The sequence below is a fragment of the Quercus robur genome, chromosome 6 (assembly GCF_932294415.1).
Source record: "Quercus robur chromosome 6, dhQueRobu3.1, whole genome shotgun sequence".
Taxonomy (NCBI): Eukaryota; Viridiplantae; Streptophyta; class Magnoliopsida; order Fagales; family Fagaceae; genus Quercus; species Quercus robur.
The window spans coordinates 50,591,010-50,663,098 of NC_065539.1; the positions used below are offsets into that span (position 1 = coordinate 50,591,010).

Below are 72,089 nucleotides of genomic sequence, written 5' to 3' on the forward strand. Positions count from 1 at the left end.
CCTCCTTTTTCTCCCAATTTAGGCATGTTAAGTTTTTATCCAGCCCAGCACATGGATACTGAAACTAGAACCATAGCCCATCTGATTGCCTACTGGCAACTCACAGAGGTATATATGTTCATAAAGGGCATGAAAGGTTCTTGCAGAGCAGATTTTATGTCTTAAGTGAGATTTAGGAAATAATGATGCATGCTTTCTCTCTCTCTTTTTTATAGCCTATTCTGATACATGTTCATTCTTTGTACTATGGATGCAGGCATTTATCATATTGGGCCTTGCAGTATCTGGTAAGTTGCAATCATCAAAACTCATGCATATGCACATGCCAGGGTTACCTTCTTATTTACAATGTCTATGAAAAAGCCCCACCTTTACACTTGTCAGTATATGTAACAATTCCAAATAAAATCATCAACTTATGTTTCTAGTAACTATGATGAAAAGAGGGTTTCAGCTTTCAAGGGACTAGCATGAGAAATATGAAGTGCACATTACAGGAACAATCTATAAACATTCAAAGTGAAATCACAAATGAAAATTCTAGTAAGGGGGAGGGGTGGTTGGGGGGAAGAAGAAGTGAAGGAGTCAGTTGTGTTGGTGAATGCCTGAAACATGTCACACAACAAGGTCCACCATGCATGAGTTGTGGGAAACGTGAGGCTGGTGGGCCCACATGTGCCCATATTGTTGTTGGTTTTTATTTTTTCGAAGAAAAAGAAAAAGAAAATAAACTAGTATTTGAATCTTCCCAATTCCTTAAGTCTTATTTATTTATTTTTGGCTTGTCTGCAGTGGTTTTGATGGTTTGTGTTACTAAAGTTGCCAAGGCTGCTTTAGAAAAAGCTTTGGCTGAAAATGAGGATATTGATGGCGTTTTAGCATCACCACAGCTACCCATTGTAGCTGAACCACCTGTGGATCTCAACCAGCCTCTCATAATCAAGATAGACCCTTCTGAAGACAATCATGAAAAATGAAATTAATGTTGTGTGTAAATTCTTCCCCTACCTTCTTTTATAAGGCCATGTCTGTCTTATTATTTGCGGCATTTGGAGCTTTTGATCCATGATCTGTATAGTCCCTTCTTTTAGTAATTTAGTTTCAACAGAAATGGCCGATTTTAAAATTAAGAATGTACTATAATTCAAGTGTAGCTCGTGTCTGAAATTGGAAAATAAAGGTCAAAGGAGTTAATGAAAGTATGGATTTGAACTTTGAATTTTACTTGGTATTTGGCTTTGTTTTGATAAAACTCTCTCTCTCTCTCTCTCTGTGTTTTGACAATACACACTCTCTCAAAAGTACCTATAACATTAATCCAACCGTGCATTTGTCAATAGCAGAACATATTGCTCTGGTCAGTCCACGTGAAAGGAGCAGGTTCTGTATTTGGCCATTATGGGAAATAATGTCTATTTCCCCACAATGTTTTATCGTTTGTCATATATCTATAAAAATGAGTAGAAATTCAGATTTCTAAATAAAGATTTAAGTAATAAGATCAAGCAAACAATATGATATCTCGTGCTTAATTAGTGAGGCTTGACATGATTCTTGTTGGATTTTTGGGTTTGCTCATATGACCCTGCGCGATATTAGTAATGATTGATTTGGATCATTAAGCACATCCAAATTTCCGATCAGAACAGTATTCTGGATTAAAAGTCCTTATACAAATACTCATTTGTGAACTTATATTTACTAATCTACTATCATTCAAACGAGTCTTTTCACTTTGGTAGATTGATTACCAAGTCATTGAATTACTTTTGCTTACCAGTGGATCGGAAATTTCGTGCTGAATTAATGCCACTGTTGGATATGAGCTGGATTGTAATGATGTTGGAGGATTGTGAAGTAGACAGCCTGAAAATTTAACCTTTGGTGGATTCTAAGTTTTGTTAGTTTGAAGTGTTGTATTTCTTGTAACAAACAATAGGAGTTAATGGATGGATTTAGAGTAGGTATTATTGGTAGTATTGAGTGTTTAGGGATAACAAAAGGCATCACTTGATGGACCGTGTGTTGACCAAAATCCATACCTTTTTATTTTTATGTAACATTTAGTTCATGTTTTGCGTCACAAGCTTTTCAAGTTACAACCACAAGGTTGCATCCTTGGATACATGCCACTATCATCAACATTCAACAACCATGGCAACATGTTCATCATTCATCTGGATTTTGGTGGTCCAATTATGAACTTGGTGACAGTGGCTCACCGACTAGATGGTGGATGGTGCGTTACAAAATGCAAGCACTTAAATGCTGGAGCAATTTTTCTGGGGAAGAAAAGTCGTCTGTTTGAAACTTGGAATTGGAGTAATTCAAAAGTAACCCTAATGATGAAAGGTGAAGCAACATCATGTAGTGTCTCATCATGAACCTTTGAATTGCAAAGTGGATGCTATTAGTTTTTGTGGCTTTTTCCTTTCCAAAGAAACAATGGAAAAGCCATTCTCCGTCATTTTTTCTTTTTTTAAAATTTTGTTCCTACATGTTACCTTTCCCACTGCCTTCTTGTGTGCAATTTTGGGGGGTTTGGGACCCTACCATTTCTTAGTGAAAGGGCTAACAATATTCCAAACTTTATATGGTACGACTCCCATTTATCATCTATATCTAGCCTAATATGATCAGAACCACAAATACAATGACTGCCTCTTGGATGGGCCACAGCCTGAAAATCTCAGCCATTGGTATAATAATAATAGTACACACACTGATGACTGAACTTTATGGGGTCCATACCTTATTATATATAAGCTATGATTAGTGAGTGTTACACAAAAATGCATGTTGCTCCAAAGTTAAAGGTAGCCAGAAATTCCAAGCCCTTCTGTGGAAAAATGCCAGGATTCAGCATTTTTCCATTTGGTGGTTGCTTTGATGGATGCCGTGACCACACTCAAGCCTCAGGATTTGGCACAAGGATCTGGAACCTAAGCGACCGGCCTGTGGAATTGCAAATAAGGGTGGGATCAATATTGAAGAAGGTTCATACTTTGAAGCCAGGCTTTTCTAAGAGACTGAAATGCAAGAGCATATACAAAGCTTATATGCCTGGTAAGAGTGGCATTAGTAATGGGGGAATGAAGAGCTTGCTGTATTACTATGATGAGACATGCCACCCTTATGTTTGGATAAATGACACTGGTGGTGACTCATTAAGGATGGTCAAGCAACAGTATATTAGTCTTGATGACCTGAGAGACTACTCTGAGATCAGAGTCTTTAGGGACCATCAGAGAGGCTGCATATCTGTGCGCAAGAAAGCTAGGCCAGATATTTGCTAAATATTCTTTCCAAGTCTCAACTAATGGCAGGTCTGAGTGATATGTGTTGGTAATGACAGTAGAGCTTGTTTTCTTTGCTCTTTGTTGTTTTTTCTCTTTTCCTTTGGATCTTCTTTTGCTTCTTGTTTTGTGAATGTATTTGAAAGAACTCAGATGGTAGTCATATTATTGTATGTACCAAAGTATTCTGCAGAATGAAATAGTGCAGATGTTGGATCTGGTTTTCTTACCAATTCAGTTTAGTCCCAAAAATTAAAAATGTTCCTTCTTGCTCTTTTGGTGAATAGATCTTGCAAAAGCAGTACTTATAAGTTATAAGTTTATGTGAGACTGTATTTGGCTAGTATATGCTGGGATCTTTCTGGCATGTAGAGAATGAAAATGTATACTATAATTTACTGCCAAAAAAAAAAAAAAAAAAGGGAAGATTTTTAGGTCTGTAATGCACATTTATCAAAAAATTTCTTCAACTTATTTATGTATGTATGTTGCTAACATAGGTGTCCAGGGCCCTTAGAGAACTTGCCTAATTTTCAAGTGAGTGTAAGCCTCCCATCCCATCACACGCATTGGATAATTATAGGGAGAAATATCTGCTTCAAGGTATTATCTAAGAGACTAGAGAAGTCTAGAACACAAAAAGTCATGAATCACATGAGGCCTATAAACCACTAGTTTAATGAATGGATTCAATGCACTGTGATTTCCACTTAAAATTCCAAGAGAGGGACACCATAGTTTGAACTTAGAGGGATTTCTCTGAGTCTTTGCTTAATGAAATAATGGAGGTGAGAGCTATAGAGAGTGACATCGGATGTAGCCTACATAATGGATAATTACACTCTACCTATTTTTGTGGCTTGGGCCTAATTTAATTTGGCAACTTGCTTGTGGTTTGAAAAGTTGCATTTTACCTTACATGAAGTATAATTTCTTAAATAAAAAGTAGTCTACAAGTTCAAATCACTCTTTAAAACATAAACACTTGACAAAGAAAGATAGTAACCTCATGATAGTATGAATATATATTAAATTTATGAATAAAAGGAATACAATTAAACCTCAGGCAGGTAAAATTCAATCTAGCTACAAGGTCATAAATGGAATTCTTTTCCAAACTACAAGGGTAAAGGGTAGAGCATAATTAACGTTATGAGTTATGATCATGACTGTTTAGGTGGGAAGAAAGAGAGTTACACTTGTGGCCATGATGACAAATAATGGCCTTTGGATTTTGGAATGATTTAGCGCATAAGATTGATGACAATTAGCATGCAAGTAAGGTTGATAATGGTGCTGCTTAGTCTTTTTTTTGGGCTGAGATTAGCCATTTTTCATTTATATATATATATATATATATATATATATTTCCTCTTCATTTTTACATACTTGTCTTAGATTAATGTTTTTAGTTATAATACAATTTTTAAAAAAAAATTAAGTTTCAATTTATGATGTCCGCTTTTAATAATAATTGACACCAATTGATTTTTGATGTAAGTTGGGATCAAACTTCAAATTTCTTATTGAATGACAAGAAATTTTACTAATTGAATTAATTGAGCTTAAATGTGCTTTCTAATTATGCTTTTAGCAACAAATGGCTAAAAATGGTGTAACATATAGTGTTATTTGCCTAAAATAAATAAGTAAAACTTATGTACATTTTCTTTGACTTATGACTTATATAGTAGTTTATGTTCTCTAATTAAAATCAATCAATTGTAGTGTTTGATGACATATAGTAGTTTCTAAGATCATATGATTGAGTTTTAATCGGAAAGCATATAGCATTAGAAAAAAAAAAAAAAAAAAAAAAAAAAAAAAAAAAAAAAAAAAAAAAAAAAACCAAACAAACAAACAACCTTTACCTAAGTTTTATCTAAAATAAAACACCCTCACTTCAACGGAGTTGACTCATTTGAGTTGAGCCTTTCACACTTGCTCGTGGCCATGTGAATTCTTAGTTAACCAAGAGGTTTTTATTTATTTATTTATATATGGGACATGTTAACCTAGAGTTTTATCAAGAAGCCAATACAATATATGTTGTACATTCAATCACTAGACAAAGTAGGAGCCCACTGTGTGTTCACCGTTTGTGAATTGTGATAATCTCCAGCACCTCAAGTTTGGAATTTTCTCCGTACTCAGTCACCAATATATTGTCTCCTTCCTTGCTTCCAATGGGATGGAACGAATTGGCTCCTTTGGGCTTGCTTAACTTCCACGCTATAATCAAAATGTAATAATTGAGTTAATAGATTTTTATTAATTCTTATCTTGGTCTATTATTGACATCATTTTATCATTTTATATTCACAAATTACTAGTTGTGAAATTTTTTTATAAAAATTGTTGTGAACCCTAAGGATCTGTTTAGATACCGCTTATTGCTGAAAATTGAAAATTTATTGTTAAAAATACTGTAGCAATTTTTTTAAAAATTATGAATAGTGCATGTGGGACTTAGATTTATTGCTTCTTGTTGCATTTTCTGTACTTTCTGGTCTGTGAACAGTGCATGGGACCCCGGAAAAAAACGCGAAACGTAAATTATAAGTGCTTGGCAAACGCATGCTAAGTGTATTGAAATTATATTAATGGACACCATCCTCGAGTTAAAGATTGGGTCATGTGTCAAGTCAGAATCAGAACCACGGTTTTGTAGTGAATTAGGTTAGATTGGGAAGGGTCAAATCTGAGTTTGGAGTTGGGTATTACCAGGGGCGTAGTCAGGAATTTTTACATGAGGGGGCCGATTCGAACCATGAAGGTTGAAATCGACGACGATGAGTATCATCGTTGTATGGATAGTCTATATTTTTAGGTTGATATAGACCTTCTTTGAGATAAGCTCGTCGGATTTCATCTTGTTTGTTGATAGAGAATTCACATATTTGTTTACGTGATCCTGGATCACGATCTATCTCTTTAGATTGAATTCTTGAACATTTGGAGGGGTCAGGGTGTTCATCAGGCATTGAAGTATCAACATTTGTTTCTACAGCCACAGATGTCCTAATTTCTGAATTGCTAACATCTTTTTTCTTAAAGAATGCATCAATTGTTTTTCGTTTGCTCATAATTCTTTTAACTTTAAGAATATGACTCAAAAATTAACCTAAAAAGAAGTTTAAAAAATAAAATTTTAATTAGAAATTTTTACTTAGTTATATGGATGTTATTCATACTCAAGAAAAAACAAAATTTCCACTATAATTTAAACATACAACCCATTTTTAATACGACTTTAATTAATAATAACCCCTGGTACACAAAACCAAACAATTTAACAACACCCACGGCCACATTCACAGCCACATGATATCTAACTAATCAAAAATAGGTAATAAATCAAAATAATTTTACCTTAGAAACTTTGTTTTCACAAAGTGCAAAGATGGGTCACCCGTGTGGCAATGCCTATTGCCTCTGCCTGACTGCCTCCAACTTTAGATCTTCCCTTCAAGACCCATCACAAACAATCTCCCCATGCCTTCAATCATGCATTTCTCTAAAAATCTATGAAAATATAAAGAGCATGTGAATATTTAGGTGTAGATAGTTGAGGAAAAAAAAAAAAAAGACACTAAAAAGAGATGAATGTCTAATACTTGAGAAAGAGAAGAAAACTCACCAGTCACCAAGTTCCAAAACTAAAGCTGATGAAGAAAGAAAAAATTGGTCAAGAAATTTTATTTTATTTTATTTTATTTTTTTTTCTCTCGGACTGTGAGTACAGAGGACTGAAGTTTTGGGGGCTGGTAGGTGGGCAACGGTACCAGTGCAAATGAAAGTGTATCAAAGAAGACAAAACAAAAGAATAAGAAGTAAAGAAAGGGATTTCGTGGGTCAGTGGGTGGATTTTTTGAGATGAAGAGAAAGTGAAGTTTTGTTTTTAGTGTTTGGACTTGAGCAGGCCAGCTTGTTTTATTTGGAGTACATAAGGTGATAAGACCTAAAACTAAAGCTGGGCTTGGGAGAATATTTGAGCTGGACTTGGGAGAATAGTTGAGAATTGGACATGGGGGGCCGGCTGTCCAATATTGGAGGGGCCCAATTTTTTTTTTCTACCTACTCTAATGGAAAAAGTTTTTTTTTTGCAGGGGCCGGGGGCCCCCCCAAGCCACTATGTGGCTCCGCCCCTGGGTATTACTAACATAGGGATGACAAAAGGTTGTTGACATGGCAAATAAGGTCTTCTAACATAGTGTTGATGTAGATGACGATGATGTGTCAAATATGCAGATGTGGCTATTGATGACATTAGGGCTGATATGGCAAAACTAGAGGGTGACAAATGGAAGATCTAGGTTGGAGGTGTGTGAAGTTCATTGGAGGTGCATGGAGTTTGTGATGACATGCAAAAAGTTCTTAGTGCACCTATGAAATCAGGATCAACCCTAGTTTGAGTTGTCACGCCAATATAAGAAGTCAAGAATTGTTATGTGCAATTACTTTTTAGTTAAAAGGGGATTAGGACTCAGGATCGACCTTAGTTTGAGTTGTGATGCTGATATGAGTAGTAAGTAGCCAAGAATTGAAATGTGCAATTAGTTGATTTTGAGTTAAACGAGGATCGGGGATGTTGAATATAAAGTGAAAAAGATCTATGAATAAACTTTGTAATGTGTATGCACTCTTTATATTTTCTATACAACTAAAAACATGTAGTAGGTTTGAATATATAGGCGTAAATCTCAGCCAAAAAAAAAAAAAAAGAATATATAGGCGTAACTCGTTAAACAAAGGGAGACAAGTGGCAACATTAATTATTCTTTGATTTTAGTTCAATCAAGGGTAGGATTTGGAAATAATAGATACTAATAGGTATTATACAAATATGTATACTAACAATTCAGCAAAAAAAAAAAAAAAAAAAAAATTATGCATACTAACACACGTGTATTATTTAAGGGCGACCCAAGGCCCGGGCAAGTTAGGCCTAGGCCTAAGACCCCACCAAAAAAATAAAAAATTCCCCTTAGGGAAAAAGGCCCCACTTCTCATGAGTAAAGACTCAAATTTTTATAAAATTATATATATATATATATATATATATACTGTAGGGATTGAAATTGGATTGGACCCAGTACAGGACTGGGTTTTGGCCCAACAAGCCCAAACAATGAATTTGTAAAGCGTGGGTGAAAGAACTAGTTCTATTCCAGAAGAAAGACAATAAAAGTTGTTGATTTAAGACTATTAAACACCAATAATATAAGAAAATCTGTCCTCGGCTCGGCCTGAGAAGCTTATATTATAATATCTTGTACATGAACAAAGCTACAAGAGTTCACTGTATTCTTACAAAGATTTCTTGATTTTTTCCGATCCTCCTTTTTTAGGCCACTTTCCCATGTTATATACTACAATTTTGGTGTCATCTCCATCATACACGTGTAGGTTAGATTCGAGAAGCTCCTTCTTGTCCCATCCAACACCTCCCAGAACCATCAAATAGTAATTGTAAGACTGCTTGGCCACTGTTTAGGTATCACCTCTACATTAATGCGGCCAGAGAGTTAGTTGGGAGGCATTTAATGTAGAGGTAGTAGTTTTTGAAGATATTTGTTGCCTCCCTTTACTCACCCCTTGTCCAATGTCCAACTCCTAATTGTGATGCAACTTTGAAGAAGGTCTAGGGTGATAGGACATTCTTACTGACCTTGGATTCTCGTTTCTGAGATGACTTTTCTCCTCAGACGTGTGTTGGACTTATATCGTACTATCTTTATTTTTCTCTTTATACCATTTTCATTATAACCTCATTTGGCCATTCTCAGATTGGTTAATGTCCTTAAATTGTGCCATGAGCCCAATTCGTATAGCTTTAATAATACCTCCTGACTAACTGGCCTCCACATATACATATATTTATTTTTTAAAGGTTGTGCATTTTTTTTATTAGTGATGTTAAGGATACTACAAATTTTACTATTGGCTTACAAATTCCCTTTTTAATTTATCACAAAAAAGTGATTTAAACATTCATTAGTTAAATTGATGAAGTTCATCAATGAGAGTCAGTGTCACATTATATTTTTAACATTTTATAATGCTTTTAGCGCATTTTTCCATTTTATTTTTAGTAAGACTCTTAAAGTATGAGACCAATAGAACCCTAACCCAATTGAAACCCTAAAATGTTTCAAAAAAAATGTTGCAAATGTGTTAAATCATCAATTATAAGTTAATCTTCCTTAATAGTTTGAGAGTTGAGACTTTAATTTTTGTAAATTGATATCCTACAAAGTCACACACCAAATAATATCTATATCTCTCTTTCAAAAACAAGATACAAAATTAAAAATTAGATTATAATTTTACTTAACTATACATTGTCATATATCCAAAATAAAGTATCTTTTTTCCTGACTAAAAAAAAAAACTTTTTTAATTGTAATTGTGGAGCTAAAGAATTTGTGATCCCAGCCCACTTTACATTAGGGCCCAAGGCCTACGCCAAGGAGAGGTGTTGCTGAGAACATGCAACGGAAGTCCAAATGGCCTAGAGTTATAGCTGAGGACGATTCTATCCTCGACATCTCAAAGCGCTCCTAGAAGAAAAGGAGAGTACGGTATAGGAGCGGTTCAACGAAAAGCTAAACACCTTCGCATTGATGGGGAAATGACCCTTGAGCGGTGTGGCGACAAAGGACAAGGGAAAGGCTACTATTACTGCAATTAAGTACTCTGCGCCTGATAGAGTAATACTTTTCAGCTTTTACAACCACCCCCAACCACTTTGGGTATGAGCTGATAGGACAAGTATCAGACCTGAAAAGTTGAATCTACACATGGACGCTGGAGGGAGGGTAAAGGCTAATATAAAAGGAAAATGAAGCAATCCAGAAGAAGGAATTGGGACCAGGGCTAAGAACTAGAGCCTTCCAGGCCGTGCCGAGGAGAAAGTCTTCTTGGGCAAGCACGGTACACCTCTGTGCAATCACTATGAATATCATGACTAACCACTGTCCGGTGACCAAGATCTAACCTTTTAACTCACTCTCTACAAATTTATTGTTTGGGCCTTTAACGTTCGAACCCAATATACCAATTTGGGATTGTTACAAATAGAGTCCTTACAGTAATATATTTATATTTCTTTTTATTAATATTTATGATTCAATTATGATATTCAATTCTTTATATAAAATTAACATTAGTTTAATTGGTATTATTCATCAAATTATATATCTAATGTATCAAATTAACCTTAATTTAATTAAAATTAAATAATTTTATTTAATTAATATTTACCTATTAAAGATTCCGCATAAATTTTCCACCTAATACCCTAAATAATGTTGGGCGGTCCTGTATTTACATCATATAACTTATTAAATAGTTCCTGACTACGTGCTGGTCTTAATCAATCATTGCATCATCCATGACCCAACCATTTTTCTCTTATGACAAAAGATCATCCAACCATTCATTTTTGCAAGGGAGGAATGAATTTTTAATTTTTTTATGAGAAAAAAACTCAAGGGATTTTTCAAAAACTTGACCGTAGAAATTCCAGAAGATCCCCAAACCGTACTATTCACTTGCGTAGAGAGAGAGAGAGAACAAGAAATCGAAGAAAACAGCAAAAATCTATCTTTTAACACTATTTCTTTCACAACACTTTCCTTCTCTTCTCTTCCTTCCTTCAAACTATTCCACCCAAAGCAAACTCCAAAACCCATATACACATATCTCTTCTTCCTATCTACACCCTTTTCCCTTTCCCCGAAATTCCCAAATTTACAATCTTTTCAATCTCTCAAAAACCCAAATGGGAATTTCATTTAGCAACAATAGAAGAAGAAACAACCCATATTTTCAACACCCACATCATCCTCCTCCTCCCCCATACTATTACTCAGACCAACAACCACCACCACCGCCGCAGCCGCCGCCGCCACCACATAACTATGGTCCTTATCCTCCACCCCACCACCCTTATCCTGTGCACCCTTCTCCTCCTCCGCCACCACCACCACCCCAGAACTACTACTACTGTGGCTCTACTTATGCCAATCCCATGACTGCTCGCTTCAACTATAACCAACATCCCCACCCTTATGTTAACCACACTAATGGGTGGCTTGCACCTAGCCCTAGGCCACAAGCTGTGGACCCACCTCGTTATGTGGACCACCAAAACGCCAAGAAGGTGAGGAACGATGTGAATATTAATAAGGATACGCTAAAGCTTGTTGTTGATGAGCAGAACCCGGATCATGTCTTGGTCTCTTTTGTTTTCGATGCTTTGCACGATGGGAGGTAAGTGAATGTTTTTTTTTTTTTTTTTTTTTTTGGTTATGTGAATGATTGAATTTCGGTTTTCTTGAGATGGGTTTTGATTGTGGTGTTAGATTATTGAGTGTTGGGTTCGTTTGATTGGTGAAAAGGTTGTGGGAATAGGAGATGGAAGTGAAAGTTTGAGTCTTTGAAGTGTTATCTTTATTTTAGTACATGAGAACATTTAAGATTGAATTTCGCTTTTTTATGTGTTTCTTGAGATGGGTTTTGATTGTGGTGTTAGATTAGTGAGTGCTGGCTTTGTTTGGGTGCTGAAAAGGTGGTGGGAATAGAAAATGGAAGAGAAAGTTTGAGTCTTTGAAGTGTTTTGTGTAGGACATTAGAACATTGAGAGTTCTGAATCGTTAAAATTAGTTAAACTAGTTGGCTTAGCTGAGTTCAAGATTTCCGTTTTCAAGAAACTGAAGCAATGGTGCATATCAAAATTGTAAAATTAAAAAAAAAAAAGAGAGTTTTAATTCCTAACAGAGGGAGTTGGAAGGGTTTAGAATTGGTGGACATGTCAAAACCATTGTCAGGCTATGGAAATTTTAATTCCTCCCCTCAGCTTGTTGCTAATTAGAGACTGGAGCTTGCAATTTCAAGTAGGGGTTATATGTATTAGATGAGTGAGTTCCTAATTGTAAAGAGTTGGTTACAAGCGAAAGGTCAGCTTGTTGCTAGTTAGAGACTGGAGCTTGTAATTTCAAGTAGGGGTTATATGTATTAGATGAGTGAGTTCCTAATTCTAAAGAGTTGGTTACAAGTGAAAGGTTTCAGGTTTAAATATATATAGTTTTTTTTCTTTTTTTGTTATTCGTAGAAAAAAGAAAGAAAAATATACGGGCTGCCCCCGGGGGGGGGTGGGGGTGAGGTAGGAGGGGTTCACATTGAATTAGAAGCTGGTTGAAGAGGCTTGTAGCAGAGTAATGCTCCTCTCTCCGACGTAGAATGGTTTGGTCTTCTCTTTTTGAGCATCTGAGAATATGAAGAGGCAGTTTCAAGAAAGAGTTTTGAAAAATCCATTTCGCTGTTGCTACTATAGATTTGCTACAGTGAAATATCCGCCATTTAAGTCATCCAGTGTTAGAGATGAACTCATTAAAGTTTATCAGACTGGTACAAAATTGCCACTAGATGATGAATGTTGGCCCAACAAAAATTTTAAGTGGTTTTATGTAGTATGAAGTTCCTTAAAGTGTTTAAAGCACAATTACAACAATACATTAAAAGAGTAATGATCATGAAATCCAGTTTTGGTTTTGAGGTTTCTTTGAGATTATTGTAGCACTAGATCAATATCAGTACGATGATCATGCTAGAAGTTTTATTGTTTATTAGATATATGCAATTCAAATGCCAGCTGAATCACATATTATTTAAGTATCTTTTGTACACATCCTGTATACTTAAGGTCTCTCCTTGTCTCTTTCTAATAAAGTTTCACTATTACTTGTCCCAAAAATAGAAAAAGAAAAAGAAAATCAAATGCCTTATAACTGTCTAGTTTGACAATTTGATATCGTTGGCATTTTGGCCCCTACATGTATACATGCACTACAGGGTACAAAGTGACTACTATACTATATGAATGTTGACTTAAATATATCAAGGATTGTGTTTCTGGTCAACTATTGTAATGATGCAACAACAACAAAGCCTTAGTCCCAAGTCTTTTGGGGTCGGCTAAGGATCCTCAACAAGATTAGTTAGGGCTGACCACATTTATTCTTTTCCTACATTTTATTCTATCCAAAGTCATAGCCTCTGTTACTTCCTTAATTTATATGTTCTTTTGAATTACTTCTACTAATGTTATTTTTTGTCTTTCGCTGTCTATTTTCGTTCCCTCAATTTGAATCAACCCACTCTTTCTAACCGGTGCATTAATCTAAAAGCTGCATTCATTGAAACTTTACTTGGATTTATTGTGTATATGTTAATTTGGGACTTGAGTTATTGAAAGCAGCAATTATCATTTGTCAGAAGCTTGTTGAAGAATACAAAGATTTTTGTTCTCATTAAGTTATATACATCAATCATGACTGCTCTGCTCCGTGTCCAGTTAAATGATAATGTCTAGTGTTATTATTGTTGGTGGATGGACTCGAACTAGTAAGATAGATGTAAAATTTTTAAAAACAAAAAGAATTGAAAACTATACAAAGAAGGTGTTTGCCTATCTATTTTCAGAAAACAGTCATTTTGAAAACCGTAACTTAGAAAATACTGTGATCATCAGTTTAGGCAACAACGAAGAGATGTTTTCACTGTATCTTAAATTGATTTTTTTTTTGGCCCCCAAAGGAAAAGTGTATTTAATATATAACTAAGAATGAAAATCACTTGCATTAGCCAGGGTTCAAATCCAGGGTATTTTGTACAAATCTGGGGTTCAAATCCAAAATGAAAATCACTTGCATACACTAGGGTTCAAATCCAACACCAACAAAGACATCTAGGGTTCAAATCCCCCCACCCCCAACTATTGATGTATCCAAAAAAAAAAAAAAAAAAATTACTTGCATAGTTCAAGGCAGTATTAGTGGAGTTAATTGTTTTTTGGCCCCACAAAGGGAAAGTGGATCTTTGATTTACTTGTAATTGCATTTTGGTTGTCATCTTAGAAATTGTCGGATGGATGGTCCATCTTCATGTGCAATTCCTCATTGCTATGATGTTTTGTAAATTAGTCTATGCTTAACTTTTAGAAATTTCTATGTTCAATATTATTTCCAAGCAGCAAACAAGTGTCTTAAGACGAGCAAGAGTAGGAGTTTGGAATTGGTGGCCATTGAAGTCAAATGGATTCTCGATGTTTTGAGCTGAAAATGGTTGGAGGCTTGAGAAATGGTTTGTTTGTGGAGATTTATATGAGATGTGTTAGACAAAATGTGTGAAGGGGTTATGGAATGGGTGCTATGCAATATGTGAGAGATGAGAAGGGCAAGGTTTTAGTAGATAGGGGGTTGGGGCATGTGTGGTCTGGGTTTTGGCACTTAGGCAAAGTATGGGTCTGTTTGGGATTCGCTTATTTTGTTAAAACTGAAATTTTTTTACTAAAAGTACTGTAGATAAAGGTAAAAATTAGTCGAAATAGTACAGTGGGTCCATGAATAATACCAAAAAGTGCAGTGGGGCCCATGAATAGTAGCAAAAATAAGCTAAATAGTAAAATAAGTTGGCTTTTTAAGCTGGAGCCAAACGCACACTAATATCATTTATAAAAATTATAACTGAGAATGAAATTACTTCATGAACTTTTCTAAAAACAGTTTTTAAGTCATCTCTCCAAATAAATTTTTGATATTGAAAACAACAGAAAACAATTTTTTTTCTTGGTTCTGATTCTCAAAAACAATCAATCACCTCTCGCAGACCCTGCAAAAGTGGGAGCTTTGTACATTAGGTACAACATATTCTTGAAAACAACATAAAACAGTTTTTTGAGAACACTTTCAGAAAACTGTTCCAATCAAAGCCCAAACTGCTTTGAGTGAGCCTGATATAGGCCAAAATTTGAAAGTATTTTTTCTGGGCTACTTTCCTCCAGTCTTGACACCATTTCTGCTCTAGACTATCTGGCCAATGCCCACTTGGCCTACAGGCTATGGAATGAGATCTAGTCATCTCCCCATCTCTAAAACGTCTTATCCAAGTTTTATCATCATGTTATGATGTAGACTTTTCCAACCAAGCTAGCTGGAACGCTCATTTTTCTTATAACCTATTTTAATCCGTTTTAATGATAGATGGGAAATTACGTGAACCAAATACCGTAAGGTTAAGTCGTTATTGGAATTGTATGTCTTCTTACAAATAAAGTCATCATTATACAATCAGAATATAAGGCAGTTACAATGATAATAATGCCAAGAGTCCTTGAACCAAATGGCATCTTGATTCTCGTCCTCCCTAAATAGGGGTGGAAAGTGTGGCTACAAGTTCAATCCCATTCAGGCGTGTGAGTTGTATTTACCCTTTTCTTTTCCTTTAAAGATAGTATTTATAATGACAATAATTTGTGTCTGAATAAGTAAGGTTAAACGTGGTCTCACCTAACATCTTGCAAACAAGGGGTAACTTCTTATTTTTCCCTTTCACCATACTTGCCTCTTCTGGCTAATAAGCATTACTGGCTGATAAAATGCTTCTTGTGTCTCAAACAAGGTACTAAAAGAAGATCAGAATATTGTGAGGTTAATTCTGTAGAGTTATACATATTTTGACAACAGGATCTTTGAATTGTTTAGACAATTTGAAGTACCAAAATATGAGAAATTCAAGTCTATAAAAATCACTTGGAATTGAAAACAATGGTTTTTGAAATTGTGTAATGATACAATTGCAATTATTTATAGGTGTAAACTACATTCATCTAATTGCTTGATTATTTAAGTTTATTATCAATAAATAAGATGTTTTTTATTTTGAACGAGAGTTGAAACACATGGAATATTTTTGTTGTATATCTAATTTTTTTCTGGTTTGGTTTTCTGATGGACAGCATCACAATTTTCTACTTTGCCAAGGAAGAGTCAAACTGTAGGTTTGTTCCATTTTTTCCTGCAAACTTTACACCTGTGAAAATCCCCTTTCAGAAAGGATTTGGCCAGAGATTTTGTCAGCCTTCAGGAACAGGCATTGACTTAGGCTTTTTTGAGCTGGATGATCTCTCAAAACCATCACCTGGAGAAGATGTATTTCCTCTTGTAGTATCTGCTGAAACACTGCCCCCTCACTCAACAGACAAGACTCTTGGTGAGTGTGTACCCAACACAAACCCTCGTATGCAGATTACTCAAGCTGTTCTAGAGAAGAACAATGATGAACATTTCCAAGTGAGAGTTGTTAAGCAAATATTATGGATTGATGGATTTCGCTATGAGCTCCGTGAGATATATGGAATAGGAAGCTCGGAAGCAGAAGGCTTTGACGACAGTGACCCAGGGAAGGAGTGTGTGATATGCATGACTGAACCTAAGGATACAGCTGTATTACCCTGCCGACATATGGTGAGAGTTCATCTGTATTTTCTCCATTACATTAAAAGATAATAGTCAATTTTTAAATAGAAACTGTACACTGGTATTTTTTTATCCACACTGGATAATGAGATAGGATGCCAAGATTGATGATCAGGAAGCCTCAAGCTTGTTGTGCTTGGGCACAAATGATGTTGATGATTTAATTCCAAGCCCATAAGCCTGAGTAATCTGATCACCTGGCTACACTTGATTGGATCTGATGTGGTATTGCCACAAACCATCCAAACTCATGCTTGTTCTGATTTGTCTAGTTAATTTGACACTCATAACTTAATTTAAGCACATGAAAAGGGTGAGAACATTAGACAGTTGGGTCGTTTATATGATCCTTGGCTTTAATTGTTTCCTTCATTTCCATCTTTCTAGCTCTTTGAATAAATGAGAGCACACAACACATGCATTGAGGCCATCAGAGGAGAACTCTTTACAAGCAATATATAGATGAAAACTTAAAATAATAAATACTGACACCGCATGCTGTTTATGGAAAGATCCTAATGATATCTTCCCCGAGGGTGAAAATTTTATTTCTTACATGATATCTGAGTTTTTTGGAACAGTTGTGATAGCGTATGTACTGCAAGCTGGTGTACAATTTTCTCTCTTTTTATTAACTTTTTACACTTGAAACCTCAGTTGCTTTGTTCTCAAGTTGTATCTGGTATTTTTCAGTGTATGTGCAGTGATTGTGCAAAAGCGTTGAGGCTTCAATCAAATAAGTGTCCCATATGCCGTCAACCTATTGAGGAACTTTTAGAGATCAAGATACATAATGGTGATCAATGAAAGATTCTTTTCTTCTTGCCAACTTTGGATTGTATGGTATGGCTGTCTACTTTTTGTTTGTATGTGTCGTCATCTGTTTCATACCTCTCTATATATTCTTCTTCTTTGTATATTATGAAAATAGTATCAGAATTAAATTTTTGTCTGATCTTTTATTAACGTGCAGTGCATTTATTTGTGGATCTGTAAGTGTTTAACAGTCTTAGCAAAAAACATTTGTCTAGTTCTTGAAAGATTTTATTTATTTATTGAAAAAAGGGATAATAAAGGCTGTGGTTATGAACTGCATGGTCTATTAAATAGAGTTTGTATTACCTGGAACAACTTTTTTAGATTATAATATGCCTCACTAGGTGTTGGAATACTTTTAACACCCCCCCCCCCCCCCAAAAAAAAAAGAAAAAAGAAAAAAAGCACACATTATTGTATGATATCTAAAGTTTGTATGATATGTTTTTGAAGTGTTAGATTTCATTGTGCCTTATATTATATTCTTTACCCTTTCTGGAAAAAAGTAAAAATAAATTCAGTGTTGCACCTCCTTGATTAAAATTTTATTTATGCGCGTCTGTGAATTAGTAAATGATTTGGAGAATTGAAAGGCAAGAAAGTACAATGTTTTGAGGCTACTAGACTGGATGAAAATGCCAAAAAGAGAAGCTGACTGGGAATATTTGCCGTAGAAGTTAGGAATAAGTGGGACAAACTACAAATCTCAGAGGCTCTTGAAAGGAACCTTTGAACAGATGAAAACACAATAGTCGTGCAATAACCCTAATGATTCATTGTATCTTATTGAGCATTTTTTGGATATATGGCCTCTGATTGTTTTATACTTGCTAGTTGGGGTCACATTAATGGTTTCCCTTTGAGTGATAATAGTTACATATTATCTGCATTTTATGTGAAAATTGTGTCATTTCATCCTGTACAACTGGAAGTAATATTTAGTCTCTCTTCAGTTTTGAAGGATTTGGAAAATCCTTCATTGCATCACACTGCTGGTTGACCAGTTAGAGACTTTATGGTTTCACACCAACCCCACTATAAATTCACCAATTACAAATTTATGAGTGAACATTTTGAACTTGACTGCTTTATCTTTGTTCCTATGTAATGTTTATTTGAAACATAAAAAGTGAAGTGTTGATTTTTTTTATTATAAATTACATCCCTCTGGGATTGTCTTAGTGGTGTAAATCTATGCTTTTGCCATTGACCACTAGATTTGACCTTTACTTTTTCCCATCTTTGTTTCCTTACATTTTAGGCAAAGGTTTATAACAGTGCATAATGCTTGTACTTGTGTTAGCAGCATTGAGTTTCTTATTTCATCACCCAATTCTATTTATAACATTGCACAGCTTATGCTCCTAGATTAGGGTGTCAAGACTCTGTGATGATCTGTCTGTACAGGGTTTGAGAACCATATATATTCACTCTGCTGTTGAAATAGATTTCTCATCAATGATAAATAATAAATCAAGCAAACAATATGATAGCTCATGCTTAATCAGTGAGGCTTCTTCCCCCCCCCCCCCCCCCCCCCCCCCAAAGTTTCCATTATTTTATGATGTCTAAATTTGTCAAGGTCTATATGAACTTTTCAAAGTGCCAAATATCCTTCTAAGTTATATCTATCTTTACCCTTTCTGAAAAAATAAAATAAGGGGGGGGGGGGGGGCCCGCTTAGCACTGCCCTCCTTGCTTGAAATTTTATTTATTCATATATTTGTGAATTATTGAGTGGAGTATGACTTCAGATAGAAGAAAATGGAGGAAAATAATACGTGTGGCTGACCCTGAATGATTTGTTGAGACTTCATAGCCTTACCCAAAACTGTGGGAATAAGGTTTTGTTGTTGTTGCTGTGAGCTAGTGAGTGATTTGGAGAGTCAAAAGGCAGGAAAGTACAACACTTTGAGGCTACTAGACTGGATGAACATTCTAGGTCTTGTGTGAGTACCTTTTTTCCTTTTGTCTAACAGCCAAAAAGAGAGACTGACAGGGAATATTTGCCATAGAAGTTAAGAATAAGTGGGACAAACTAAGAATCTCAGAGGCCTTGAAAGGAACCCTTGAACATATGGAGATACAAAAGTTGTGCAATAACACTAAAAATTCATTGCATCTTGTCGAACATCTTTTTCTAAATGGCTCTCTGATTTGTTTTGCTTGCCAGCTGGGGTCACAGACTCACAGAAATGGTTTCACTTAGAAAACAAATAGTTACATATTGTGTTCATTGCATCTTGTTAAATTGTCATTTTCATTTTGTACAGCTGGAACTATTTTGGTTATTTTTAGTATTTGCTACACATTGTGTTCAGTCTCTCTTCATTATTGGATGATTTGGGAAATACTTCATTGCATCATTGCACTTATTGATGGATAAAGGCTATGGTTCCATGCCAACCCACTACAAATTCAACTGGGACAAATTTTTGAGTGAAAAATTTGAACTTGATTGATACATCTTTTGTGCCTATGTGATGTTCACTTTGAAACAAACATTAGTGAATTTTTTTTTTGGTTAAAAAACATTAGTGAATTTGTTATTATTAATTACATCCCTCTAGGACTACCCATGTGGTGTTCATATAAGCATTAGCCATAAACAGCTAGATTTCAGCTTTACTTTTTCCCGCATATTTGTTTACTACTTTAGGCAAAGGCTCATCTCAGAGCCAACTGCTTACACTTGTATTAGCATTGAGTCTCTTATGTCATCCATCCAATTCTATTTGTAAACATCACACAACCCATACTTTTAGACTACCGTGTGTGTTTGTGTAAGATTAGCCTGAACTAACTGCTTTCTTTGCCTCTCTGTTCTTCTTTGGGCTTTCAATTCCGTCATTTATGAATTTGAACACTCCAAATTGACTTTGCTTGATGTCTACGCTAAAAGGAAAAAAATTCCTAAGTTACATGTGCTCTCATAAGTAGCTTGAACTTTTGACTGGTTTAAAGTTTGAGCATGAAGATTGGTCCATACATACTGATTTTGGATTCATTCTTTACACAGTTGCATCTGGTTTTCAAGCTTTAAGGATGGCATTCTGATATATGGGCTCACTCACCAAATGGTCTTCAATATTTTCCATGATGATCCCAGGAAAAAAAAGCTGTTGAATCTATATAATCATACACGACTCTTTATAAGGAGCAAAAAGAGAATACAAATACTATCAAAGCATTCTTTGGTAGTCAGAACTTGTCAAATTCTATACCTTCATTATTGTTTTTTCACACACTATAACAAGTAAAATCTAGAGCTTTAACATTCATCAAAAAATCTAGAGCTATATACAAGAAATTGCAGAAACCATGTGAGCCCGTAGCCAAGCGAGGTAAGGTCTTAATAAATGGCCCCCCATCTGCGTTATCTTCTATTATTGATCACCATCCACGGACCATGTGTTTTCACGTGATGTCTTCAACGTAAATGGCAATATGTCTTCATAGCTGCCCAAGTCATATCTTAAGAGACGAGATGTAAAATCAAATACCAAAGATAGCTTGGCCTTCTCAAGTTATGCAAAATTATCATGACATATTCACTAAGCCAAGCCCCATGCTATGGTAATGACTGTCACTATCATAGCCACAACCTATACCGTGCAAAAAAAGTGTACATTTTACAGCCCAAAATCATAAATTTTATCAATTGCTCGAAACAGAATGAAAAGTTTAGTGCAATGCTAATTTTACCAAATTAGGTGTTGACTGGTTGCAAAACAAAGCAATAAAAATTAGGCTTGGCCTAAAACCTATTCTAAACCAATAGGTGTCCTTTAGATAAAATCATGGCAGGAAAAGCCATTTTGTTTAGGTCCCATAGTCACCATTCAAATGCCTTGTAACAGGTAAAGTGATCTGTTCAAATGGTAAAGGAAACTAAAGGGGGAAAAGCACAAGGATTTCATCAAGGTTTAGGCTTTTAAGAAGGTAGACAAAATAATTTTGCTTGCAAAAAGGGGTCCGAGTGTAAAGAAAATATCCCATAGAAACGTGATTCATTTGCATCCAAGGGCTGGTTTTGGTTTGTAGCTTTCTTTACCTAAATGCTCATCAGTCATCACAGAGGGTGCTTTATTAGTTGCGTAATCTGACCTATATAGATAGAGAAAAAAATTAGATGCTCCAGGAGCAATGCTCCCTCCCCTCACATGAGGGGTGGGCCTCACGCATGGGTCCTATCATGGGGTCCACCCCTCATGTGAGAGGAGGGAGCATTGCTCTCGGAGCATGTAAGAATTTCCCTATAAATAGATGACTACTTTTATTCTTTCCAATAGGCCATTTCACAACTGGTAGTAAATATGCATATTCACTAATAAAACAACTATTTTGCCAAGAGTCATCATGTATTCATGTTCCATAAACCGCTTGGATAAAAAGGCCAAATGCCTTTGGTAGTTTATAGAGCATCGGATTCTTTCTCCAATTTTATCAGTTCTTTGCCAAATAGTAATAACTCTGAACAAAAAAATCTTAGCAAAATTGCAACTTCTTAGGTCAAGCCAAATGGGCTATACCACATGAATCCCTTATTTATTTTATTTAGCTTTTACTTTTTATCTACGCTTCTTTAAGCAAAAAGCTAAATAAATTGTTTCCAAATGGACATTTAGTGTAATTTGATAGAAAATTAACCACACACTCTTAATTCTTCTAACTGAAATTTAACATTTGATGATACTAAAAAGAAATATTGAAACTTTGTTTGAACTTTTAACTAATGATGGCAACAGGACCAGGTCAGGTTGGATTATTGGTGTCCCATACCTATTTTGTCATCTATTTCTGCAAGAAAAACCAGTGGAGTGGGAGGGGGTAGGCAAGATGGGATATAGGTATTTTGTCATCCCTAATGAGGTGAATTTAGCACTAATAAAATCAAGATAAAATAGAAAAGAGAGGAGTTGTGGCAAGAGAGCAAGACTAGTGTTTTGAGGATGATAATAAAATATAAATAAAAAATTAATTTATAAATAGGATATGTATTAAAATACTAATATATACAATGAAATTAAATATATTTATTAAACAAAAAACATATGCACACTTAGGATAAAGTGGAAGACAGAGTGAGATAAGGTGGATCGAGCAGGGAGGGGCATTTTAATATCTCTATAAGTAAAGAAATCTGACATTAATGAAGGGGGCTTAAAAACAGTTAAATAAATGTATAATCGCAAATTCTAATTAACTCATATGATAAAATCTTTTATATCATTATGAAAAGAACACTATAGATTTCAAATATTATTGTATTGCCAAGAATCTTATAGTTTAACTAGTTGGTAGCTCTTGAGATATCTTCAACATCCAAGATTTAAATTTCTCATCTTCTAACAATCAAATTATCAAAGAAATAAATAATTTATTGCATCTAATAATAATAATAATAAAACAATATAATTTATTAACTTAGATAATAATTGTTAATCTATGTGACTTAACTAGAACCTTATTATGTTTCTAATGAAAATATTCATAATTCAAATTCTCTTTCTCCATTAACTCTTCGTAGTATAAGTAAAAATAAACATTTTCTAAAAAAAATATATAAAAAATAACAATTGCTATTTGCTAATGCTCTCTAATTAACGCCCTTTAGTCCAACAGGCAACAAGGACGAACCTGGCCAAATTTAGTTCATGATTACATGGTAAGACATAAATGGGAATATTTGAACGAATCTCTGAAGTCTGAGCTCGTAACTTAGTAAACTATAAGGACACTGATAACTGACCCTTGTACGTATCAGCTCTTCACGTTCATCTAAGTGAAGTTCTTTATAAGATGAAGAATCTTTATTTAGTAATCACAGATAGTTGTTTTAGTTGCTACTATATCTTCTATCCTATTTGACATTAGAGAGAGACAGACCAACCTCACTGATAATATCTGTTTGTGGAGTGTGGATAGAGAAGCTTATCCTCACACCCTCCAAAAGAGAATGCTCACATCTTGTTACTGAAGCTTGTCTAACATTTCCAATGATTTTGGTCTAAAAATCACATTTCAGTGTTCTTGATTAACGATGAATGCTAGTTGTTTATTTGTCTAGGAAAGCTATTGGCCGAATTGAATCACTTGTCCATACTCAATCTGTTTTCTCTTTGAAAGATAGAATAATTGCAATTATTTTGGTTCTAGATTAATACTAAACAAATACTGTCATCAAATTTCAGAAGCTAATTAATCTACTTTGCTCCAACTTCCAAGGTTTCTCTCAAGTCATTGTATATATATTTGATGCAAAATGTTAGAACTACAAATTTTGTCACTACTTTTATTCCACCACTCACTACTTACTATGTGAGCAAATTGTGGTCTTAGCATTACTTTTTTTTTTTTTTTTTTTTTTTTTGAGAAACAAATACACACGCAAGAGAGAGGAAAATGGGTTCTAACATAAAGACACACCACAACTCTACTCAAAAGTCATGGTTAGTATTACTCATTTAATAAAACAAAATGGGCTTTAAAAAGTTTGTTTACTCTTTTTTTTTTTTTTTTTGCTCAAGCGTATTGTTTACAATATGATTTTTTTATGAACTTTTACAATATGCTTTAAGGTCCATTTGGTAATGTTGTTTAAGTATTGTGTAAATACGTGTAGTTAAAAAAGTATTGTAAAAATACATATTATGTTATTTAAATAATAAAAACTGTTATTTAAACAATATAACCAAACAAACCTTAATTTCCTATTTGCCAAGGAATTGCAATCCCACAAAAAAGAAAATGAAGCAAGAGTCAATAATGGTTAATTAGTTTCATTTGTTATTGTACTGTTAATATAATGTCTTATTCAATACCCAAAAAAAAAAAATCCATGAGAGGTGGGACAAGATTTTTTACAAAAGCTCAAAACTCCCAAACTAATCAATCCATGAGGGGGGTGGGGGTGGTATAACGGAGGGAGGGGGGTGGGGGGGGTGTGATTTTCTACCAAAAATAAAATGGTAAATGACTAAACTACAAGCTACCTAAAGGGCCCCAATAAATGGTAGTATTTATTGTACCAACCAAATTGGGGAGAGAGAGAGTCTGACACAGTTCATTCACATCCGCTGGTAGTAATTAACAAAGATTAAAACCAAATCTGAACTTCTCACCATGACCATTTATGAGCTTTTACTCTCAGCCAAGCCAAGCCAAGCCCCTGACCTTTTTAGATGCTTTTTAAGCCAAGCCCAAAATCTGGGCTATGGTTAAACCTTTTTTTTTTTTTGAGCATCAAACTGCGGTTAAACTTGAAACCTTTTTTTTTTTTTTTTTTTGAGAAAGTAAAACTTGAAACCTTGAACTGAAAAAAAAAAAATACCAATAAATAAAGCCCCCTAAAGAAAGAGTGTGAGAGAAACCTTGCAGCAGCAATCTCTCTGCCAGTTTGCCCACATTTGCTTTTAGATTTCCTCTCTCTTTTTCTTTACCCTCAAATAGAGAAGCAGAGTCATCCCCAGAAGCTAATGTCCACCCAACGCCTCATAACCTTTCTCACTCACTATTTTCAAGACTGAGCCTTGTTGTTGAGTCTTCTACTTTCTCTGCTCAGAGACTTGCACCCATTTGTTTTCTCTGGGTTGTATTGCTTAAGAAACCTCCAAAAGAAAGAACAGAGGAGAACCAATTTTTTGGTGCTTCTTGTAATTAAAGTTAAACTCTCTCTCTCTCTCTCTCTCTCTCTCTCTCTCTCTGTTCCTCTGTTTCTCAGATCTACTAGCGAGCCCTTTTTTCTCTCCTCATTCTTGTACCCATCTGTTTGTTCCATTTCAGTAGAAGCCATGAGTAAAGAAGAGATTATGAAGGTCCAGGTACTCTCTCTCTGTCACTCACTAACTCACTCACTCACACATTGTATCTATTCTCTTGTTTTTTTCCTTGAAGAACTTTGCTTCATTTGGAACTCCAAACAATTTTTAATTTTTACTTCCTTTTAACTCTTTTACTTTCATGTCTTTAGTTGTTTGCATTGCACACTCAATCCTTTCATATGTGTAGTCATTTCTAATAACAAGCTTAGTATTTATTTTTTGGAGGTTCTCTTTTTGAATGATAGTTCTCTTTACTCTATGTTTTGTTCTTTTGGGTTGCTTGTACATGCAGAAATGTGTTCTCAAGGTGAATATACATTGTGATGGATGTAAGCAGAAAGTGAAGAAAATCTTGCAGAAAATTGATGGTACTCTTCCATCATAAACTTAATTCAATTTCTTGTGCTGATTTACGCATGTACTCAAAATTTGTGCTTTTTATTTTCACTGTGAAGTTTCTTTCATTCTTTGTTTAAAAAGATTATATTTTGCCTTCTAATTTTTAGGTCCATTTTTTCCATTTGCTAGGCGTTTTTAAAACCGAAATAGATGCAGACCAGGGCAAGGTGACGGTTTCAGGTACTGTAGACCCAGCAGTTCTCATCAAGAAGCTTACAAAATCAGGAAAACATGCAGAGCTTTGGGGTGCTCCAAAGGCTAACAACAACAACAACAACCAGAACCACTTGCCTAATCAGTTCAAGAACATGCAAATTGAGAATGGCAAAGGTGGGAACGGCAAAGGTCAGAAAGGTGGTAACAACAACCAACCCAAAGGTGGACAGCAAAACCAACAACAACAGCAACAGCCACAGCAACAGCAACAGCAACAGCAACAGCTTACTCAACAACTCCAGCAACAACTCCAGCAACGACTCCAGCAACTCCAGCAACTCGTGCAACAAGGAGTACTAAAACCAGAACAATTTCAGCAGCAGGTTCAGCAGCTTCAGCAGCAGATGCTGCAGCATCAGCTTCAACTTAAAATGAAAGGGTTACCAGATCAGCAGCCGCAACCATCGAAGGCAGTGAAGTTTGATTTGCCTGAGGATGATGATGATCTTGATGAGTTTGGTGATGAGGATTATGATGATGACGATTATGATGATGAGGATTTAGAGGATGAGTTGGATGATCCGCATCCCCCACACAATAAGATGAAACCTATGATGCCTCCTGCTAATGTGATGATGATGATGAATCCACAACTCATGAAAGGTGGGAATGGAGGTGGTGGTGGAAATGGTGGGGCTAATGGAGGTAAAAAAGGTGGTGGTGGTGGTGGAGGAGCTGTGCCTATTCAGGTGAGCGATGGCAAAAATGGAAATGGAGGAAAGAAAGGAGGTGGTGGTGGAAATAACAATCAGAATCAAGGTGGAGGAGGTGGCAAAAATGGTGGTAAAAATGGTGGGGGTGGGGCTGGATTTCCCTTGGATGCTAAAAATGGTAACAGTGGCGGTGGGGCAAATAACAAGAATGGCCACAATGGTAATGGTAATGGTGGTGGTAATGGTAATGGTAATGGGGGGGCTAAAAAGAATGGTGGGGTTCAAGCTATGAACAATAATAATGGGTTGCCAAACATGGGTGGCCTTCCTCAACATCATAATGCTATGGGTGGACCTAATATGATGGGGGGTCATCAGATGGGTAACATCCCAATGGGCCAAATGGGTAACATCCAAGCAGTCCAAGGCCTTCCAGCTGCTGCCATTCATGGTGGGGGCGGTGGCGGTGGTGGAGCCGGGTACTTCCATGGTGCTGGCCCTGAGGTGATGCCTGGGAACCCTTACCACGCACAACAGCAGCAGTTCTTGCAGCAACAAATGCAAGCGGCAGCGATGAGCCAGAGAGCTGCAATGGCAGGGGGCAATGATAGGCTCATGTATGCTAGACCCCCTCCAGCAGTGAATTACTTACCACCACATCCACAACAATACCCATACCCATACCCATACCCATACCCACCACCTCATCAAACAGGTCCAGGTCCAGAGCCATACACTGACTTCTTTAGTGATGAGAACACCTCAAGTTGTAATGTGATGTGAAAAGTTGTGTTGGCCTGGATTTGCTGCTGCTTGCTGCTTTGGGGATTTTAATTTGCTAGAGTTTTGTGGTGGTGGTGGTGGAGCTGGCCAAGTTCTTCTATGCCATAATTATACTTTGAAATGGGTTTTCAATTTTTAGTTTAATTTCTCTCCTTATTTTTTCCCTTTTAATTTCCTTTAATCCTTAAGCTGAATCTAGGTTTTTTAATTATCATAGGGAGTATTTATATAGATGATGATAATATATTTAAAGCTATTTAGGAGAGAATGAGAATGTAAGTGGGAAGGGGGTGGTAGAGGGGCAATGAGATGTTTATATGTGTTCATATGTTGCAAACAAAAATAAGATGAAAAGAAAAAAAAAAAAAAATTGAGAGAGATGAATGGGATATTAACAAAAAAAAAAGCCCATCTCTCTGCCCATTTCTCCCTCAAAACTCAAGAAGTACAAGTGCTCTTTCTTTTTATTATATAAAATCATCATATGCTTTTATGTCTTTTCACTTTAATTTTTAATTTTGGGTGCATAATAATTATACTGTTCCAGAATGCTCATCTACATTGCTCTTTATGTTATTAATATTGCAAACATATCCTGATCAATGGATTACAACGTGACTGAAATTATAGATGTTCTGTGTTGTGGGGCTCATTGGTATGAGTTGGATTCTATTGGAGGACCGGTAATAGTGGGCCCACCAAAAAGCTAAAAACAGTGTGTTTGGTAAGGTTCTGAACTTCTGATGGCTGGGTATGGCCCACGAATCATGAAATTAAACTAATAATCCAAACACATTATGGTAATACTATTATTAGTTTTTTGCTTAAATTTAGTATGTATAGAATTATTGGTTTTGTTGTTTACTTACATTTGGGTTTATACACTCACTCAAGTGTGAGAGAGAGGTTAAGCTGGTCAGAGCAAAATGGTACACTCTCGTGGATATATCCGTAGTAGTCGTAGCCGTAGAACATGTTGACAAGGACAAGCTAACTACTTTAATTTTTTTGAAAATCTAACGGCGTTGACACTTACACGAATTCAGGTAAGCGTATGGTCATATCGAAGAGAACAGAAAGGGCATGGGCATCAAAATAAAAATATATAAAAATATATACTCAGGGACCACAAGGGTCTATCATCATGTGTTGGATTTGTCACATGATCATCATGATGATAAAATGGGGTCATCAATCTCACACCCCATCTGTCTAATCAGACCAGTGAATTCTTTTGTGGGGTCTCACACTCCCCTCCCAGTGTACCTTCTCAAAAGTACTTCTCTGTTTTCTCAGCTTAACGATTCCTTAGCTATGATGTGTAGTACACATTGTAAAGATACAATTCCAAGTATTACTGGATTGTAGCACCCTGATCTTAACTAGTTTTTGGATTAACAATACTAGCCACACACCAAGTGGCGTAGAAGTTTTTGAAATTGTTTCATATGGTGACCAATTTGAGCAATAGTTTAAACAAGCTTTTGTTAGTATACGTGATATTATTTATTATTGTTGATGTGAGGTCGATAAGTCTATATCAAAGATACTTTTTTATTAAAGAGAAAAAAAAACAATAATAGGCACGCACCCTATTCCATGGCTTGCCGACTTGTGCTGTTATGAGAGATAGGTTCATGTAAACAAAGAGTGCTTATTGTTTATTATTTTGTTGTGAAATTGAGTACGATTTATTACGAGTGATAGTAATAAATTCATGCAAACAAATGTGGAGAGAGAGTGTTTATCACTCAGATTGCTTTGTTGTGAGATTGGGTGCTTTGTAGTGTATGTCTGAAGATTTTTGTGAAGGATGCAAAAGTCTTTGGATATTTGCTTACGCCAACTTGTATTTCAGTCACGAGGGTTGCACTTGCACGGGTGCTGAGAACCCTGAGACAACATTTAATGGTGGTAGCTCGAGATCCAAAATTTTCTGAGGAGTGTTTGGTTACAAAATCTAGCATAACATTACTGGGTGCAATAATATATATATATATATATATATATTTTTTTTTTTTGATAGTGAGGTGCAATAATATTCTTTTTTTTTTTTTTTTGGTGAAATGGTGCAATAATATTCACCCCTAGCTTTGTACGATTCCTAATCCAAATGGTTCTAAGTTGAAACAGTAATCATATATAAATGTTCAAAACTGAACGTGCCAAATTTCAGTCATGCCAGATGCCACGTGGAAGGAGGAGGTGGAGGAGGACTTTTTGACAGGCAGGTGAGGAATCACATGGGGTTTGCATGGGGATGAGGGTTAAGGGGTTGGGGGCTTAATTTGTTTGGACTATGGAGGTATATGGGGGCACAGGCACAGAGTCATCACATTGAACCTAACAATGCACTCTCTGCAAATTTACATATATATATATATATATATATATATATGTATAAAATTTATTACATGAAAATGATGCTACAGGAGTTGTTCTAGCTATGACTCTTAAAAATGATATTAAAAAAAATCCTATATTGTTTTTAGTTATGTGAGTACAGTTTTGTTTCATGCATGTTTCAAAAGCAGTAACTTTCCTATGTATTATTGGTATCTACAGGAAAAGAATTCATCCCAGTGTCAGACTAGCCTTGCTGTGTAATGATATTATTTGATCTTTTCAAACAGGAGAATATGGCTTCGAATCCTACCCTCTTGTTTCTTGTAAACAAAAAAAACATTATCAGATTTCATTGGAAAGTTAAGGAACTTTTATTTTAATGATTTTATTCATTCAAGAAGAAGAATTTGGATTCAAATTCTCATCTCTTAAGTTTTAATATATATATATATATATATATATTTTTTTTTTTGTGGGATAAAAGCAATTTTCAAATTGGATAATCTTTTATTTACTTTGAAAAAGTAAATAAATTACCTAAAAACATAAGTTTAGTAACTATTTTTAGAAATTTTTTATTGAGAAAAGAAAAAAATAATTTACTGTGGGGGCCTGTTAATCAACAGGCCCATTAAGGTCAGGATCATTGGGCCTGTGGCCCATCCGAGGATGCATATCCGTCCGAGGAGGCCAAGTCAGGTCACAAGGCAATTACCGAAGGGGGGTGGTGGTCAATATCACGAAGGTAGAGTTTTGTATTCGTCCGAGGACGCAATACTCCTCGGCAGTATACGTCCGAGGACGATCAAGACGCGGTCTTGTTGCAACCGGATCTCAGAATTATGTCACCACTGAAGATAGGATAACAGACCAAGGGTAAAAGAGAAAAGACAAAATAAATATCTATAACTACAGCTGCCTCCGCATTAATTACCTCTCAACCAACTCTCTGACCGCATTAATGTGGAGGTGATACCTGAACAGTAAGGAGGCAGCTGAAAGGAAGTTCCAGGAGGTACTAGATGGGACAAAAAGAAATCTTCCGAACCCAACCTACATGTGTGTGGTGAGGATGGAACACAAAGGATGGTATATAAACTGAAAGAAGAGCATGCAAAAGGGGATCGGAACAAAAAAAAAAAAAAAGAAAGAAAACATAGACTGAAGAAGAAGAACGTAAAGAGAAAAAGAACTGTATCGATTACCAAAACAAAACGATCGTAGAGCCAGCTCTGGGCCTTCGAGACACGTGAGGGTGAATCTTTTCATTACAAAAAAGTTAACTTAGTTCTTAACTCCCACGCTCTACAAATTATATTGTCTGGGCCTATTTACGTGCGAACCCAGTATCATTTTGGGTCGTTACAAATTGTGTCCTTACATTTACTATTTTGACAACTTTTTTTTTTCCAAAAAGATCCATTAACAAATATTCTAATTAAGGGCATATGTTAAGTGTTACTAGTACCCCATATTATTATTATCATTATTGCAGAAAATGTTATTTTTATGTTAAAAAATGATTACTTTAACACCCCTTGTTTTCAGAGGGGACTCGTCTCCCGGTTTGAAAGGGAATGTTGAACATTTGGGAAGTTTGAAATAATAACACAACCCCCTTCTTTTGCTGTTGTTTTTTCAGTATTATTTGTTTCAGTTCTGAGCTGCTTTACCTTTTTATCCAAAGCTTTAACCTTATATCGGGGAGAAAATCCAGGGAATCTGAGAGAAAGTGGTAATGTTAACTTAATTTAGTTTGAGAGAGAGAGAGAGAGAGAAGATGTGTAGGGAGAGTAAGGTGTGGTAGTAGGTTAATGATGAGGAGAAAACACAGGGCAAGCTATAGTCCCTTTGCCTCACTTTTTCTTTCTCTTTTGGGCCCTTAATTTTGACCAAGTTTTGGAACTCAAACCCTCAACTTTTTTTCACTCGGGCCTACTAGTTTGCTCTATTCACTGGCTTTTCCCTTTGCTTTTGCTGCATATACAGTGTTTCAAATTGTTGTGCTGCCATGTCAACCCCGAAGGATGATTTTGGGGGCAGAGTATAGAGCTTTTTCTGATTTGATGTTTTCTGGCATTGAAGGAGAGAAGTCTCATGTTGAAAAGAATAAAGCTTTGCTTGCTACCATCCTAACTTAGGTGTGCAGTCTCAATCTGGTTAAAAAGCAACATTGTTTTGTTATGTTACATATCCAAAAAAGTTCACTATTAATTAGTACAAATATTTCACATTCTTTGGTTTATTACATGTCAAATAAGTTCAATGTCATGTATTTTTCGTGTAGGCTAGGGAAGGAATAGGATTGCCACGAATAATTTGTTGTTACATGTCTTTAAAAAGATTTTAAAAGGAAGGAAAATATAACATAAATTAAGACCACCTCTATTTTTTTTAAGACATAAAAGGAAGTTTTGATATAGTTTAAATAGTCTTACTATGGTATACATTTTTAAAAGCTTCACCTTGGTCCAAATTCTAGTTGCACTAGATCCATCAAGATGATGGCGCGCACGTCCCATCACTGGACTTAAGCCGAGTCTTTTTTAAAATTCACTTCACTTGGATCTAACACAATAAATTTGATGCTTTTCTTTATTCATCTTTGGTCATTAATATGACTTTACATGAAAGAGAATTCAAATAGAGATAATCATATAAGTTAATTCCTAATGACCTAATGAAGTCTATTCTTAGTTTATTAAGGGTGAGTTTGGTTCAGTTTTTTAAAATTTGTACTTATTGAAACAACCGCTTTTTATTATTGTTACTCACTTTTTTTATTTATTTTTTGAGAGAGTTTCAACATTTGGCGTTCGCTCCTATTTTTAGTGTAGGCAAGGATCGAACCCCAAATCTCTTATACAACCATTAGAGACTTTACCAGTTAAGCTAACTGAAACTCACATTATTGTTATTCACTTGGTCCAATAAAACACAGAAAAAAAAATTACATTATTAGATCCAAAAAGCATGATTTGTAAATTTTAACAAACACATTAATCATAGTTTAGTAAATCCTGCAGAACCCTTGATTCCAACTTTATATATAAACAAACTTTGAGCAAGTCTAAAACAAGACTAAAACGTTTTGATCATGGTTTGCCAACATTACAAATTGAAGTTCTAATACATTAGTTCCTAATTCCTTAGAACCTAATAGTATTTTTTCCCCTAAGTTAAAGAGAAAAATTCAATTTTTTGTTTTACCTATCTACTTTTTCAAATACATTTTATAGCCAACATTATCATTTTTTGTAATAGTTTTCCTAAGATAAAGAAGATTGGGTGTGTGAACAAGAAAATGATTTTTTATTGGTGTGAGAGAGGTCCAGATAATTTAATTCCAAGTGTATTTAGAGAAGTTATAGTGCTCTCCACACCAAGAGAGTCACTTAGCTTAGATCATCAAAAAAAATTCCTCATACAAAGAGTCTATTGGAGCTTAAATTTTGGGAATTCACTATCTAAAATAGAAAGGATTTTGGGTTTGCCTTGTGTATTGGAGATGCTCGTTCTTTTATGCTTGTGCTTGTGGCATTGTTGTGATCCTTTGTTCTCAAAAGTACTTCAAGCTTCTCTGATCAGTCCTCATTAAGAACATTAGGATGCCATGTTTTAATTTCCAAAACCAATGCTAAACATTTATTTTTACACTTTTTATTCTCTGTTTTCTTTTTAGCTAAAGGTAAATAAGATTTATAGATGAGGTAAATCAGTTTGAAAAACATCATCCAAATCATGTGGAACACCTTTTATTCTCTTTCTCATTACTTAATATGCTAAAATAAAATACCTTAACATGCAAAAAAAAAAAAAAAAAAAAAAACTTAGTATGAGAGTTTATTTTATTTTAATGTTGATCCTGTTTGTAGTAAAATATGATTGTGTAGCAAAATATGATGTCGTGGAAGTTACAAGAAAACAAACACGTTGTTTTCTGAATGAAAAAAGAAACTAAACACGTTAGCTTCTGAATGAAAACCTCGAATTCACGAGGGGTTCCTTGAATCCACAATGTGAAAGGGTTCTGGAATCCAACAGAGAGAAATTGACAAAGTCTGTATTTTATAAATCTGAAAAGCTAAATTGCCTTAAAGGCTACAATATGTTTAAATAGTAAAAGAAACCCTAGGGCGGTTAGGAAAATGCCCAGAGACCCTAATTTGTACTAATCACGTAATTAGGTGGCAAAATATTTATTTTTGCCAAAAATAGCAAAATTTAAATAATTGCGAAAATTGAAAATACTGTCTTTAAGAGATATTCCAAAACAGACAGGACCTTATTTTGACTTTTAAACTAAAAATTATTAAGAGAAAAACAAATATTATTATAAATAACAAAAACATTGTTTTCGGGGCCTTAATAAAGGAATTTGCCCAAATTTAGGCTACACTTATGAGTTTGGATCAAACTGTCATTTCCCTTCAATCTGCCAAATTTCATGCAATTCCGACATTGTCACTCTGTTGGCCTCTACTAGTACCCCCTTTGATTTGGCATTGTGACTTCCACACCCTTGCTGCTCCAAAAACGCATGTGTTGTCTATTCTATATCAGTGCATGAGGCACATATATACTGTATATATTTTTGAAATTCTTACGTAAGAGATAACAATATGCATAGTGATATGATATCAAGTGGAACTTACTGGTAAATTTAATCAGGGGCGTAGCTAGGAATTTTAGTTTGGGAGCGCTGAATTACATATTTATACATAAATACATTTGCATAGCTACATTTTTAGCCCCTAACATTAAATTATCCTCTATTTTTTTTTTCATTCAACATTTTGTCTAAATCAAGCACTAAAAAACAATTGGAAACTTAACAAGAGAAAATTACTTTTTAAGTATTGTTACTCCCTAAATTCACATATTCTCAGTATATTTTATTTTTTTTTTTTTTTTTTTTTTTTTTTCATTTAATGTTTTGTGATTAACTAAATTAAGTATTGACAAACAATTTGAAACTTAACAAAAACAACAAAAAGACCTAGTTCCAAATAAAATAAGATAACTTTAAGAAAAAATTTATTTGATTAAAAACTTACTTTTTGAACTCAACAACCAAAACTACCAATTAAGAGAGGAAAAAAACTAAAAATTTGAAATTAACAACCCTTTTTGTTACAAGGTCGATAGTTTGTTGTTCTTATCAACTATTTTTTGGAACTCAACAATTAGTTGCTTAATTCTTTTTTGCAGGGACCAGCTCTTATTTTTTGCAGGAGCAAGCTTTTAAGGTCTAATATTTTAAACAATTGTAAACTATGCATACATTATTATGAAGTTTTTTAAAAATTTTGGGGGGCCATGGCCCCCATTGCTAAGTGTTGCTCCGCCCCTGAACTTAATGTAATTAATTATTGAGATAAATTGCCAACTGAGTGGTAAGCATAAGCGCTTGGAGAAATTGAACACCCTATCGTTTTGTTTTTAGTACTCAGTAAAACAATGGGAAATAATTCCAATATTTGACGTGACTTTGTGTTTCCAAACACCTATGTTGGACCCATTCTCATTTCTCAGACCACAAAACAAACAATCACACACACAACAGTGCAACTTGTAGGAAATATATGAAGGCTCGAAACACCGACACGCAATGAGACAAGAGTTAATACTAGCAATCTGCAACATGGACTGAAAGGAATAAAAAAAAGTTTTTCTTCTTTATATTCACTAGTTAGGTAAAGTGCAAAATTCATGGTGTCTTTTCACTTTTCTATTGTTCTCCTAATGTGTATTAATCCCCCAAAAATTGCGTTAATCTTATATGATAATTTTAATGTTTTTTATATTGTACATAACAAGTCCCAGCAGAAACTTTTTGACAAATGCGTATCCACTTTCATAATATCAAAATATTTTATCGGTTTAATTTTATTTTTAACATTGAAAAAAGCAAATATTTACTAAAATTGTGAAACACATGTTAGACAGGTTTACAAATATTATTCTTAATAAAATAACTTTTCCTAACCAACAAATATATTTTGGGCACCGAACTCTCGTGCATGTAGATTAATCTTTGGTTATTAAATATGAGATTTTGGTTCAAATCTTTTTTATACAATAACAACAATTAAGTGTTTTTTTTTTTTTTTTTTAATTTTTTGAAGTTGACTATAAATCTTCATCATATTTGTTGAAATTAACCATATTTTGGGTACTAAAATCATACTTTCTGTTATTTTTTTAATTGATATGTCATTTTTTTCTATTACTAATGTTGTTTTTAGTCTTCCTTTTTTCTCAACCTAAATCTACTCACTCATTTTCACTAGTGCATTGATTTCTCTTCTCTTTACATGACCAAACTATTTTAAGTGATTCTCCCTTAACTTTTCATCAATAAGAGTCATTCTTATCTTCAAGTGAATTTGCTCATTTTGAATCTTATTTTTCCATATATTCCTAGTTATCCATCTATATATTCTCATTTCAACTATACTCATTTTATGAATATATTACTTCTTAATAACCCTACATTCAATGTCATAAAGAAAAACTGTTCTTATAGTAATCTTATAAATTTTTTGGTTCAACTTAATAGACATGTAGCTATTCTACCATCACATCTAATGAACTTCTTCCCTCAATTCACTTTTTACTCCATGAATTATCGATCCATAAGTTCAAATCTTATCAAACTATTATTACTATCTCTCTTTCTATAGATTTTTGCCATTTCTATTTTCTACTTGAAGGTAAATTTGCAATAATGGGTTTGTTAGTAAATTCAAATTTAAGCTCTGGCTAATGGTTCCAAATAACTTCACAAATGCCAAGAAGGGGTAGGCCCCTATTTGTTCTTTTGTTTGGCCTTCTCACCATCGGGTTCGAAAGGGACCCATAATTTTTCTTTTGCTTTTTTTTGTTTGATTGAAAAGAAAAAAAAGAAAAAAAGAAAAAGAAAAAGAAAAAGTGCTATTTTGAACTACAATGAATGAATGAAGAAGTGACGGAGACAAGAACCGACGTTAAAAAGTGAAAATATTTTAGTACAAAAATTAAAGGCGGTAGTAGTAATAATTATTACACGTTAGGAAAGCGAAACATAGAATCGTGAGTAAAATTTTGTTCGTACCATCGAACCATTAAAACAAATCCTTCATCAGCCATCGAACGGCGAGAAGGACTTGATTCTTCTCTGTTTGCACGCCCACCTTTTCTGTCATATACCCTCAATTGTCCCTAGCATTTTTAGTAAAAAAACATTTTACTCTTAAAAGCTAGGACAATAAAATTAAAAAATTAACTTAATAAAAAAAGAACAAAATAAATAAAGTGGATCATAGTATAATGTGATGTTGGGTTTTTGGAAGAAGAATTCAGTATATAGCTTTTTAAGTTTTTTATTTTTATTTTTTAAATTGTATTTCAAAACGTCAACTCCTTTTTTTTTTTTTTTTGGTTAATTTTCTTTTTCTTAGATTCAAAATTGTCGGCTTTATTTTCTTTATTTCTTGTCACCTTGCATTTTTTTTTGGGGGACTAGTTGTCACCTTGCATTTGAACTTATTTTTCCCAAACATAAATTCATGTACGTCTCAATCTAATGAAAGAAAAACAATCTAATAATAAAAAAATTTCATGTACGTCATGAAGCTTTCCTTTTTTAGAAGAAAGCTTGTACGAACTTTGTGATTTTTCTAACAAAGCATGTGTTTTTTGATAGAGATGTCTTAACAATGTATTAATTATAGCTCTTCCTGGTCAAACGATGTGATTATTTGTCATTATCTTAGTTGAAGAACTTGTGTTTCGTAAAAGAGTCTGAGTAATGTTATTTGAGAATTTTTAATATATGTGTAGATAAAAAAATGTGTGAAAAAAAATGTGTAAGTATATTTAAAATGCTCAAAAGGTTGCTTGAAATGGGTTACCAAATGGGCCTTGTTTTTTAGAGATATGATGTATATTTTTTAAGCAAATAATAATTTGAAACTATAAGAATGCGTTTGGATTGAGATGAAAAATTAAAATTATTTTACTATTTAACTTATTTTTGCTATTATTTATGGGTCCCACTGCACTTTTTGATACTATTAATGGATCCTACTGTACTATTTCAACTAACTTTTACTTTTATCTATAGTACTTTCAACAATAAGTTTTTAGTTTCAGCAAAATAAGCGGTATTCAAACATACCCTAAGTTTGAACCATGATAATTGTCAAGACACTTATGAATTTTATTTGGTGTAGTTGGGATTGGACCGCAATATTTTTTTTTTTTTTTTTTTTTTGAGATGATAATATATTTTATCGATTGAGTTAATTGAAACCTACTTTAATTTATGATTTATTCACTATATTGATAAATGTTTAAACAAATCCATTCTAAAAAAAATTATTACAAGAACATTCCATTAATGAGACAAGTCATTTTTAAATGCTTAACCTTGTTGTGTGAGTCTCTTGGTTTTTATTTAAAACTAATAGTAAGTTAAATGCATGAGAAAATTCAACTAGTTCGAGCAAAGTAGTACCTTCCCTTAATTGTTATGAGGATTTGGGGTATCTATGGGCTTGCCAGTTTGAGCCCTGAGAGGTGGAATTTAGGTATTGGGATTTCTAAACTAGATAAAAATTATAATAATAATAAATGCACGTGAAAATTTAACAAAATATAACTTTTTATCTTTTTTGTTAAATAAATAAAATGAAAATTATGAAAGTTATTAATAAGTATATATTATAATTATGTTTTTATATAAATATATATCTTTTTATCATTAAATAAGAAAATATGACGTGATTTAATTATAATGGATAAATATATGACATTTTATAGGGAATCTTTATATAATTTAAATTCAAATAAAATTTATTATGAAAATATAATTAATATATATGTTAAAATAATAAGGTGAAAAACTATGAGACCTCAAAGATTTTAAATTACATTTGTACGTACTTTTCAATAATTTATTTTTTAAATAAATCGAAACTTCACAAAGTAAGCTAACTTAATCCTCTAAGCAGCTGAACTTGGGATGGGAATTGAATAACTTGAAGAACCTTAAAATGATTGTACTCTATTGTTTTAAACCATGAGGATTTCTAAATTCCTAGCCCTCTCAATAATTCAGGTTTATTTTTCATGTTAAATCAAGCTATTGTTTTTCCTTATCACCTCGTGAATTGTTAAGCATGTGGGTTCAACTGGGATCACTCTATCTCTACTTTTCATAATCCTTGCTATTGAATTATCACCTATAAAATCATAGGCATATCAAAACCCTGACAAGATATTTCTAGCGGCAAGGCTATCTAATTTTTGCAAGAATTCAGAAATCTAATCCTATGCAGCTTTGAAATTCACTGGGACTTCTGAAAACTACATCAAATTTCACCCATTAGTAAACCATATATAGTGGGGCTTCCACCATTACACAACATTTTTTTTTTCCGACTACCCAAACGAATCCCAATATCCCATAGTTACTTTTCAATTCTCACCCAAACAAGCGTGATGATCAACAGTCTAAACCACTATATTGATACTTGCAAATGCCCGACAATGACAAAACCAAACCCATTATAAATTATTTGTACCAACTTCATTAGGGTACATGAGCTTGGTGATACTCTGATAGAGAGCAGAAGATTCATGAGGTCCAAACACTATCTTACACACTCACTTCAAATACTTTGAGATAAGATAAGGAATAGAATGTGCCAACTACCCTAAGGTTAGGTTTTAAGTAGGACATGTTACACGATATTAGTTGACCATGAGCACAGTTGAAGTCACTATATATTGCAAAAAACATGGCAATATGTCGGGAAGAGTGGAGTGACACTTTGAGTGACTCCTAAGAAGTTGAATTCTATCACTTCTTTTCGAATTGCACATGGTATAATGGCAATTTATTTCATCAATTTCATGTGCAAGGAGTAGTAGATGTTTCATCCACATCTTATATTAACTTTAAAAGATGATTTGATGTTTTATGGTAATTGGTTCGTACCAAGTTAACTTTATTGATTTCTGTTTCTTTCTCTTTTCCTTTTTTTCCTTATTTTTTGTTTTTAATATATTTTATTATGATGTTATATTTGTATCACTCATTTTTAACATAATATCAAATCCCTATTTTATCGATTTTAACATGGAATCAGAGCTAGGCTTTTATGTGGCCCTCGTTACTCCATATTTTTAATAGTTAGGTCCAAAAGCATTCTCTCATTATTTTTGCCAAGTACTCTATAAGGGTCATCCTAATTTATTCTTTATCATGGACAATTTCTAGATTTGGTATCTTCTAACAAGATAATTTCAATAATTTCAACTATATTTAATGGGGAAGCGCATCTTTTTTTGTTTCTTCTTACTTTTTTTACACTTGGTTTTTGACTTTCCTTCTAATCAAGTCTTCTCAATTATCTAGGCCAAATGTCACAGATTATATTGATAGGTAGCCTCCCAAGATTTCCTTTTGGTCATGTCTCTCTATCATCTTTAGGCCTTGTTGCTCAAACCACGCCTCTAACTAATAGTCTTTATTAGCTTTCTTTCTAGTCACGCTTCTATATCATCTTTAAGTAGGGTTTTGAGACCATGTCTCTAATCTAAATCCTCCACATGTTATAATTTGCATTGTGATCAACATTCAAGCCTCTACATTTGACCTTTCCAAACTCAAGTTGTCATCAAACTTCCACCACGTGTTCAAAGGAGCATATTAAAGAAATCATGGCCCAATCCTAGTTCAGGTCCAAATTTGGCATATAATTCTAGTCCCAATTTATTATTATATCTAATACACGGGTGAGCACATATATGTAAAACTCAACCCAACTGCTCGACCTAGTTCAACTTGCGTCTTCACTTTCAATTTTGTTGACACTATCAGTCAACGTCACATTTTGTAGTGTAAATCTCAATCCAACCACTCGACCTATATAGTCCAACTTGTCTCTTCACTTTCAATTTTGTTGACACTATCAATCAACATCGCATTTCATAGCATAAAACTGATTAACCCTCGTAGGGTTAATATCGGGTGGAGTGAGCATTAATTGAAAAATCCAACCAAGTGAAAATATTTGATGGTTACATCTTATATTTTCCCCTTTCACAAATGGTGCAAAATCTTGATTATTTGACCATGGGCTAAGTTTGCACGATTATATTAGCAGGGGAAAAATTGATAATGTTCTTTGAAAACAATAAGCTAGACCCGTTTGCTAAGAGTTAATTCAAGAACATTGTCTAATCTTCTTGGAAGGAGAAATTAGGTTCAATCCTCCTTTCTATAAGAAAGAAGAAGGAGAAGAAAATGACCTATTTTTAGAATGAAAAATGTTAACGAGTGTCTTTAGAGTACTGATTAAGAATCCAGTTAAAGAAAGTTTGTATGTGAAAAGAAAAAAAAAAACAATTAATGTTTTGACAGTTTTTTTTCATTTTCCATAAAAGTGATGTCGAAATTTCTTAAAATAGATTGTTAACGAGTGTTCTAAGGGCACTCATTAGCATAACCCTTTTTGGAATAAGGTTTAGGTCCAGTGTCTAGCTGTATTGGATCTATTGAAATAATGACACATGTTATATGTCATCATCTGAATGAGTCTAGTACAACTGGACACCAAATCCAATCCTTATCTCTATTTTTATAAGTTTATATAACTTATTTAATATTAGAGAAAGCGAGAGATTGCTATTTTTTTAACCTATACTGTTTCCAGGATCTTTGAATAGCTAGCTAGATTGTGAAACAAAAGTACTTTTTAAAGCAATGGCATTTAGTGCTTGTCATCTTCATTCCTATTATACATAATTAGGGCATGGATGGTTCTGACCATGGTTGCTAAGTGTTAGAAAACGAAGGCTCAACTTAGTGGGGGACTGCAACACTCTTAAGTCAGAGTAATTACAAAGCTTCAACCCTTTTGTCAAACACGCTTTTTATTTTTTACTCTAATGTCAGAAGATGTTTGGCAAATAGTCAATACACTGTAAACTATATATCTTGATGGCATCTTCATTGACTATAAGTGATGTGATTAAGCCATTAGCCCCTGTTTGGAGTGATGCAAGAAATTTTTTCTACTTTATAATTTAAAGATTATTTTTTTAACATATAACACAAAATGTTAACCTATTGCTTTACTATGATTGTTATTTACCATTAGTTTAAGAGACCAATTATTTTTGTTGTATTTGGTTCAAATTTCAAATCTCGTATTTGACGATTTAAAAAAATATACCAATTTTTTTTTTTTTTTGGCACCAAGTGTCCAAGATTTTAACCTGACTAATCTTGGGACGTACAGGCCCTTGACAAGGAATTTTTCGTAAGTGTACCTCGGGTAATTCAAGGGGCAATTAAATTCTTCTAGTCTAATGATCTCAAAAGAGTGAATGCATGTGGAGCTGCTCAAACCTAAGATACCAGAGTTTTATTGCTTGTCCCAGAATTCACTTGACCAATATGCTACACCCCTTGAGGTTTTATATAAATATATATATATATATATATATATCTTAATTGAATTAAGTGGAATATAAAGATATAAGGAGAAAGTTTATAGATAAAAAAAAATTAGACAACAAATTCGACACTTGCTGAGTGCTGACATGTCAAATTGTATTGATTAGTAAAATTGTGATGAATACCAAATAGCAAGGATTTGGATTCGGTGCACTACATAAGATATTGTATTGGGTGCAATTATACCACATCCACTCACATCAATTTTTACTATTTTTTTTTTTTAATTTTAACTTTTTAACTTTTTAAAATTTTTTTTATTCATTAGTTGAGATTGAAAATTATTTTTTAAACTTTCAATCTCAACTGTGTAATACTATTGCCTCGCACCTGATTGGAATCCTACACAACAATACAAGTTTTTTTTTTATTTTTTTTTTTTAGGATACCATACAAGTTTTTCTTTGTACATAACATTGGTCAGAATGAGGTAAGCAAAAATACGGCCTTATAATGCAAAAAGACAGATTGGACTTGTGCCACAGAATGATTAGTTGTCCTAAACTTTGATTAATCTCAAAGGAAAAAAAAATAACAAAAGCTGATGATTATAAGCTGTTCAATTAATGACTTTTTCAGAAGTGTATATTTATTCACGTGCCTTTGGATTTTGGGAGATACCATGTAAACAAATAATCTCTTTTTATTATTATTTTTTTTTTCCTGCTAACATTTAGTCATGATTACTTTGGATAAAGGGACCCAACCAACTCTCTTGACCAAGAATTGGAATCATCACCCGTGTCTACTTTTTACTTCTCTGTTTTTTTTTTCTTCTTTCTTTGGTTTTCTTTTTCTTTTTCAATTTTCCTGCTCAAGGACAGCAATATTGGTATAGTTAATTAGTACCTAGTTCATATTTTGACAAAAGTAAATGAATTTAAACTATTAAATCCAGAGTTGATTTTCTTTTTCTTTTTATCATTCTTTTTTTTTGTTGCTTTTTTGACAGGTCAAATTCTTGAATTGTACTCCATTCCCTGTCTTTTTATGGCTTCTTGAAACTATTTTGAGCCTCCATTTGGAATTAAAAATGATTTCTCTTCAATTATCTTAAAAAGTACTCAAGATTATAATCATTGCAAATTTGAATTGCTGATTTTCTAACCCCCACCCCCCCCCCCCCCAATCTCAGTAAATTTATAATTGTATATTCTTAAACAATTATACTATTAGTCTTAGGCGTTTTATAATAGTAGATATGGAAGTTACTTATCATACGACAGTATAAAAAATACAATTTGATTTTCAACTTCATTGAGGTTTTATTTATTTCGATATAAAACTTATGTAAAATATTTTGTATAAAAAATAATTTTGGGAAAAATAATTAATTTTCTTGCGTTTGATTATGACTTGGAAAATAATTTTTTTAGCATTTGGTTACACAAAAATTCCCAATAATGTCGGCAATTGTGGGTATGAAAGTGGTGCTAATGGTGGCAACATCAGTGGGAGATGTATAGTGATAGAGACAAAATAAAGAAAAACATTTTTTTTTTTTTGTCATTTTGATGTGATATATAGTTGATTACAGAAAACGTTTTTCATTAAATAACATTTTGAATCATACTTAATACCAAAAGGCAGAGAAACTGTTTTACACCAAACTCATTCATACTATTAGGCCTTCTTTTTTCTCTCTTTTTATTTTTATTTTTATTTTTTTATGAGAAATGATGACATACATGATACAGCTTTCTATTAACAGTTTTTGTCAATTATTGCTAATAAAAGTGTCTTAAGGCTAATATATACAATTGTATGACCAAAGGGGAATGTTAATTTTATATAGTGCAAAAATATCATTTTACATGTTTATAAAATTCCAATTTTTTTACCTGAAAGTAAAAATTTACATCATCAATTGAGAAATATGTTTAGACCCTTTTTTTAAAATTGAACTAAATTAAGTCAACTCAGTTAATTAACCAATTATGATATCAATGAATTTAAGCCTTATAAACCCACAAAATTTAAGCCTTATAAACCATCCTCCATTTCACCTAGAAAATGATCACTTTGCCACTTAATTCCATAATAACATATTATGATGTGAATTTATTTAGAAGAAAGATAGTTGTTAGTTTAGTGTTGGCAAATCTTGACAAATTGTAAGTTTTGTTGTGTTGTAAAGTGTTTATTCTAGTCCAAGATGAAGAACCAAGTTCAGCTCAAGGAGAAAGGATGTTTATGTAACCTCGCCACTCCTCTCAATCAACCACGGTCAATTTAGGTAAGCCTTCGATCAACTCTCAGCTGAATCTCAATCAATTGAGAATTGGAAAACATGATTCTTTTAAAGACCCATTAAGTCAATGATCAAGTGGGATTTCAAGCCTTAAATGGAAAAGTGTATAAGGGCTAATTAAACCCTAATTCTCTCTTTATTATGACAAGTTAATTTGAAGACAGTATCATTAAAGGCTGGGGACTGATTGTTGAAGCCACAGAGGCACCACAATCAGTTACTCTAAAAGAATCTTTGAGGCAATCAATGAAGTCACAGATGGAGTTCATGCAAAGAATTTCATAATAGAAGAGTCCAAGGTGCTTGGAGCAGTGTGGGGTCATGTTGTAGGTTCTACTATAGGTAACGGATAAAAATAGAGGTCAATTTCAATTGTACACTATAATTCTAAATAATGAAAATTTCCTTGCGTAGGTAACACATTCAGTATGTTTTTTCCTTTGGATTCGTCCATAGATTTTCACATCATCAACAATTCACAATGTTCTTTACATTTCTTGCACTTACTCTATATTGATTGAGAAAAATCTGAAAATATAGGGATGCACATTGATAGTTGCAGCCCTAGTCCTCTACAGCTCTCTTTGATTGCTAATTGATGCCCTTTTTTGTTATGTTTCCTTTCCAAGTATTAGAGTTCAACTTGAACTCTTCCTTTTTGGAACTATCTTAGCTCATAATTTTTCTCCAAGGTGATAGCATATGGTTACACAATAGAAAAATCAAGTTGGGAGTTGAATAATCGGGTCATCAAGAGCACAAGGTGTCGTTTAGGAGGCATTAATGTTTCTTGATCAGCACCCTGAACAACACTTTATGTCTTGAGTCCTATTATCTGTATTTTTTGGTTAATTTTTGCAAGATTTATTGATAAGTTTTTGGATAATTTCAACCTAATTATTTGCCTCTTTCAGCCTTTAAGGTAAGATAATGCTAAGGGCTATCTAAGGTTTTTAAATTTTAAGTAAGCAACTATTTTTGGAAAATAGTTAATTAATTATCTAAAAAATCTAATTACTCATTATAATTATCTTGTGCATTCATGTACATTATTTACCAAGTTTAAACCAATGGGATTTTGACATGTAGCTATTACAATGAATTATTTATGAAAACAAATCATAACTAACTACCGATAATCATATGTAGCTAATCCTAATTTCAAAAATGCATTTCGTACGTTAAAATGTGACATGGCTCAATTGTGTGATTTGATGGTTTGATTTTGGTGCTTAAGGTATCGTTTTGATCGTTAGACATTCTGATTTTTTTTAATATGATATTTTTAATTTAATGGTTAAAAAATGATTATTTTATCCTTTAATTGTAAAATTATCCCTTATTTTTTATTTAAGCAAGTTAAACGAAGGTTGCAAAATAAAGATTTCTATCTACACTTAGTCTCCGAGCTAATATCGAGAGGTGTAGAATATAGTTGTTTATGTAATTTTCATTTCCAACAATGTCAATACAGTGATTATCTTAATTCTTTAAATTGTAACTAGGATATAGCCTTGTAATATTAGTTTTATGCATTGGAACAATGTTTTTATTCTTTTCAATGCAATGTCCCTTTCAAAATGTTTATTGATTTTTGTCTTAAAAAACTATCAAGTGGGGCGACCACACATAAATCATTCATTTTGTTTTATTATATATATATATATATATATATATTTTTTTTTTTTTGAGTCCATAAATCCTTCATTTTAGAGAGTTTAATATCCACAGTTTAGCCTTATCAATAGACAAAATATAATAAACTTTTAGTCTCCATCACAATTCTTTTAACAATGAACTTGGGTTGTTACTTGTTAGATTAATGATATTTGGATGAAAGAATGTAAACCAAATAGAATTATTCAGAGAGAGAGAGAGAGAGAGAGAGAGAATTTTAGGTGGGTGTGGTAGGAGGCCGACAAGGTGAAGGTGGAGAACTGAAAATTATATTGGAAGACTACATAAAAGTGAGATAAGACTAATAATCCTTATGAGTTCTTATGAAAAATGATGAAAACGCACAAGTGGCTTCGGTACAACAGCACCAACTGTTGTTGGATAGCTCTTTCTCTTTCTCTTTTATTTACTTGTTATTCCAATTATCATAATTACTCCCCAGAACACGTCTTATATGTGTGTGTATATATATATATATATCATCATTAAACAATGATGTTTGATAATATTTTATAAATTCAGAACGATAAGCTTCTCTATGTGAAGCAGCATGGCAGAATGAATAATGTAAACTAAGAGAAGGCAGCCCACGTTGGTATTATGGAGGAAGAAAATCTTGATAGCAGTTTTTCACTATATGTATGCCTCTATGATTTATTTTTGGTGTACAATAATTTTGCATCATCTGAATGAAATTTTGTTGAATTTTAGAGGTAATTTTTTTTGATGAATTATAAATTTTAGAGGTAATATTAGCATGCTCATACACAGTTGTATCTATAAATTAAAAAAAAAAAAAAATTATTAGCGTCTTTATTTTTTGATAAATACTGCATACATTTTGAAGTTAAGTTCTTATAGACCAGTTATAATTTATAAACAATTCCTAGATCTAAAGATAAAAGCAAAGCTAAATCTGGAGTTCCATACAATGGATTTCACAATAACCTCTTTAACCTATTGCATCAGCGCACTTATTGGTTTCCTTGTATCTGTGTTCTACTTGAATTCTTACAATATTCAAGCACCATGCTCTGAATAGAATATTAGGTTTGGTGGACACCACACCAGACATGATACAATCTAGGATTCGATAATATGACAATTCTTTAAAAAAAAAAAAAAAAAAATAGAACACGAACGGAGGGGACACGATAATTATATATATATATATATATATATAGAGAGAGAGAGAGAGAGAGAGAGAGAGAGAGAGAGAGAGAGGTATATACTATATATTTTGAAGCATATTTTATTTTATTTTAGGTTTTAGAAATAAGATTCGGTTAACGGGTACCCTTAACACATTTATTAATAGATTATTTTTGGAAAGTTCTAATACTATTTTTGTGAAAAATATAAATTTTTTTTTCAAAAAAAGTTAGTTACTTTTTTCTTTTCCCATAAAAAAGTTTTTAAAAATATTTTCTAAACCAATGCCCTTAAAGTTTCGTTTGAGAGTTCATAAGGGAATGGAAAAAAATAGAATGGATTAATGATCATAAGGGAATGAAAAGTAATAGAATGTATTTAAATAAGGGAAATGAATGGAATGAAATTAAGTAACTTTATTTGAATGTTTTAAAATAAAGAAATGAAAATGAATAGAATGTAAATAACTTTATTTGGGAATAACATAGAGGGAAATGAATGTAATCATTTTATGACAAGGGCAAAACTTAGGTACAATACCTTAGGTTCCCTACTTAAAATTTTGATATTTGTCCAATTTAACACCTCAAGCAAACGACATTAAAAAATAAAAGAAAAGAGTATCTCGTTTCTCTCTCTCTCTCTGTGTGTGTATCTGTTTCCTTTCTTCTTTTCTGATCTATGATTATGTCTCTTTCTCTCTTGGTGTGTGTGTCTGTATGTGTATCTGTTTCCTTCTTCTTTTCTGATCTATGAGTCTTTCTTCGTTTCTAATCTATGATTTTGATCTATGATTCTCTCTCTCTCTCTCTCTCTCTCGATGTGTGTGTCTATATGTGTATCTATTTCCTTCTTCTTTTTTGATCTATGAGTCTTTCTTCGTTTCTGATCTATGATTCTTTCTCTCTCTCTCAGTGTGTGTGTATGTGTATCTGTTTCCTTCTTCTTTTCTGATCTATGAGTCTTTCTGACAGTTTTTAGACCCCTTAAACAATTGATTAAACCTAGGTAATTAGCCAAGTTGTTACTTAGTCCAATTAAACAAGTTTAGGTTATCACAATATAAAAGATCAAATCATGCAAAGCAGCGGAAAATAAATAACACACGATATGATCACCCAGGAAACCAAACCGGTAAAAACCTGGGGAGGATTTGACCTAGCTATCCTCAAGGTAAACCTGAATCCACTATCTTGAAAGAATCGAAGTTCATACAAAAGGACTTACAAGCACCCTCGCTTGACTTCCTAATGCTACTAGGGCTGTCCATCCAATCCGAAGACCCGATCCACCCGAAGATTTCGACTGTATCCGACCCGAAAACCGGCCGACCAGATCAAGTCACCGGTCGGCGGCAGGTCATTTGTTCCAAAAACCGACTCCGGCGGGTCAGTCTTGGTTTTCCTCCCCAAAACCCGAAAAAAACCCGATCCGACCGATGTACTAAGATTTCCATCAAAAAATTTCCAGATTTCGGCGAAAGTTTCCAGATTCCGGCGATATTTTCCATATTCCGGCGATATTTTCCAGATTCCGGCGTCATATTTCCAGATTCCGGCATCAAATTTCCAGATTCCGGCAACAAACTTTCATATTTCGGCGACTTATCAAGTAGATCTAGTGATATTTCGTCCAAATCTAGTGAAATCTCACCGGATCTAGCGAGATCTCACCAGATCCGGTTAGATCTCTGCCGGATTTGGCGTTTTTCTCCTGAAATCAACTATTTTGGCTGGTTTTTTCACCGTGGACGATTCCGACCAAACCGACCGTGTTTCCAGCGCAAAACCGACCGCACCGATCCGACTCCCTCGCCAGTCGGCAGCGGGTCAGGATTTTCTCAACCCGATTCTATCAGGTCGGTCTCGGGTTGGGCATAAACTCGACCCGGACCGACCCGTGGACACCCCTAAATGCTACCAACCAGTAGAACTTACTGACACGACTACGTGCAAGTTCCGAATCCACGAACTCCTTCTTTCTTGTATTCCCACCAGCTACAAGTACCCCCGCTTGTGTATTCTTTAAGCTTTAATGGCAGCAACTGTTTTGATCATCAAGGTGTAGATAATATCTCCTCCTTGAAAACCCTAAGTTTGTGTAAAGGAAAGCTCTTCTAGATCTCACAAGAGATTTACACAAACCGCAATATAAGCAACACTAAAACGTGGCTAGGGTTTGCCTTTTATACTTAAGACAAATAAGAAACCCTAAAAACGTTTTAAAACAACTAGGGCTGAGTTGGAAAATTTTGCAGAAAAGCAATCTGCCCGAACTTCGATCGGTCGAGCCTAAGCTTCGATCGATCGAGCCAGGCCGAAAGCCACAGTGCTTTCTGCTTTACACTCGATTCCAACTTTACATTGACATACAACTTTGAGCTAGCTTTAAACACTTCTAAACACATTGTTTTGATCATGGTTTGCCAACAATACAAATTAGAGTTCTAAATACATAAAGTCCTACACTTTAGAACCTAACACTTTCTTCATTTCTAATCTATGATTTGATCTATGATTCTTTCTTCTTTTCTGATCTATAATTCTTTCTCTCTCTCTCTTGGTGTGTGTGTATGTATGTGTATCTGTTTCCTTCTTCTTTTCTGATCTATGAGTCTTTCTTCGTTTCTGATCTATGATTTTGATCTATGATTCTTTCTTCTTTTCTGATCTATGATTCTTTCTCTCTCTCTCTCGGTGTGTGTGTGTATGTATGTGTATCTATTTCCTTTCTTCTTTTCTAATCTATGATTCCTTTCTTCCTTTCTGATTTATGATTCTTTCTTCTTTTCTGGAGATTTTAAGCCAATGGGTTCTCTTGCAGTTGCAGTACAGGAAAAAGAAGGAAGAAGGGAAAAAGAAGAAGAAGGTTTTAACGCCGTTTGTTTGGGTTATTAAATTGGACAGATGTTAAAATTTTAAGTAGGGAACCTAAGATACTGTATCTAAGTTTTGCCCTTATAACAATTGTGGGAGAGACAAATCTTTCTCCAATCAGGTATTGTCTTATTCGGAAATGACTTTAAGCCTTAATCTTCAAGGTTTTGCTCAATCCCACATTGGGGAGAGATGCCTCCCACTAATGTCTTAAGCCAAGCTCATGCCTTATAAGCCTTGGCTTAAGACATGAGTGTACCACTACTACAATATTACTATTAGACTTCTATTTTAAAATAAAAGTTTGAATATATATGGGTATTTTGAGAGTTTTGTAAAAAAATTTATTAAATCTAATTTCATTCCCTCCAATTCCTCCCAATTTTGAAAGAATAAAAATTTTGAGGTTTTATGGAAATAGAGAGGAATGAGTGTTCCTTCCTACTCATTCCATTTTATCCCATTAAAACTGTCAAACAAGAGAAGTGAATAATATTCTAAAATTATTCTTTTCATTCATTTCCATTTACTCCTCCCAAATGAGGGCTAAGAGATTTTTAAAATTTCCCTTAAAAATAAGTATCATTTTTATATATGACAACATATCTAAAATTGATTTTAAAATAGTTATAATAATAATATAAATTGATACCCATGATACTATTGTTTATTTATAAGACTTTAATACCTATTCCTTCATGGATTTTTACCTTTTTTATTTTTATTTTTTATAGACAACGAATAATTTTCTTAACAGAAAAATAATGGACTTTCATTTCAGACCAAAAATAAGAACCTAAACCAAAGTCAAATTAGAAACTTGAGAGTTGAGAGTCTTGAGACATTAATTATAATCTAATACTTAAAATGATCTAAATGACAACAACATATTGCATCATAATAAGCCATATGATACAAGCACAACACGAAAGACAAGGACAATACTTTAATTTTAAGTTCTGAAACACTAACCCAATACTTTAATTTTATACTTGGCAAGACACTTAAAGGATATGGTATTTGGACTATACTTGACAAGTTGTCTGTGGTTCACTTGTCAACATACTGCTGACCAATTGTCAGACTTATTAGCAGTCCAATCTTTAAAAATGAACAATCATTGATAATGGAACATTGAAATCTTGTTAAATTTTCCCCACACTATGTGTGATAGTGATATAACTGGATGGGCACTACAAAAGTCTTCCCGCCATGTTGCTATGCCTTATTGAAAACTAAGATTAGGCTTACAAAGATTCATACATATTACCAATCAAGCTTGATGGATCTCGATGTTTTGTCCGCTTCACCGAAATCAAAGCAATTGACAATCATGAAATAGCTCAATTATTATAAGGAAAAGCAATTGAGTGTGCCTTATGTTTCATTCTTTCATTGTCTATAGATGTTGATTGATAGTATCATTGTTTGGAACTTTAGTTTAAATAGAACCCCATTATTTATTTAACCTTGAGAAATTGTGAGTGCTAATTTTGTATAAGATCCAGTTCCAGTTCTATGCATGATGTATCACTTTCCTGGGAAAAAAAAATAGTGAACATTCAGTGACAGACATTGTCATCAGAGCTTCTAATATTTTTCCTTTTGATACATATATGATATATACTGGAATTCATGAATTGGTTGCATATATGATATCTTTGTAAAATCATAAATAATACTATGTAAGAAAGAAATTGGATTTTGTTATGCCTAACTTTTGTCCATTAAATTTCATGGTTTTTTTTTTTTTTTTTTTAACTGGATTTTCACGTGATTTAAATAATTCATTAATTCGAGGTTTGTATATTGTCTTGAAATTTGTAGCAGTAATATTTATAAAATATATAGGATACCACACCACCCGTCGTAATTAACCTTGAGTTACGAAAAATAAATCCTTATCTCAAATAACGATGACCATGTTTCATCCTTGTACTGTAATTATTACTAACCTATAAGAAGAAGATAATCAACACCATTATCAGTAAAACCTTACCTCAATAACACTGATCTTGAAAGTTGAAACACAAAAATTATAATAAATAAATATTAATAACTACGCCGATATCTAGTTTGATCATTCTAATGAAATCTTTATTTAACAAAAAAAAAAAAAGTCAATACATGACAGAATATAGAATTAGTAAGAAAAGATTATATAAGGGGGTGGCTTGATTGTAGGAGTTTTTATTCTGCATTCAAAGAGGAGTAGTTCGAGTGATTCCTCAAATAAAGTCCATATGATACATGTGTTATTATTCATTATCGTCACGTGACGTAAAGCCGATGAGCTCCCACTGAATATCCATTTTTCATTAAAAAAAAAAAGAGTAAGAAAAGATACCATGTAATTGGCTATTGTACTAATCTAGCAAAAAATATATATAGATTATTGGACTGTGTGCATGGCTTTGTGCGGTTCAGTTAGGTGCAGCCACATTTTCTGACTCATGCGACCTAGTTCTTATTAATAGCTGAGTCAAATTCTTTTGTACAAAATAAAAAATAAAATAAAAATTTCTATTACCAACAAAGAATTAATTATTAGCAAGAATTATAAAAGTCAAAGTGAGGAATTCTACGTTCAAAGCTCAAAGATCAAGGAATTAGCAGTAAAATCACATGGGGGTCATGTTGGCCATTGGCTAAACCGGTGCACCCTATCCCAAAATCAGTCACAGACTCACAGTACTCTTGGATTTTGGTCGCCGGGTAGGCATGGTTGTTTATATACCCCATATTCCTATGTATTGGGACAAACTTCTCTGTATTGCTTAATTTCCCAAGAAGTTCTAGGCTAGAATTTCATGTGGTATGAATTTTATTAGGGAGACAGGGCCTGCCTGCTCATGGATTTATCATGCTCTCTTTCTTGGCTATCATTAATCATGTTGGTTTGACTCTGAGTTGGGAGCATAGTAATTAAGCACCTTATTCATCTCGACTTAGCACTTGGGTTCGAATCTTGCAAGACGCATTAGTATCAGAGTTGATGAGAGCATAATGATTAAGCACTTTAATTATCTGCCTCAACTTAGTACTTGGATTCAAATCGTGTAAGATTCATCAATACCGAGGTTGATAGGAACATTTAGTGTGAGAGTTTAGTTATTATTATAGAAAATGACTTGTAACTAATTTCACATGCTCACTTTTACAATGATTCTATGTGACAACTAATTATAATTAATTGTTTATCATTTTAATATGAATGAACAATTTTAGATATCACTCTTTCTCAAAAAAAAAAAAAAAAAATTAGACATCACTAATTTGGTAAAGTTAGATTATTATTGGTTTAAAAGAATTCCATGAGAACCTTTTCTATGTAGGGTGGCTTTAGAACCTTAGGTCTTAAAAAGGGATTAGGGATTTAGATCCCTTTAAAGTGCTTTATTGTAGCCAGTTGACAATCTAATGCGTTTCCCAACAAAGCATTACAAGCATCATTGAGGGAAAATTCTTTGAATGGGATACTAAAAGCAGTGAGTTTCACTAGATTAGAGAGATGAAATTATTGTGTAATGGGTATTATTTTAGGTTTTTGATAACAAGTGCATTCAGACATTCATTAAATAGAAATTTAATTAGGCCATTGCATTGGAACTTGGAAGGCAGTAAATCTAAATAAATAAACGCTTTTTTTTTTTTTAAGGAAAAGTTTAATTTAAGAAATATTTTTAGAAATTATTTATGGAAAAAGAAAAAAGAAACTAACTTTTTATTTATTTATTTATAGTTTTTTATATTTCTCATAACAATTTCCTAGAAAAAAAATTGATCAATTATAATAAAAAAAAAAATTCAACATTTGCCAATGCTATAGACACTTGTTAACCGAGCCGTTTATTTTATAATCTCTCTTTCACATAATATATGCATGTTGAAAGTCTCACATGAACAAAACTCTAAAGAAGTTGAAGAATTAATATAATATAATAGGACTCAAATCTATAAATTTTAACCTCTAAATTAAGCTGTGTAGAATATGTTCTATTAAACCTTCAATTAGAGTGCCCACAAATTATTAATTCCCTACTAGTGTAGTATAGACACGCCCCTCAGCAATGGGTTGTGAGTCTTGCGACCCACCTAACTTTCCCCAACCCATTGTCATCAGCTTAATTAGCCTTTCAAAATTCAGGAAGATGGAGACTGTCTGTCCCAAGTTATGAACTGTACAGCCACCATTAGTACACTAGTACCAATAGCCACTATAATTAGAAGCATTTTATTAATCCAAACCTAATAAAGGAACTTGGACCAGTGTCATATATTTAGTCTTTTACATCGTTGTCTTAGCATAAAGCATGCTATTCATGAAGAAATTATAAATGCCAAATGGGAGACATGGTCCCAGAATTCGTTCATCACTAAACACCATTGCAACCATGCCAATTAATTTTATGGATATGTGTCTATCACACATAAAATGGTAATGGTGTCTACCTTGATTGATTACCTTGTTTAATTTTTGCAAGAATATTATTTGCCATTGTCGACCACTACGACTGGTGATACTTGCAACAATGAGGAGTTGCGAACTCTCAACCATCTCTATTGGAGTTTCGAAATCATAATATTGGTAAAGTGGTACGAATTGCCACAATAAGTGAAAACATTTCATTGATAAAAAATTCAAAAACCTATACAAGAACTTTTGACTAAGTTCATGATCCTTGAAATTTAGTCCTTGCATGACAATTATTCTTCGATGAATACTAAATGTACACATATTTCATAGATGAATTCTAAATTGGGAACAAAGTCCTTAATTTCATAGTCTGTGCATTTGGTTTTAGGTGGACACTGAATACTAAGTACAACCATGTCTATAATTTAAATAGATAGTGCGATATAATTTTGTCACTTCTAGGGGTGCTTAGAAGTTAGAACTTAGAAGTGACTGCTCCTTTTTGCTAGACAATATATTAAGTTTTCAAGAAAGCAATCGCATAAGCTATTGAACACTACTTAGATTAAAGTTACTCATGAACTATATAATTTTCAATTTTTTTATATATCCTAGTCTAAATCTCATCTCATATCAGTTTTCTAGCTCTTACCCAAGTATTAAATTAAGAGGTGAATCTTTTTTTATTACATTACAATATAGAGAGGTTTTGGATTATCAACCGCAGCTAAGTGAAAGCTCTCATCCTCATCACTTTACTTAGTATAATAATATCAATTGCCACAATAATTGAAAGCATTTCATTGATCCTATCGGAGCCCTAAAAAAGAAATTAACTTTGAGAGACGTCATAGTCCTCAAATTCAATCCCATTTTTCTAACATACTATGCATGGATGAATATTAAATGAAATCATGCACCTTAATGTTAAGTCTACGCGATAGGCTTTAGTTCAAGTGTTAATAACACCAGATACTGGCATGCATGTTGATAATTTTAAAAGATTACTGCGATTGATGTTGACCCTTTGTTAATTTAAACGATAATTTTGGACGTTTTACTCTTTCTTTTTCATAGAAAAATTTGTTTAGTATATTCTTGAAACAGTTGGAAACATATTGGCAATGCCAAACACCATGAGACACATATATCTATGCTAACATTTTGAAAGAGTTTCTTCCCAATCACGCTTTATTTTTATTATTTATTATTTAGATAGTGAGGCAGAAGGAAATAGGGTTCAAACTCAGGTATCAGACTTAAAAGAATGTTATTATCACTTGAACCACTTCTAAATCTTGCTCTTGACAAAGTGAAATCACCCAAATTTTAAAAGTTCAATGTGTAGTATGATGTCAATCTTCTTTTACTTTTAATTTGAAGATAGACATGAAACTTGAACGTATTTTATATTTCCTCTACGGGGAGAAGTATGCAAAAGCATGTTAAAAGGATAACCTTCATTGTTCTGATACACCTTAATCCACACCAATGGTATAGACCATAGACTATGGATCTAGATGGGAGAATGACAAAACCAAGGCAAACAAAGAACTATGATATATACATCCCATTTACACCACCACTCATACAGTTCTAGTAAATGGGCTGAATTATGTGACAATTAAAGAAACTATATATGTGTAATTTTAATTATATAACTTTTTTAACGAGTTATATTACTTATTTAAATAATATACATAAATAATCTTATAAATTATCACGTAATAAATTAAAAAAGATCCGCTTAAGTCATCTATTTTTAGAAATATTTTTTCAAAATTTGAAAATATTGTCAATATTTTTTTAATTCTCAAAAAAATATTTCAAAAAAAATGATTAATTATTATAGACACACATTAGCAAAATCCAATTAAAAAAAATGTAACTTCAACCTAGCTTAAAACCAAATCATCACAAAGACATACATCATCTTTCTATTATTGGTCATAACCAAGTTTGTCCGAGAAACTTCGCATTCATTCATTTATCGATCTTTTTAAGATAAGAAAAAGTCAAATGAGGAAGTGAAACCCATCAAAATTTGTCATTCTGTGCATGCTACACAAATATCAACAAGGCATCTCTGCATAGTTTTTGTTTGCTACACTGGTAGCCTAATACTGCTTGCATTGTCTGCACCGTGTAGGGGCTACGGGTACTACTTTGTTATTAAGCCCAGGCATCTCATCGTGATGCTAAAAATTTTGAATACATGTTGTTTACAGCTACGATCAGAGAGATGGGGCCCAATACAAGTACAGACGTTGAAAAATTATCCACACAGCCACACAAATACAAATATACAATACGGGCTTAGCTTGCTGTGTACTGACCTAGTTTTGTGTCTGGGTCGTACAGTAAATTTACTTTCCATTTATACCCCTTAAAATGCCTACATAATGTGCAGAGATTCTTAGGGCAGAATGGGGTCACTCGTGTCCAACGCGTAGGGCAGTCCTGGTTGGCAGTGGTACAGAGAGAAAGAGAGAGAGAGAGACATCTTTAATTGTGACTGAGATTTTCAGATTATATATCTTATGAAAGATATTCCGCTTAACACGAAGTACAGCTGAGCTTTACCCCCTTCTAATTTTTAATCAGACATACTGGACACTTACGTCTGCTAACTTCTACACGGAATTCAATCTTTTGTTCTTTCATTCTCTGCCCTTATTAAAAAAAAAAAAAAAAAAAATCATTAAATTTTTAAACAATTTTTTTAATTTATTTAAGAAAATCATTTTTTTTTAACTCTTACCTTACTTTGGGGTTAAATTTTTATCCATATTTTATTTTGTAGATTATCTCAATAACTTAATTTTTCTGGTAAAGGAGGAGCTAAAAAGTATGGACACTTTATTTAGAATATCATATTTATGTCGCATCTATATCATATCGGTGTTATACTAGTTATTTTATGTTGTAATTTTTTAGAAGTTGTTTGTGTTATTATCACATACTTTTAGTGCGATGGTCATTTTATAAGTATAAGGTAAGGGTCGGGATTCAAGTCTCTAGGAGTGAGATTCACACACTTATATACTTAGATTATGTTAGATTAAAATTCTATCTTGTATCAAAAAAGAAAAAAGAAAAAAGAAAAAAGAAAAAAGAAGTTATTTTTGTTATTGTGTTGTACTCGTGTTTGTATTTGTACTCTTGTTTGTGTGTGCTTTTCCTAAATTAATGTTATTGAGCTCTTTATTATTACTATCTCAATCTCAATTTGTTTGTCCTGTTTGAAAAGTCAAATTTTTTAAGGAAATATCATTTATTATCTTGTCTATTTTACAAAAATGTATTTCATTCTCTGCCCTTATTAAAAAAAAAAAAGGAATCATTAAATTTTTAAACAATTTTTTTAATTTATTTAAGAAAATCATTTTTTTTTAACTCTAACCTTACTTTGGGGTTAAATTATCCATATTTTGTTTTGTAGATTCACTGTTGTTATCTCAATAACTTAATTTTTCTAGTAAAGGAGGAGCTAAAAAGTATGGACACTTCATTTAGAATATCATATTTATGTCACATCTATATCATATCGGTGTTATACTAGCTATTTTATGTTGTAGTTTTTTAGAAGTTGTTTGTGTTATCATCACATACTTTTGGTGCGATGGTCACTTTATAAGTATAAGGTAAGGGCCGGGATTTAAGTCTCTAGGAGGGAGACTCACACACTTATACACTTAGATTAGGTTAGATTAAAATTCTATCTTGTATCAAAAAAGAAAAAAGAAAAAAGAAGTTATTTGTGTTATTGTGTTGTACTCGTGTTTGTATTTGTACTCGTGTTTGTGTGTGCTTTTCCTAAATTAATGTTATTGAACTCTTTATTATTACTATCTTTATCTCAATTTGTTTGTCCTGTTTGAAAAGTCAAACCTTCTAAGGAAATATCGTTTATTATCTTGTCTATTTTATAAAAATGTATAGGTTTACAAAACTACCCTTAAATAAATTTATCAACTTTTTTTTTTAAAAAGTTATTCTTAATGAGACAACTAAAAAGGTGCTCCAATTAGATTGATTTTTTAAATATTTGTTAATTTTGTTTTCAAATAGTTTTGAAAATTAAGTAGGGGTATAATAGGAATATTAGTAAATTAATTAATTTTATTTTTAGAAACAAGACAATATTTTAGGACATCCCACAATGGATAGAGGACAAACAAATTAGAACAGAGAAAATATTATTTTTTAGAAGAATATTGAGCTCTTTATTTCGTATCATTAAATGAATGAAAATATGTAAACTAGATGGGCCTAAAGACATAAATACATAACAAAAAAAGTAATGAGTAATAAATGCATATTTATCATGTGAACGTGATATTGAAAGAATAAAAAAAAGGAGTTGGATTTTGATGGTTATCTATACATTTTTTTTTCCTCCTGAGCAATACACATTATTAATGAAAAATATTTTTCTTAAAAATCCCATGATGGTATTTGGGGAGAGATAGATTCGGCCCAAGTCCACTTTGTAAGATTGTGGGCAACAAAATTAAAAGTTATGATGGTTTTTAAAGAATTACTCTGTATAATTTGAATTAAAGATATGATAATAGTATAAAATAAAACCAAATAAAAACTAGCTTAAAAAAATGTGAAAATAAGTGGTGATTTAAAAGAATTCACAAGAAATCTTCAAAATACGAATGCTAGTACCAAATATTCCAAAGTTAATTAGATGGTAGTACCAAAAATTTATAGCAACTAAAAGATCAACTAGTTCATAACAAGTACTACTGGTAGAAGATAATACTATCATTTAATTATGTTTTTATAGTTTTGCAAAACTGCAAAAACATGAACAATGCCATTGCATTAATGAAGCCATGGACACCAATAAATCAAAAGGAAAAAAACAATAAAAAACAATTAATAGCTGAGAGAGAGTGGAAGAGTAGAAACTAGAAACTTTTTTTTTAAGGGCTTGTTTAAGCCGAGCCGAGTGGAGCCGTATTTGAGAAAAAGTAAATTTTCTAAACTGTAAAAAAAAAAGAAGTAAAAAGGGTAAAATAGTAAATTAAAAAAAAATGGTAGGAGTGGAAGAAGCAAAAAAGATGACGGAAACAAAATCAACGGCGAAATTTGTCCGTTAGCCTGCAACGGGGGAACGGGGAGTTGAGAGAATCTGATTTAAGATGTACGGTCGATTTAAGTGTGGGTCCCAAACCCATTACCACACAGAACACACCACGCTTCATTATTACACACACACACACTCTCTCTCTCTCTCTCTCTCTCTCAAATATCGCCGCGCCTAAGCATATCCATTCACACACACTCCTATATAGATTTAGATAAAACTAGATAAATTAAAAAAAAATATTTTTTTTTTTTCAATTGATAAGGATGCAAGAGTAATTTTATTTTATGGGTTGAAATGATAGCCCAATGGCAGTACTATTCTTTTTGGCATGATTTAGGTTCAATGTTTCTGTACACCGAATCTGATATCACGGGAACATGCATATATCTAACGCTTATCGCGTGTTTACATCTTATCGAGTCTTGTGTTTCATGTTTACAATTCGAAATTCTAGACCCTACCTCACCCCCAAACTATATTTACTTTTAAAAAAAAGAAACTTTTTTTTTATATTGCTTTTAATGGAAACAAGTATTGATTGTACATGTGTGTATTGAGTTTCACATTGATTGTTTACTAATTCAAACTAGGTTACATAAGTGATTAAGCATAATGGTAACTTAACTAATCCTTTGCGGTTCAAGCATATATGTGACTAGTATGAGAGTCAACTTGGTAACACATTGTCACTTAAGGGTAGTGCAGTGCAAAGTAATCCTTGAAAAGGATGTCATGTTAGAAATATAAATCTAGAGATTGTGACACTCAAATTGTTTGAATTAGTATCAAATAGGATATGAATATTAGTTATGTCGTCTTATGAGAGTGTGATGAGTGTTACATCGATTATGTACTATGTCAAATTAGTAATTTTAGGTAGGGGTCGGCAAACACCGATTACACCTAAACCACTTGCTTGAATTGGTTTGACCCGACACTTATTCAGCTGATTTAACTTCGTTGGCAGTGGGTTAATCCTTACAAAACTTGATATAATCAGGTTGAGTATCAGGTTTCCTTGCAAGAAATTCCATAAAACCCAACCCATGCGACACCTCCATATCTCCAACTATTTCCCCTGTCACCACTGATATAATAGGATCAAATTATCATTTGAATAGACTAAATCAAGATTAAGGAAGTTAGAATTGCCATAACCATCAAGGCATGGGTGTTTTCAATTGATAAAATGTGAATAAATCTCCATTTGGATTTGTCAAGCCCCTGCAAGTTGATTGCAGTGAGCAAAAATATTATTGTATATCGACTAGCATTTTCTCAATTCATGACAAAATATTTTAGAAATTAATAGAAAATACTAACAAGATGTTTGATTTGTTTTAAACTAATATTTAAAAGAGTTAACTGTAGAAATTTAAGGATAAAATTGATGTGCTATTTTTAAATTTTCAAACTTTTTTTTTTTAAGGATCAATTTTGTTTATACAAATGATAGTATTTTAATATGAAATGGAGAGTATTGTAATATAATATTTCTATTTTGATTAATAATCATATCATTTGAAAGGTTTATATTTATTTTAGGAGGAACAAAGGGGAAAAACCGAATGTCGCTAAACGAATAAATAAAAATAGAGAGATGTTTAATGTTTTTGATTTTTGATCGTACATGTGGTGATATCATTGTAGTAGAAAGTTTAGTTTACTTGAAATAGAAGGTGATGAAGATGGTTAGTCATGATGGTATTATCACCTCAAGAGAAATTATACGGTCCTCGTGGTGGACCACGTCACTTGTCCACCATTCCATTAAAATATTCTCACCTGTTTAAAATTACTGAGTCAATAGTTAGTTTATATTTTAATTTTTTTTTCTAATTCGACAATTTTAAACATGTAGGAATCTTTTAGTAAAATAGTAGACAAATGATGTAGTTTACCATGAGGATACTGTAATTTCTCCATGCGAGGGATCGACAATGGAAGGGGGTGTGAGAGATTGTGTGTTGGTGTGTGTGTGTGTGGTTGTTTTTGTCAGAGACTAGGTTGGATCATTCGCACGAGTGTTGGTGAGAGAGAGAGGGTATGTGTGTAATTGTGTGACAAAGATTGTGTGGTCAAACCCTCTGGGGTTATTATTAGGTAGTTAATGGGTAGGTCTCTCACAAGGAAGGTGAGGGGAGGGGTAAAGCCATAAAATGAAAAACTCATGCTTCACACACACCCTCATTAATTTGGTTTTCCATAAGTGCCCTTTGTATTGGGTTTTATAACCACTCCTTATGGGCAATTTGGACCTAAGGCCTTTGACATTGAGATCGTCGACAATGGGTTTAACTTGGAGCCAATCCTCCTATATATTTGATGTGACATAGACATGACATGTAACTTAAAATGATATATGTTGATTCCATATCACGTTAATTGCACAATAGATTTAGCTTGGGTCCAGTCTTCTTCTATATTTGATGCAACATGGACATGACATGTATCCTAAAATTGATTATGTGTTGATTTCACATTTTGTCAACTGAACATGAGCAATTGAAGTTGAAAGTCCTATATGTAGACAATAGACATGAGTGCATGGGTGTAGGTGAGAAGGTATCTTATGTATCATGTGTATATGCAAAATAGTGAGACTCTCACATCCTATAGTTCTTTCCATGCTGGTAGCACCCACAAGCTATGAGTGTCTCGTTGCATGCACTTGAAACACAAAATACTTTTTTGTATGAGAGCTAGGTGTTGTCTATTGTTGTGGGTCTTCTAGTAATGTATTAGGTCCAATTTAGGTGCTTCATGAGTACTGACCATGCTTGCTGCAATGTTGGGTATACTTTAACGTGAAATGTAAGGATTAGGTCTTTCATGCAGCTTCTAGGTCATAAAAAGTATACAAGAATTTGGAAAGTTCAAAAGTGAAATCCTAAATTTTAGAGGGAAAAACAAGGTAATAGACCACGAAATATGGGCTTAACTGTTATTATAATGTCATGAAAATTTTTAAATAAATGGGGTTGAAATCATTGAAAGCAAAAAGCTCTTTTATTTTAAAAATTCTTCACAATTAAGTTGTTTCTCATGTGGGCTTACACTCATTGATTTCGTGTTTGTCTAATCATTATTCACAATAATCATGCATGTGAACGCAAAAAAGAGGGGTAGCCAAACAGTATATCTGCCGTGAATTAGCAATGATAAAGATGTAAGAGTTGGATTGATTTGGATTCAGTAGTTGCCAAACCATGGGCCAATGTCTCAATAATATTGCTGAGAAAGGATAGCTAGAATGACAGAATAGGGTCCATTGTAATTGAAAATGTGAGCGCTACGTGAACTTGACCAGCTTCAAATCATTCTATGTACGTAATTTTGGGTATATAAAAGAAAAAAAAGGTGGGGGAGATAATTGCGGCTTTATTATCACTTTCTGCTTCTTGACCGCTAGAGAAGAAAATTGGAAGTGAAGGTTTTAATATTTTTTTGAAGCATGAAATGAAGGAAAACATTGTTGTGCTATGATGCTATCTAATGGTGGATACTTCCTTGAGAGCATTCGATTGGGTTCTTACTATAATGTGGTGGGTGGCCCAAAATTGAAGAAATGGATTTGAAAAATGGGTGCTCAAGGCCCATGTTGGGTCCATATATTAGTTTAGGCCTGTTGATTCTATCAATGTTAATTTGTGCTTCACGTTGCGGTTTGTACTAGCCTATTATCAATGTTTAATGCCACCATTCCCCAACTATGTTTTTTTTTTTTTTTTTTTTTGTTATTTATTTGGTCAAACTTTGTTTGAACTATAGCTATTTGGCTCTTCTTTTTGCTTGAGGAACTGCTAGTCCTAGCTACAAGAATGGATTTGGGGTATGTAGGGAATTAACTCAAATTTTCAACCTATGAGAAACAAAAAAATAGAGAAAACACACACCAAAGAAAGCAATCACATGCACAAGACAATATTTACGTGGTTCGGCAATTTGCCTGCATCCACGAAGTTGTAGGGATTTTACTATTATTAGGAAAAAATATAAAAGTATGACAAGCCTCCGCTCTATGGACTAAGCCTCAGTAAATCTCCCATTAAAAAACCACGCAACATTATTCGAGTCGAGTCGACTCGTCAATCGGATCAAACACAACTAGGCTCCACAAAGCCCAACAAAATACGTGAAAAATTGAAAATGACACTAAACTGGAAGTCTACAGTCAATTAGTTTTTGGTGAGACCAAACCAATCAAAATGGACTTAGGATGTAATACTTTTTTTTTAAGTCTCTTTTTGGGCTTTTACAATTTTCCTAGTATTGATTATGGAGCCCATAGCCCGACTTGATCAAATCCAATGTCCTGAACCCGATATGGATCAGCATTTGGGCGTCCGTTTAGACTCATCATTGCACCATGGAAGTAAAAACTTGTAAAACATCTAGTGGCTAATACGGGAAATACACTGTAAAATGTTTTCCAAAAATATTTATATTTATAAAAATTTATATAAGATAATTAATATAATTAATAGAATTTAATTATTAGGAATCTATGATATATATGTGTGCGTCTGTGTTATATAATGATGAATTTAAACAAAAAAATTAAATTACTCTTACTATATATAGATTATATAGATTGTGTGGGGGGGGGGGGGGGACATTTGCATTTCATTAAGTTTGAAATAATGACCTTAAAACAGCAGATCTACAAATGGGTTTTTTTATATTTTTTATATACTGTATAAAATATTTGGGATGAGTCATGGATTTAAATTTTAAAATTTATTTTTTGATGGAGGAGCTAATTTTTAAATAGTACTAGTTTCGTCATAATGTATATAAGCAGACATATCTGACTTTCAAGGTCTGTAGAATTTTGACCTTTGTGCCAACCCAAGGGCACGTTTGCTGACTTAAGGTTAAAGGATAACAATTTTTTAATTTTATCACTGAACTACTGTTCCAACCTTTTTATTTTATTGTTTTATTATATTTTATCTGTTTATTTATTTATGGTAAATTATTATAATATATTTTTCATATTATATTGTACGTATCCCATATTCCCAAGACATAAATTATATTGGGGCCACGGTATGACTGAACAGTCAATATTTAATTGGCCAATAATATAATAGTGCCTAGGGTGTACGTGTATATATATATATATATATATATATATATATCCATAATTCCATACTCTTTTGCAAACTAATCTAACTTTGAGAATTAGGGTCCGTTTGGATTGAGTTTATTGTTGCTGAAACTGAAAACTGAAAACTGAAAATTGAAAACACTGTAGCAAAATAATTTTTAAATGTGTGAAAAGTACCGTGGGACTCATTTTTAATATTTTTTAATGTGTGAACAGTGTTACTACAGTACATGAACAGTACTACTACCGTGCAAAACAGTAATTTTTGTCCACCAAAGTCAACATATGCGGGCAAAAGAAAAGAAAAAAAGAAAAAAAAAAAACAAAGAAAACGCAAAACCAAAACGTGGACGCAGGAAAACGGGGAATCCAAACATCCTCTTAATATTCCTAGACTAGACCGATCACATTGAAATTCAAAACCAAATCAATTCGAATCAAGATGCATTAAGGGATGGAAGATTCTAGTTTAATATAATGGTAAGTAGTAACAAATATAGGAAAAGTAGGTCATGCCTTTTGGATTAGGGTCTCAAATCATTAAGATTACTCTATCATGAAGTTATTAAATTCCTAGAAATATATAATTAAATGAATGACTCGGATTTTATTATATCAAAAAAGAGAAAAGATTGATTATTGCTATTAAATATCTAGTTAAAATATTGATAATGTGAAAAATTAAATATGAAACATTGACTAGAAATCCTTAGTTTAGTTATCCTAAAAATTCCAAAAGATGTCAATCTATAGTGGGTTTTCATATCTTATTCCAATATATATATAAAAGAGAAGCAAAGAGAGAGTATGTCAAACATTTCTCAGACCAAGTGATACTATATATATTGACATGCAACAGTACAAGAATGTATGAAAATCACTCGTCTAATTCATGGGAGAAGGTTGAGTGTGATCGATATGTACGTGTAAGTGTAGCATGTCAACTCGACAGCCACCTATATATTTTGTAACCAAATATGTAGTATATTCAAGCATTTTTGAGATCAATATATATATGACCCAAACTTTTATTCAACTTAAAGAAGTTTTAGACTTTGATTATTACTATCCTAGCTTCACTCAAGGTCAAATAAAGTTTCACATATGGAAGATGGAATCAGAATATAGCTTCTTCATTTTGCTCAATAATTATTCAATTATTCCAGTCCATACATATGTATATGAACAAAATTTTTTAAGCTTGAGAAATGATCAAAGGGTTCCATTTGTTATGCATACAATTTTAACAGACCCTAAGAGTTGATCTCTGGATCAACAAACTAAATCTCGTTAGCATAGATGGTCTCTGAGCAGAAACTTCTTTGAACTTCAATAGCTAGTTCCTCCACACTCAGCTGACATTCAAGCCCTATCTGTAACAGTGAATGAGAAATCCATAAATAAGCATGGTTTATGATAACTTTGCAAGTTCATAATTTACAAATAGCAAATTCAATATCAAATATTGAATAAAATGCAATTATTCTCTATGTCACTAAATTTGGGGTATGAAGGGGAATCTCTATGTGTGTTTTGTAGAAGATGAAGATTCATTGACAGTAGGGATTGTTTGTTCTTTGAGTGTTCTTTTTCAAAGAGACTTATGTTTAATAACATTGCAGAGGTATTCCTAGAAGAAAGTTATCTTGCAATGGGATGTGAATTCCTTAAGAGGAAGAAATATGATATCAGTAATTTGGAGGGTGGCTTGGGTTGATTTGTTTTCCATGTATGCTTGATGGCAAAGAAATGCTCAAATCTTCAAGGACGTTATTAGGACTGAAGAAATCATACTTCAAGCTATTAAATGGGGAGCAAAAACAAGGGTTGAGTGCGGTAAAAAAATTAAATCAAAATTTTGTGTGGCTTGTGGGGGATTTCCTGTTCATCTTTAAAGATTGTAAAGGGTAGTAAATAGATAGTAATAGCAGAGTCGCTGTTGGTATGTACATTGGTCTTTGCAGGTGTAAGTAATTTCTCATGTGTTGTGTTTGTGATCAATAACATCTTGCCTATTCATAAAAAAAAGAAAAGATAGAAGAATCAATTATTCGCTTATAAATACACATAAGCATGCATTCTTAAATTTGGATTAAATCATACAAATAGCTTAGCTCTAGGTTAAATCACATATTTGGTTCTCAAACATTTAACCTTTATTTCAAAATTATCTTTATATTTTAAAATGCTTCACTTTAATCTTTATAATTTTAAAGTTGTTTCAATAACATCTTTATTATCATTTGATGAATGAAAAATATTGGTGTGGTAAATGAAATTCATGACTTGTCATAAGCTCCACATTATCAAAGAGGTCTTAGTTGCATGAATTTCATTTGTATTTTTAATCTTATGATATAAAATACATTTTTTGAAACATTTTAAGTATAAAGATGATTTTGGGACAAATGTCAAAAGTCAATGACCAAATATATAATTAAACCATAACCCAAACAAAAAAATGTTTGCATCAAATTCACTTAAGCCCATCCAAATTTATGAATACTACTACAATGCTAAGTACACATCTAAACCCGAAAATAACAATTTAAACCCTGAAGTTAAAAAAAAAAAATATATATATACTATATCTCAATTCATTTAATTATAATAACATTGTACTTGAAGTTTGATATAAGCTAAAAGCTTAATTTGTCACTTTTCAAACTACAAGATTTAATTTGTTCATTTGTTTATTTTAGTGTTTTTAATTTGTTAAAATACTCCTAATTTATAGGGTTTAAAATATATTTCTTTCCATTTATTTTTTATTAGGGTGAGTTAGCTGCATGCCCTAACACTGCCTGTGGGTGCCATATGAGACATATGCCTAGCTCATCCGATGGGTGTCAAGCAGGCAATGAATAACTTATATTTAAGTGTGCCATGTATGTCGTATATATACATGAAGTTTATCCTTAAGCGAAAGGTACTGGGTCCAAATCCAATAGACTATGCCTGCAATATGGAAATAATAGAAGCACAAGAATGTGAAATGATATCTCCCTCCAAAAGTTCTCACCAAACTCTAGACAATATAATTAGAGTTTTAAAACAATTAATTGGATGCAATAGAGAATATGATTTCTAAAAGAATAGAATAATAAGAAAAAATACATGTGATCATGAATTCATGATTGGTTGTTGCTGTTGTTTGTTTGTCATCTAGAATAGTTTTTTCAATTGCCCCTAATAATCATCTTAAAATTGCTTACTTTGTCGTAGATGATGTTTAACCAGATAGATTAATCTAGAATAAAAAGTAGATTTATATGTTGATATACCTTAATGACAAAGGAGTATAGGGCAGCATCCTCCATGCTACTGATATTGAGATGAAGAACTTCGAATTGAAGCCTTTCCAACACACTGATTATCTTTAAGATTTGACCAGGTATTCGCTTTGAGATAATTTTCAAAACCACATTCGATCCTGAAATCTTTGCTTCAACATCTGCAACTGGAGAGTTGCAACAAGCTCCTAGTTCCTGAACATGTTCAAACCCAATAAAGGGGCAATCAAGTTGAGGAGGAGTTAGCTGTAGCAGTGGCTTAGGACTAGGAGCAGGGCTAGGGCTTAGACTCTTCCTTCTTTTCTTGGATTCCAAAGATTGAAGAACTTGGTGCAACTCCTTGATAAATTCTATCACACCCCCTATTATAGATGCTTGATCTCCCTACAAAAATTCATCATGGAATAACAAAAACCCTAATTAGAAACCATATGTACATATATAGATATATAGAGAGAGAGAATCGAGGAAGAGAGGATTACCCTTTTGATATAAAAGCATGGGGTTAAAGAGCGTAGAACTTTGAGGTGCTCATTCATCTGTCTTCTTCTGTTTCTCTCCACAGCTATGTGAGACATGTTAATGCTTTCTTTCTCTATGTCCAGCTTGCAGCTTTCTTCAAGGTTCAATATAGTGCAGTCTACCCTATTTATAAGATACAATGTACGAGCTAGAAACTACTCCTAAATTTCATATTAAATGCTATGTGTTGGACTCCCGTGAGGATATGTATATATTTTTACTTCTCTCTTTCTCTCTCTTTTTCATATATTACGCGTCTCACGTTTATTATCTTGGGTCAATTACGTGCCTCGTGTGAGTTAAAAGGAGGGTAGTTTTCTCTCATCTTTCCCATGCACATTTATCTACTTCTTTCATTCATTCAATCATGCATGCCATATGCAACCTCTTCATCACTCAATCACTTCGCTTGTTATCTAGCCTTTTATTTTTTTACCCAAATCCTTGTGGGTTTCAAAGTTGTACTAGTTTTTCTTTAGATATGTTTGCCATATTTCTGTCAAACTCTGCTTTTTTGATAAGCTAGCTAGCTGTCTTGATATGAGCAAAAAAATTAACGTACGTGGTGGTCTTTGGCAATGAGACTTGTAGAGTAGATCGATGAGACTATAAACATAGAGAAATGATATGTCTACAACATTTTTACAACAAATTCTAAGTGGCAAGTTGTTACTAGTTGTTATTGTTGAGGCAAAAAAGTAATCTTAGCGTTAGTTTGAAATTTGAACCAATAACAATTAACCATTTGTGATTTGTTGTAAAAATGTTGTAAAAAAGTTGTAGACGTAGCATCTCTCATAAACATATATCATATATGGAAATGATTTTGTAGGAAATTGAAAATAAACACAAAGTCTTTAATACAATAGCATATGTAGATCACATTTTACACCTTACATCATTGAAGTTTTTTAGTAGCCTGCATGTATATAGGAACATGGCAAGGTGTTTTGATTTGATTTGATTTATTTTGCTTTAAGAATGCTTTTCATGCCATATTTTTAAGTTATAGGAACTTATTTTGGATGGTGTTATATATTTTGTGTATACTTCTTATATGGATGGTTACCTATTAATTTTAATCTACCATTAACCCTATGTATAAGTATTAACTTTAAAAGTATTGTTTATTACACATACTTTAATCCACAGAGTTTTGTACATAGGTCACAAAATAACAAAATCCATGGCTGGAAGTCACAACTTTAAAGTTTGAAATTGTGACTTAAAGACACGAGTTTTGCTACATAGAGGTATGTGTGCAAAACTCTATGGATTAGCTTGCATGCCACAACATTTACCCTAACTTTAATATAAAATTAAGTCCATAAATAAACATTATCTTTAGTTTAAAATTAACCTTACGGTAAGAAGTGTATAAAAGCGTTTGAGTTTGTTTGTTTACTTGGTTATGTACAACCTTTTAAAGTCTTTTTATATATATATATATATATATTATTTTTAAATTGAATAAATTAATAAAAATAAACTCATTCAAACACATTATAAATATTTTATTTTATTATTTAATTTTAACAAAAAAAAATCTATTTTTGTTCTATTATTTTTGGTAATGAAGTATTTGATCATCCCGTACACATTCATGTAAAAAGGTATGCATTGCATCTTCTAATCCTATGCACATGCCACCCCAACTTTCCCACCAATTTTAACTTTTCACATAGTTTATTGAGATAGCAAATTGTGAGTTTAAAGATTTTGAGGTTTGCAGTCCATTAAAAAAAATTGAGTTTAGGACAATTATTAAGGCATCACTAACACCACTGTTATTTTTTTCAACACTTGCATCTTTAAGTATAATCAATTATGGAAAAATTGTAGAAAAAAATTGTCTTGATATAGGCACTTATTTTGGATGGTGTTACACATTTTGTGTATCCTTCTTATATGAGTTGTTAACTATTAACTTCAATTTACAATTAAGTATTAACTTTAAGAGTAATGTTTATTACATACACTTTAATCTACAAAGTTTTATACACATGTTCCAAAACAACAGAACCCACGACTTGAAGTCACAACTTCAAGATTTGAAATTGTGACTTGAAGTCACGAGAGTTTTGCGTGCTATTTAGGGGCATGTGTGCAAAATTATGTGGCTTAGCTTGTGTGCAATAACATTTACCCTAACTTTAATATAAAATTAAGTCCATAAATAAACATTAACTTTAGTTTAAAATTAACCCCAAGGTGAGAAATGTACAAAAGTGTTCGAGTTTGTTTGTTTAGGTTATGTACAACCTTTTAAAGTCTTTATATATATATATATATAATTGAATAAATTAATAAAAATAAATTCATTCAAACACATTCTATTTAAAAAAAAAAAAAAATTTAACAATAGATTTCTGTTTTGGTTCTATTTTTTGGTAATAAAGTATTTGATCATCCCATACACATTCATGTAAAAAGATACATGTTGCATCTTCTAATCCTATGCACATGCCACCCCAACTTTCTCACCAACCTAACTTTTCACATGGTTTGTTGAGATAGTAAATTGTGAATTTTGGAGGTTTGCAATCCATTAAAAAAAATTTGTAAGTTTTGAGCAATTATTAAAACAACACTAACACTACTTTTATTTTTTCAACATTTAATTTACTTCTTTACTAGTTTAATAAATTATGGGAGAATTGTAGAAGTAGAAAAAAAAAAAAAAAATGTGTGTCCAAACAAATTTTACTCGAGGTGATGTGAGCAATGCATAAAAATACGTCAAGAACCTTTAGAAAAAGATTTAATGAGCAGTTGTCAATTGTCATAGGGTTGGTCACCACTCGCATTCAGATGATTATGATTATATTATATATATATAGTGCGAATCCCCACACCACTCTGCCTTGTAGGCGGCGGTGGCTGCCAGTTCTTCAAGCCCGGCAAACAATTCTGAGTGCTTTATTTATTTTGTTGTCATTTTAGCTAAAAGGCACAAGAATTTATAAACCCCACATAATCATTGTATGAGTGCTTTCAAATTCCTGTGCTGTTAATGCATATCATGACCAGATTAATAATTAAGTGAACAAATTGGAAGAACTAATCAATATATACAGCTGGGATATTGTTTTCTTCCTCTAAAATCATTTCCTTCAACGAATTAACCCATGGCTTTACTAATCTGTCAATTGTTTTGATGTTGATAGTACGGGTCTCTTTTCTTATGATTTAGGAGGGGAAAAAAAATCACACACAATGAATAAGGCTCCTGTTTACAGTGAGTTTAATTTTAAGTAACACTAACCAAAAAACATTATAAAAATCTTGAAGTGAAAGGAATATGTACTTATTGTCATATCCTGGTACCATATATATATATATATTATGTTCCGTTTATTACTAATTAAGATTCTCAAAAAAAAGAAAAGAAAAAAAGAGAACGATTATTAAATCAGTAAAAAAAAGTAAATTAAGTTCAGGGAACGAAAGGAGGTAAAAGAAGACCAAAAAAAAAAAAAAAATTTATATAAGTTATAAAAATAGACTTATTAATTAGGA

At 33.0% G+C, this 72,089-nt stretch overlaps 5 protein-coding genes across 6 annotated transcripts in view; 4 read left to right on the forward strand and 1 right to left on the reverse strand.

Annotated features, from left to right (window-relative positions):
* LOC126689312 (uncharacterized) overlaps positions 1–1,224 on the forward strand; it is a 9,032-nt gene extending 7,808 nt beyond the window's left edge. Inside the window, exons 8-9 of the mRNA XM_050384471.1 lie at positions 257–287; positions 793–1,224. Coding sequence (XP_050240428.1) covers positions 257–287; positions 793–977 — 216 coding nt within the window. The 3' untranslated portion in view covers positions 978–1,224. The remainder of the gene's footprint in view (positions 1–256; positions 288–792) is intronic.
* A 1,542-nt stretch (positions 1,225–2,766) lies between these two features.
* Positions 2,767–3,529, forward strand: LOC126689314 (uncharacterized). The gene has a single exon (XM_050384474.1). It carries the CDS (start codon positions 2,769–2,771, stop codon positions 3,294–3,296), a length of 528 nt encoding a protein of 175 aa, XP_050240431.1. The 5' UTR covers positions 2,767–2,768; the 3' UTR covers positions 3,297–3,529.
* Positions 3,530–10,761: 7,232 nt separating this feature from the next.
* LOC126689313 (probable E3 ubiquitin-protein ligase LUL4) lies at positions 10,762–20,650 on the forward strand. 2 transcript variants are annotated; one of them, XM_050384473.1, is made up of 4 exons: positions 10,762–11,573; positions 16,099–16,606; positions 17,312–17,461; positions 20,454–20,650. In XM_050384473.1, exons 1-3 carry the CDS (start codon positions 11,083–11,085, stop codon positions 17,423–17,425), a joined length of 1,113 nt encoding a protein of 370 aa, XP_050240430.1. In that variant the 5' UTR covers positions 10,762–11,082; the 3' UTR covers positions 17,426–17,461; positions 20,454–20,650. The 2 variants fall into 2 exon arrangements, with proteins under 2 accessions (XP_050240430.1, XP_050240429.1); XM_050384472.1 differs by lacking the exon at positions 20,454–20,650 and having other exon boundaries at positions 17,312–17,709.
* Positions 20,651–24,783: 4,133 nt separating this feature from the next.
* On the forward strand, positions 24,784–27,811 carry LOC126689315 (heavy metal-associated isoprenylated plant protein 33). The gene is made up of 3 exons (XM_050384475.1): positions 24,784–25,257; positions 25,550–25,625; positions 25,786–27,811. Exons 1-3 carry the CDS (start codon positions 25,228–25,230, stop codon positions 27,306–27,308), a joined length of 1,629 nt encoding a protein of 542 aa, XP_050240432.1. The 5' UTR covers positions 24,784–25,227; the 3' UTR covers positions 27,309–27,811.
* A 38,058-nt stretch (positions 27,812–65,869) lies between these two features.
* LOC126689316 (transcription factor MUTE) lies at positions 65,870–68,696 on the reverse strand. The gene is made up of 3 exons (XM_050384476.1): positions 68,531–68,696; positions 68,040–68,432; positions 65,870–66,128 (listed from the first exon to the last, which is right to left on the reverse strand). The coding sequence occupies exons 1-3, from the start codon at positions 68,624–68,626 to the stop codon at positions 66,036–66,038; spliced, it is 582 nt and encodes a 193-aa protein (XP_050240433.1). The 5' UTR covers positions 68,627–68,696; the 3' UTR covers positions 65,870–66,035.
* Between the last annotated feature and the right edge of the window lie 3,393 nt (positions 68,697–72,089).

Bases quoted from the DNA above. Each gene is read 5' to 3' on its own strand.
- LOC126689313 (XM_050384473.1), top strand. From the start codon at position 11,083: ATGGGAATTTCATTTAGCAACAATAGAAGAAGAAACAACCCATATTTT. The intron at 11,574-16,098 runs GTAAGTGAATGT...TCTGATGGACAG, and splicing joins GATGCTTTGCACGATGGGAG to CATCACAATTTTCTACTTTG. The intron at 16,607-17,311 runs GTGAGAGTTCAT...GGTATTTTTCAG, and splicing joins TATTACCCTGCCGACATATG to TGTATGTGCAGTGATTGTGC.
- LOC126689314 (XM_050384474.1), top strand. From the start codon at position 2,769: ATGATTAGTGAGTGTTACACAAAAATGCATGTTGCTCCAAAGTTAAAG.
- LOC126689315 (XM_050384475.1), top strand. From the start codon at position 25,228: ATGAGTAAAGAAGAGATTATGAAGGTCCAG. The intron at 25,258-25,549 runs GTACTCTCTCTC...TTGTACATGCAG, and splicing joins AAGAGATTATGAAGGTCCAG to AAATGTGTTCTCAAGGTGAA. The intron at 25,626-25,785 runs GTACTCTTCCAT...TCCATTTGCTAG, and splicing joins AATCTTGCAGAAAATTGATG to GCGTTTTTAAAACCGAAATA.
- LOC126689316 (XM_050384476.1), bottom strand. From the start codon at position 68,626: ATGTCTCACATAGCTGTGGAGAGAAACAGAAGAAGACAGATGAATGAG. The intron at 68,433-68,530 runs GTAATCCTCTCT...GAATTTTTGTAG, and splicing joins CATGCTTTTATATCAAAAGG to GGAGATCAAGCATCTATAAT. The intron at 66,129-68,039 runs GTATATCAACAT...TCACTGTTACAG, and splicing joins TATACTCCTTTGTCATTAAG to ATAGGGCTTGAATGTCAGCT.